This window comes from Drosophila busckii, unplaced genomic scaffold (genome assembly GCF_011750605.1).
Source record: "Drosophila busckii strain San Diego stock center, stock number 13000-0081.31 unplaced genomic scaffold, ASM1175060v1 hic_scaffold_25, whole genome shotgun sequence".
NCBI classification, from domain to species: domain Eukaryota; kingdom Metazoa; phylum Arthropoda; class Insecta; order Diptera; family Drosophilidae; genus Drosophila; species Drosophila busckii.
Window position 1 is genome coordinate 64,122 of NW_022872735.1, and position 72,089 is coordinate 136,210.

Here is a 72,089-nt window from a genome sequence, read left to right on the forward strand (position 1 = left end):
TCAAGTGGTTCATTGACTTTTAAAAGGCTCAGAGCACATTGAATGATGTCATGCGAATTTAATTTGCACTTACAATAATATAATTCACGCATTTTTATAGAGTTTAAATTAATTTTCATACAGTTGTTTCATAGTTTTTATATAAAACAATAAAAAATGAATGTTTGCTGGCAAATAAACAAAAGTAAACGTAAAGCTAAAACTGCACACGGATAAAGCAAGCAGTAAAACACAAGCAGTGCACAAGCAGTACACAAGCAGCGCAAACGGGGAAGGCGAACATTGGTGAAGCAGTGTGCGTGGTGAGTTTCTTTTTCAAACTAAGAAAAGCAGTGTTGTTTACTCCAATTGGGCGTTGTTTGCTTTAGAACTGAATTTAAATTTTGTAAATTTTTATATTATACTTTAAATGCAAACTAGTATATTTTGCTAATATTTTATTGCTTGATTGTATAAAAATCAAATATTAAATGAAATTTAAAGCAGCACACAACACTTGTTGCCCCTTTTGGCAGTTGACATATTTAGCAACCTACCCCAGTTTGTCGCTCTCTCACGCTCTCTGCTGCTCCTGCACTCACGTTGGCTTCGCATGCTAAACGACAGCAACATCGTGTGATTACTTCGCACTGCTTCGTTAACGTTTCGGCAATGAAAATCTTAGCGAAGGATTCGCCTCGGTCAACGGTCTGCACTCGGTGCAATGCTCAGTTTTCATTGCGTTGCCTTAGCGTAAGGACATCTGTGCAGCTTAGCTCCGTCGCCGTTTTTTATCGTGCGCACAAACTAAATAAAAATAATATTATTTAATGAACGAACAGCAAGCGCAATAAATAATAAATACTAAAAACTGCAGCAGCGATATAAATAGAGAGAACACTGTACAGTGTTTTTAATATTGTGCAATAGTTTTGTGTGTTTTGAAAACTGCAACTTAGCCTAAGGCTGACCCAAGCCGGCGATCGACAACAAGCTGAATTTTAATTTGCTACATACACACATGCTAAACTTTGTGTTGTGCCATTGTACCTGTGTGTGTGTGTGTGTGTGAGTGTGCATGTGTTTGTAGTTTATATGCCGTGCAGTCACGTGTTCTAAGGTGATTTTAACGAGTTCCGTGATACGCGAAATGAGATAAGCAACCACGAAAAAGAGTCACAACAGTCAAGCTCCAAGCTAAGCTTGCATTAAAAGAAGCAAAAGCAAAAACCAACAAGCAACAGCTAACACTAACACACATACATATATACACACAGACACACACTTGCAGCTTGCATTAATTTTAAATTTAACTAAACCAACAATTGCCTAGAAAAGTGTAAAGCCGCAGACAGCGAATTAATTTAAAACATAAACATATATCACACATACAAATGTGTAACTAACTAAACATATTTGAAAAAGTCTGCACTCTTGACTGACAACGAGGTAAGTGCTCATCAACCGATCAGTTTAATTACAAACAAGTTGCTGACAGTTGCATCAGTTCTTATCCTTTATCCGTGGGCTGTCTGTTCATTCATTCATTCGTTTGCAGCAAACAAAACTTGTCAACTGCACAGCAGCTGCTGATAAACTCACTGTGCAGACATGCGAAGGACTATGCAACAATATCTTGAGTTTATTTTGCTCAACTATATGCGACAAGTAATTCCTTTTGCCTCGCATCATCGAGAAAGAATGTCAAATGCATTTTGTTTAGTTTTTGTCGTTTTGGCCCACAAACTGCTGAGTCAAGCACACAAGGCACAATCAATATATGTGGACAAGCTATTATTGGGGGCATGTTTGATTGACTGATTGATATGTGTCATGATTTATTACGAGAGCGCGCACTCTAGCTCTGAACTAAGGTCAAGAGTCTGTGGCCAGGAGCAACGCCTTCGCTTTAAGCTGCAACTGTAGAAATAATATTTACTCTCTCTCTCTCTCTCTCTCTCACATCTTGCACTTTTGGCCATAAAAATGCCAAACGTTGTTGGCTCCTTTGCTCCTTGCTGCTGCTGCTCTGCGCTTTATGCGAAAATAAAGTAAATAATGAAAGCTATTTAGCACAGCCAAGGGGCGCATTAAGGCGTAGTCCATACAAAAACTTCAGCAACAGCAACAACAACAACAACAACAACAACAGCAACAACAGCAATGGCAACTGGTGACAAGCGTTTAATGAGCTGTGCTCTTGTTGGGCGGTCTGCTGTGCACTTTTCTCTCTTTACGCCTCACTGCAAATTCAAGAATTTCGACCATTTTTTACTGCCACCTGCAACGACAACGACGCATTCTTTAGCTTCCACTGCTGTTGGCCGCCCTTTTGTCTGCGCTCAGTATTTTTTATAATTTTAATATGCTGTTGGTTTTTTTTTGTTTTTGTTGGGGTGTGTGCAGGTTAAAATGTCACGCTGCGCGCTGCTGCTGCTGCTGCTGCTGCTGCGGATTATGCACAAGATTTTTCAAAAAATTCCAACGAAATATGCGTCAACCTGCAGCCAGCAGCTGCCTTAATTAGTTTAAAATGCGTTCAACTTTTTCTGCGTTTATTGTAAATGGAATTTCCAAATTGATGTGCATTTAATTAAAAGCAAACTTAAGCCGATGATAAAGCTCAGTCACTCAATGAACTCTATGGAATTTTTTTAATTTAAGCCAAATAATTGTTTATATGCCAAAGCATTTCACAATTTGTATTGCTCGCAATTTCGGAGCATTTATCAAGCAAATGATAAATAGAGCAACTGCAGCTTTAGGCAGTTTCTTGTTGATTTTCTGGCATTTCACAAATGTCCCCAATTAGAAAATACAAATAGAGGAAACCAAAGAATTTTGCAGCCAATCGAGAGAGAGAGAGAGAGAGAGAGAGAGAGTGCTAAATCAAAAGGTTACCAGAGTGCTATTAAACCACTTTTAGCATTGAGAACACACACACACACACATACAAGTCGAACACAAGGGCAGACAAACTTGTGAAAATTGGTAAACAATTTATGTGGTCAAATAAAATTGTGAAAGAGCCAGAGAAGGCGAGAGCAGCCGCAAGAGAAACAAATTTATGGGCTGCTCCAAAGCAGCAGCAGCTACGATTGCCCCGCATGCCACGCCCCCTGCTGCAAGTATGCAATACAATAACTGCATAGATAGAGAGTTACGTATGAGTAGCAACGAGTAGCAGCAGCAGCACAGGAAGCAAAGCATCGTTCAAGGATATAAATTACATGCTTAGCTACTCGCAGCGCTCATATGCAAAAAGTTTTTCTTTATTTTCAAGCTTGTGCATTCTTTTTTTTTTTTTGCTTATTTTTATTTAGGGCTGGCGCCCTTTGCTGCCGCTGCCGCTGCCGCTGCTGTTGCTGTAGAGATTATGAAATAAATTTCCACATGCCACAAAATTTTCCGAGCAACGGCAACGCCGCCAACCGCAGACCCAACAACAATCCAACAAAACTTCTAGGTAGACTTTTCTGCATTTTGCCACTCAGCAGCGCTGCCTGCTAAATTTATTTCCTGCCGTTGCTGCACTCGAGATGCGCAACGCAATGCACAAACACATCGATACCACATATATGTGTGCGTGTGTGTGTGTGTGTGTGACAACAACGAGCGCTGCAAATTTACATATGAAAATATTTTTCAATCCCCCAAAGGTTTTTTTTTTTTTGGGTTTTGTGCTATTTTTGGCCAATGGATAACTTTTGATGTGTTTGTGACTAAAGTTTTGGTCTTGAGCTCTTCACATGTCTCTCTGCCATTGCCAAATTTGTAAAGTTTTTGGGCAGCTGTCAAGCCGAATGGATTGTTTTTCTATTAGAGCAAACTAACAGTTGCCTGCTCGATTTGCAGTTGAAATAAATGACAACAAGGACATTTGTATGTTTAGAATTGTGCACAGATTTAAATAGAACAACGAACAGACTCACAGACTCAACAATAGACTTAACTTGTTTGTTGGCTAAAATTGCCACAAAAATCAAAGCAAATCAGCGCCGCGTATAGCAAAAGCGACTAACGCTTTGTTTTTTTTTTTTCTTTTTGCAGATTGTTTGAGCAAAAACCAATTAAAAGGCTGCTGCGCTTTTAGCCTCTGTGCAATTTTTGTGCAAAATTGACCCCACAGGACTAAACTTTTGCACCCCTTCCCTTCACTACGCTGCCATGCGTTGACTTTTTGCTTGTCTGTGAGTGCAGTTTTGTGGCTTATCTCGCTGTGGTCAGGCTTGAATTCCTTTTTGGTTTTTTTGCTTTTGTCTTGACCCACTGCAAAGCTCTTGGCGTCTGCAGCAATTCATTGCGTACAAGTTTGTCAATGCATAAATTTCAAAAGTTTTTGTTGTCGCGCGAGTTTGCATTTAATGAAGTTAAGGTAATTAAGTCAAGTATATGGGGCAAGCTCTTGCACTTAAGAGAATTTCCATTCAATACAATTTGCTGTAAAGCTTAACAAGAGTCCAGTGCTCAAAGTATGAGGCGCTGTATAACGAGATTATAATAATCCGATTTTCAAATTTAAGTGTGCACAACGCTTGAGGCGAATGATCGTCTGATGTGCACTTCTCACTCTTCTAGCTTACCCTTAGTGCAACCAAAGTTTTGGCTCCAAATAATAGTTTATACATATATACGTGTGTGTGTGTGGTAAATCGCATCACAGCATGTCAAGCTGACCATATGCCAGTTCATATTTGTGCTTTTCTATTTTTGATTACAAAATTGCTTTCAATATTTTGCGCCAAAGCGACTTGCCCAACCATCGACACTGGTTAAACAACAAACTCAGTTTTGGCCCCAGCTGTTGGCCAGTTATCCCATTTTCTTTGTGTTTTTGTTGCTACAGGTTGTGTGTGTGTGTGTGTTCGGATTTCAGGTAACTGCAACTGCAGCCTAAGTTGAGTTACGTGTTGCAGAAAAAGTTTAACGCATTAAGCAACTCATTTTGTTATTGTAGTGTTGTTGTTGTTGCTTGTTTGTTATTGCTCTTGACTACAAAGTTTAACTGGGAGCTGTAGCTGGGCGCCTGTAAAGGATATTTTGGGGTTTTACCTACCGTACGCGACTTGCTGATTACAATAGTTGGCAGACCTCATAAATTTGCAAAATATTTAAATTTGCACTAAGCTGACATTAAGTTTCATTATTTTCGTTACTAACAAAACTTTTTTAACTTTCAGATATCTATTCTATTAGCAACATGCGGTTTCCACATATTCGCTATCAAGCCTTAGCTTTTATTGTCAGCGTAATAATCGGTAAGTATAATTAATATATATTTGTTGATGTTGTAAAATCAAATTCATGAATTTCAATGGCAGCTTAATATATCAGCAGCATAATAAATAAATAAAAAAAACACATAAAGCAGCATAAATGAAATGTTGTGTCAAATATAATCTCAAATTTAATACACTCAATGTATTAAATTCACACAATAATAAAAAAAAAAATGAATAATATTTTTGTGCATTAATTAAAATCGCAGCGAAATGCTAATTTGTGGTGATTAAATTTGATGTCATAGCAAAGTGCATTACGATTTATTTGATTTATCAAATGCGGCGCAAAAAATAGTAATAATAAAATTAATGAAAATAACTTGAAATAAATGAATTTTTTGTATTCTAATTAAAAATTAATTGTTCGCCAATCAGTGTATTAAGCTATTAATCATTTAAAGAATTTGGCTTGAGCTAACAGCTAACACTTTAGAAAACATGGCTAAGTATATAAAAATCTTTATGTTTAACTTGAATGCTTTACACACACTTTAGACAGACGTAACTTTTCTTCTTTCACTTTTTATAGCGCTCACTCGCCTTGTGGCTTTCAACGGCTCATTTTATTTACCCAGCGCACATAAATTTCAAAACCACACACACAAACACACACGCATACATATAAAAGCAGACTGATAAATATTTAAGGGCATAGCACACACCCCACTGATTTATTCAATAAATCACAAGTTCTTTTCGACGTCGACGCACCTGCCCAATTCCAATTCCAAAAGTTGCGACACAGATTTCAATTTTGTATGCAACTTACTCAATTTTCTGCTAGACTCTCATACTTATCTATATATAGTACACAATAAGTGACTTTCATCGATCTGGGCTGTCAATAAAGCAGCGACGACTGTCTCAGAATTGGAAAAATATGTCACTTAAATGCATTTAACTTGCCGAGACTACGAGATTACGTTCGGCGCCAGCATAAAGCCAATGCTCATCGCTCTATCAACAAAAAACTAAAAAAAAGAAACTCAAATGACAGTGAATACATCAAATGACTTTCAATCCTTTCGCGTGACTGAAATTTTCGACTCTTTGTCACTTAGACAGGCTCATCTATGCCTTAGCCATAGCCCATAGCCCATGCATGTGTGCTAAGGTAAGCTCTATGTTGGCCCACTCCATAGCTTGTTAGCACATTATGTATGTGTGTGTGTGTGTGTGTGTGTGTGTGGGTGTGGCTTGATAAATGTTGGCAACGTGCCTGGCATTTGTTCTTAGGTCTATATTTCTGCTCAATTTTTTTTTTAGCGCAGCATATTTTTGTTAGCTGCGGCTCATTGACAAGTGGCCTGAGCTTATATTTCACATTTAAGCGTCAACAGCTTGAGCCGCCTGCATTAAAGCGTCAAGTTAGCTATTTGTGTTTTAAATCTGAAGCACACACACACACACACACACAGTCGTTCATTGTGTTGATTATATTGAATTATCTATTTAGCAGCCGAACAACAGAAACTTTGTCATTAATCTAGTTTAGCTTGAGGTGAAAATCATTAAATTATCTACGTATATCTTGCAATTTAATTCACATTTACGAATAATAATACAAATCAAGGCACTTATAAGTAATATAATAAAGCCCTAGTCACTTGACTTCTGGCACGAACAAATTGTAATTAAATGTCAATTTCCAGCTCGAAACAAAACGAAAACGAAACCCAAAACAAAGCCAAATATGAAGACATTAATAGTGCTCACAATGCAATCAACTTGAATGAATCTAGGTAGTAAATTGTTTAGCCTAATGACTACTGAGTGGGGGTGTGTTAAAGTGCTGCTGCTGCTGCTCGCTTGACATATGCACTGTAGTTAAAGTCCAACAAAGGCTCTCCAAGGCATAAATTCGCAAGAGGTTGGCCCATTAAAACAAAATTAGGCAATGACATTAACACTTGACTAGACAACAAACAAATCCAATGATTTGTGTTCACAAGCAAATGCATTCAACATTTTTAAATATATATCTTTTTTAGCTAACCCACTATAAGCGAATCACAGATACAGGGCGGTCGCCCGCCCACTCGCCCAGTCTAATTACAGATTTGTTCTATGCTATGGACATTTTAATATTACCATACGAAACATGTGCGCTCACTCTTTGCTATACAAATTGCGTTTTGTTGTGGTGCGTGCTGGAGATTTTTATCGGGGCGTGTAAATTGTGCAGCTAGCAGACGGCTGCCTGACAGCAAGGATCGACCCACAATGCTGTTGACGCTTTGCTTGCTTGTGTTGCTTTGTGTGTTGTGGGTGCACTGTATGGGCAACCCGATAATGGCAGGTTAATAAACGTTATGGTGCGACATTTACATGCCACACACACACAATCTAGCCACACACACGCAATCTCCATTTGCTGCTTGTATTAGCCATTTCAAACATTTTTCGTTGCATACTATCAGGCGCTGGACTCTCGCACGTGTCGCACTTAATGCGACCGCGTGATTCATAACTTACCCAGCAAATGCCTCTAATTGAGTTATTTCGTAGTATGAGTTACACTTTAAGTTGGGGAGGGGACTCTAGTCAAATTACTGCAAGATATAAAAGGATTTAGCGTAGATAAACAAAAGCTAAAAGCAAAGTTTTTGAAATTGTTGCTAAATTGTTAAGCAAAAGCTTTCAATTCAAAAATTCAATTACTATAGCAACTATTTTGTATGTTTCTATCTGATTGAAGTTATCTTAAAGTTGGTTACTTTATTCAAATTACTGCAATGTGTGCAAGAATTTAGAGCAGCAGATAAACAATCTAAAAGCAAAAGTTCATTTTTATACTAAATAATTAAATCAAAAGCTTTAGCTCTAGCATCAATTATTCAACAGACAATAATAAAATATTTTATTAAGGCAACTATTGTTTGTTTGTATCTGCTAAAATTTTACTCAGCTCACTTTAAGTTACTGTAAGATATGAAAGGATTTATAGATGCAGACAAACAAGCAAAGTTTTCAAAATTTTTGCTTTATCCATTAAATTATTAAATGCTAAGCTTTTCGCTGGAATACAAAATTCATTAGAAATATAAATTACAAATATTTTAAAACTCTGCATAATTCTGTTGTTCAGCCAACAATTTGATGCTTGAATTTGCTTAATCTTTCAACTGTCTCATTCTACAAAATTGTTAAAGTTTTGCTTTTCGTATGTATTGCTTTTAAAGCTTGGCCAACTACAGAGCATAAATGACACGTAGGCACTTCTCCGAAACCTTATTATTTTTTTGGTGCATGCTTTTAGGCGCTGAGTTGATGCTGCACACGCGTTGAAGGCACGTAGAGCGTGGTGACCAAACACAAATATGCATAGGAATTGTTTCCTGTTATTATGTAAATGTTGCTGGCCAAACTGCATTGTGTGTGTGCGTGTGTGTGTGTGTGTGTTGTTTGGGGTTTTGAAGCGCCAGCGCTAGCAAATGTGGGCATTGAAAATGAAAATACAACAAGTGTTTGGGACAGAGTTGACCTTACGCGCTTTTAAGCCGCTTAGCTGACAGACCCAGAGCAGAGCACTTTAAGCTCGCCCCTGCACTACCACCACCACCACCACCACCCCTTAAGTTCGTATAGAAATCGTTAAGCTGCAGCATCCAATCCACTTGACAAATGGAAAAATGGCCACCCAAACAAGCTTCCGGAACTGTGTTGCAGCTGCAGTTTGTCAGCAAAAGCTTCGAAAAATTTGTTTCTCGTTTTTTGGCTTTTGCGTTGTGTATGTGTGTGTGCGAGATTTTCATGAATTTTTTGTAACGCTTACAGTGTGCACACTTCTATATTCTAATGCCGCAGCAACCGAAATTGCAAAAGAAGTGCAACGAATTGCAAATTCAATAAAAGTTGCTCGCTGGTTGCACCATCATTGCTGTTATGATTTTTTAGCCAGGAAGTCAAATCCGCCCAGTTCTGTTTTATTCATATTTCCCTCGATTTGAGGTATTGATTCGCCGGGTTAGTTTTAAGTATGCCAAACCCAAGCCAAGCCCAAGTCAAGCACCGTTGCAGCAACGAGTAGGGAATAGCATTGGGGCATGTCTCAAGTGCGTCGCAGGTGGAGGAGCACACGGAAATGCTTTCGAATACTCTGTAATTGGTTCGATAATAAATGCACAGATTGATTTTTGTTTTATACCCAGAGTTTTAATTAAAGGCAAAGCTCTGTGGCAACATCAAGCGAGTGCAGCAAAAGCAAATCCTTGCACATACAGCTGGCAAATGGTAACCTCCCCCCTTTGGCAGCAAGTTCGTTCAATTTATGCTGCAGCTCGTATGGCAAAGGCTTCTTCTTGGAAATGCTCTGAATGAATATAAAACCGCAATTTTATTTCCAGTGAAGTACAAAAAGCAAAGTGAAAGTGAAGGCAAACTACAAATCATTTTAAATTAAGTAAGCAATAATAAAACAAAATCATTTCATTCATCATATAACTAAGTAAAGCAAATAAAAAGTTAATTAATTCGTGGAAATGAAACAATGAATTCTAAAGTGTGTTTTATAATTTAATATGCGGGTATTTACACACACATTTGCAGGCCTGTTCGCTTTTGGTTAATAATCATTATTAATATTTACGTGGCAAGCGTTTGCCGCATGATAACAAAACATTGCGCATACGCCAGAGTCCACACATGAGAATATACACAGCAATTACGTCTGCATGTTGCAGCTGAGCCAAAGCAGTTTTGCATCAGTATTCGTGGCTTTGCTGGCAAATTGTGTTTAAGGATTAATAAACCTAAAGCTGTATTGCTGCATATTAGAGTCGGTTAAACAAAATTCCTCAGCTGCTAGTAGCTCTCTAATTAAATATTTTATCGGCATTGCACTAACATATTTGTTGAGCACAATTTTAAAATTGCTGCCAATATAATGAAGCGATGAAGCCACAAGCAGCAGCAATAAAGACAGACACTGAAATTCATTATGAAATAATGATCATGAATGAAATGAACATAAAATTAAATGCATTTGCTGTCGCTTGCGTGTGAGCTGCTGCCTCACTGTAGTGTTTTTATTGAATTCTCTTTTTTACACTTTGACACGAGCATAAAAAATTGCAAAAATAAATAATTAAAGTTTGTTTATGCATAATATGTGACAGAAGCGTCAATTGAAAATTTATCAAGGGAAATTTTATTTCAAAGCAGCCATGAAATATGCAAAGCGCGACTGCACATATGAAGCTTAAAAATACATAAAATATATAAAAATATATATTAAGCAAAATACTTTGAAGCTAAGCTCTGAAAATAAAAATTACTGCTGCTCAGCACTTCAAATATTTTGAATTTTTTATTTGGGCAATCATCACATGAAACAATTTTTTGTTGCTCACTTCCTTCTTTGTCTTCTTCTTCTTCTTCTTCTGCTTCTTCTTCTTCGTCTGCTGCACTTGCCCAACTTGGCTGCCACTACCAAATGCAAGGCAATTCATAAAAGCTGCCATACGAGCAAAGGTGAGCGCTTGCCAGTCCCAGATCCAGTTATTTGCTATGCGACTAACACACACATGCACACATTTGACTCTGTCTGTGTTTTGTTTGCATATTAAATAGCTCTATCAACGTTATCACACATGAATTGCACACATTTGCAGACATTGTTGTCATTGAGGACACAAAAACTTGATGAAAACATTTTCCATGTATTAAAAATTTATTGTTGCTGCAATTGCAAATGTTAACTGTACATTGTAGTAGGTGCAGCAAATGATAAATAAAAAAGCGTTTGCTTATTAATAAACTTGCTTGCAGTTTAACCTTCTTTTTGTGAAAAGCGTGAACATGGCACACGATTGTAATCAAACTTATTATTGATTACAATTGGCTCGACAGCCCGAAAAACTCAGTGGAAACTTTTGACGTTCCCCAATGCACAAAAATGGAGAGAAAAGTTTTTACTGCCATTTCATTTGTGCAACACTTTCGGCATGTGGCCCCCAAACTGACGAATGTTGTGTAGCTGCTAAGAAAGCGTAACGTAACGTATCCAATGACATTAATGGGTCACAGCTGGGATTTTTGTGGTTTGGCTTTGGTTTGGAATGTAGCCAAGTGTTGAAGCTGCAACTAATTGAGATGAACGATAAATAGATTTTGTAATTTCTTAATAGCTGGATTACTTGTTTGTTTAGATTTCAGCTGTGGCATTTTGTTTATTAACTTTTAAAAAGCTACTTGACCCTCCACAATTCCAATTTGTGTCTGCTCCCCTAGGAGCAACCAAAACCCACACAAATCAATGAATGGAATTGCACACAAACTCAATTTTCCAACAACTTTTCCGCATTCTAAACACATTTTTCTTGCAACGCAGCGTATTGTGGGCAGCCACTATTTGTAGCAACAACAATTCGAGGCTGGGGCACGGATAAGGCGACAATGTGGCAAAAGCTAGAGCTGCAAATTAAGGCCAAGACGTCATGATAAAAACTTTCACAGCTTTTCCCACACATTTACACAGTGTGTGGGTGTGTGTATGTGTGTGTGTTTTTTTTGCTCTACTTGAACTTGACGCATGTTTGTTGGCAAACAAACGTAAGCCACGTTTGCCGTTTGGCTCATTAAAATGCGAGGCGTTAAGTCGCTCGTTCCTTTGGCATTGCGCTAAAACTTGAATGGAGCAGCCAAGGGGGGAGGCGTGTGGCTTGGCAACAAGACGCATCTTGAACGGCAGCCAAACAAATCTTATTTAATTTGGCTTTGGCGCTTTTCACGCTGCTGCTGCCAACAAGTTTGCCACCCACACACACACACATACACATATACAGCGGCAGTTTGGCAGGTCGCAGCTGTTGCTTCAAGAATTTCAAGTGCATTTGAATGGCTCGTGGGTTGCTGCCTGTCGCCTGTTTGCCCAAAGTGTTAAATGTCAGTAAGAGAGAGAGAGAGAGAATGTGTTGGGGTGGGGTGGGGGTGTGGTGGGGTGTAATGGCAACTCTAGCATTTGCACAGCTGTGCTTTTGTATTTATGGTAGTTTTCAACGCGCATTTACATTAACTACATACCATATTTATTATTTATGCTTGTATGATTGTGTGTGTGTGTGAGTGTGTGTGAGCGAGCTAACTTTCTATGGCTTGCCGCTGACAGTCGACAGGCAACTGCCAATAAATGTGACAAGACTCACATCCGACTGCCAACTGTCAGGGGCGGAAGTGCGCGTCATACGTTTTCCGTTTGCTATTAGCGATTTAAATGGCTTGTCTGCCCTTTAGCCTTTACCACTTGCAACACACAAAAAAAAAGGGCAATAGGTTATATATAAATAGCAGCGTTGAATAAAGTACAAATAAAGTTTGTAATAGTTGAGCTCTAATTTAAGTTGAAGTTTAGCTTGCATTGCGTTTTACATTTATATTTGTTTTCTTTTAAATTTTTATACAATTTTTTAATAAACATATGCTAAGCTGGCAAAGTGTATCAAAAGTGCGCCCAACTTTGTTTCTATTTCTTTATTTTATTGCATTTTTTTGTGTGCGCCACAAGTGCATTGAACTTGGCAATTAATTCCATTTAAAGCGTTTGCATTGAGTGCATGGCCGAACTGTGGGCGTTACCTTGATGCACATATAGCTTATATATATACACATAAATGCGTTTGTGTATATATCAATTAGCAGTCATGTTGCAAGCTGATTGATGAACTGCGATAGCTGCCACTGTGGGCTGCCAATAAGTAGCAGAGCGGTCAACATTTGCATAAGCAATTAATATTTATTGTGAATTTAACAGAAAAAATACGCAACAGAATTTATTTCTTTCAATCAATTGTATTGAATATGGTGCCAGCTTACAGTTTGAGCAGCTCAGCCTTAATCAAAAGCAAACACTTTGTTAAAATTAGTTACAGGCAGAAAAGGTTAAGCTTATCTGCTCGACAGTTTTGAGTTTCTTGCTACTTAAGCCCGCGATTTCTATTTTAATTCGCACAATTGTTGCTTCAATGCTTTTGGCTTGACAGTAAGTGATATTTAATATTTAAGCCGTGGGCTGCGCATTGTCAGCTTAACCCGCTTTCAACTGTCTATTTGCCAGGGACCTCAACACGTTTTCGCCCCCTTTGGCAAGTTACAGTTAGCTGCGCGCTGCGTGCCGCTAATGGCGCAAATTTCAAGCACAATTGAAGCCAGTTAAAATGTCCGCAGAACGCGAGCGAGCAAGTGCGCGCTGTCCTGAGCTGGCATCCTTGACAGCCCAACGAAGCAAAGAGGCCAGACGTGCGACTCGCCACAAAAAAAAAAGAAAACCAAACCTGACACCGTTCAGTAGACGGCCTTTGTACTAACCCACACGGGCGGGGGGAAGGGCAAGGGGCGTGCTGGCACTTGCAGTGGCAAATCGCGCTAAATTAAGTTTAAATTAGCGACGTTTAAAATATAATGAGCGTTTAAATGATTAATTCGGTTTCTATTTTTTTTCGTTTTCGCTGGAAATTGATAATGACTGCCAACTACCTTGGACAGTTGCCGTCGCTTAATTAACTTGGCTTTATTGGGCTGTTAGCATTAAGCTAATTGCCAACGTGTCACCTTCTCCAAAGTGACAACAGCTTGTGTGTGTGTGTTTTTTTAAGTAAATTGTTTTAGTTTCTTATCTAATAAATTAAGTCTTGGGGCTGGCGCTGGGCGCTTGTCTGTCAGCGCCAACTGTTAGATGAAATTATTTGCAATTCCCCAATGCGTCGAGTTGACAATGGGAGAGAACGCCTTTGAGTGGGCTGGAGCATGTCTGGCTGGGCTGGCAAAGCAATTTGTGTGCTTATATTCACAATAATTTTATTTGCGGCATGGACTGCAAAGCGACGGCGGCACCAACGACTTCAAGCCGTTCTCCAAGGACATTCTGCACTGAGAGCGCAAAGTTTCAATTACTTTAACTAATTTATTAATGTTGTTGAAATGCTCGGGGACGCTGTCTTCAGTCTTCAAATCTCAGTTCGTTTTATGCTTTTCCTTTTGGCTTTTGATTTGGCTTTGGCTAAGTGAAATAATCCGCATATTTTGCTTCAAAATTCTGCAAGAATTTTAATTAAAATTTAAGTGCTACACATTGCTGAAATGCTCAAGCAAAACTTAGCAACATTTTAGCAACTTGTTCACACATTAGGCATAGCTAACGCTGCGTATACTTATTGCATGTTAAATAAATAATAAAAGTTTGAATAACTTGAGCTTATAATTCGGTTTTTAGTGTTATTCTCGCCGTGCCTTTTGTGCAATTTCTTTATTCTCTTGCTATTTATGATTTCGATTGTATTTATCCCCAGACAATAATACTTATCTAGCCAAGCAGACAATGACTATGCCAACGTGGCTTTTTGTATTTCTCACACAATTACCGCCATTAACATTTATGGTGTCGACCTCAAAAGTGCCAACCAACCAACCAACCAAGCAGCCAACCAACCGACAGCTGAGCTAAACAGCCAGTCAGCCAGCCAGTGAGGAAATTAAGTAGAAAATTGCAAAAATTAACAGCAGCTAACCAGAGGAAAACATAAAAAAATCAACGAAAATTCCAAACGTTCTTGTTGTTGTTGTTGTTTTTTGGTTAGGTTGTTATGGCGGTATATTGTTTGCCCCTGTTGCTGTTGTTGCCTTCAAGGCTTAGACTGCTTAAGGAAAATTAATTAAAAATAAACATGGCACACGCTTGTTCCATAGGAATGCCAACCAAAATAGACCAGCGGCAAAATAGTGAGAGAAGAGCAAAGCAAAGCGTAACGAAGTGAAGCCAGGCAGAAAAATAAGAAAAACTAAAACGACGTCGAGCCAAATTCCAACAAAGCTCACGAACATTTTGCGGCCACAAATCCGAGACGATAAGAAAATAAGTAACAGCAACTTGGAGTAAGCCAACAGCAGCAAACAAATAATAAAACACACACACACACACACACACACACACACACGGTGAAAGACAAAAGAAAATGCCGTAGTCCGAGTCGAAAGTCCGTGCAGCGGCGATTGCTGTGCAGCATAAGCGCCAAAAGTATTTAGTAATTACGTCAGTAAATTGAAGTAAGAGAGTGAGAGAGTGAGCAGCGTTAGGTGAAAATTGCATTAGGAAGACTCTGGGCTGTGCCTTGGTCAAGCGTGAGCATGCAATGTCTAAAGTACGACTCCATTTCGAGCTCCATTGACCAAGCAGCAGTCCCGGCAGCATGCAAGCAAACATATATACACATATGTCCTTGATTCGTTTAAATGCAGCAAGAGCAAAGAAAAAACTATATTATGTAGGTTTTAAATCATAAGATATATATAGATAGATAAAGTAATGCCAGTATTTTAAATGAATATCAGAACGGAATAGTGTCGGTAAAATGAACAGCTCTGACCAATTTTACATTAATCAACTTAACAAATTTTAGCCTTTGGATTAATGAACTCGACGGCTTTAACTTTCACTAAAGAGTGTCTCATCTACTAACTTCTTAGGGCTGATTACCAAACGATAGTTGCGAAGCTAGTACACTGCATCAACCATCAAGTGTTGGTCTATTACATATATATTTAATTTTTGTTGAAACTAGATGATTATAATTATTTATATGAAAGTAAACTCAAACTCACTACAAAATATAAATAAGATTGGTAGAATAGACAAAATTAGCCTGAAGGCTTCAGTTGCTCTGGCCACTTTATTGTGGTATAGAATTAATTGTAATTAAATTAAACTTAAGTCTTCTTCACATATTATTCATTAGTTTCAATGTCTTCGCTCTGCGTATTCAATTTTTCTACTTTACTTGTCTTTCAGCTTAAGCTACTACAGTTAACTCGGTATAATCATATATAGATTCACCTTTTATTATTTAAGCTTTAAGCTGCAATGACTGATGTAAAATAAAGCTGATTAAATATAAATAAAACGACAAAAATAAAAACATTACAAGCCGCTTAAACTACGCACATTTAATTCTACGTTAGCACCTCTGTTAATATTTATTTCAAAAACAATGCCAAGTGAGCTTAACCTCTTGTGAACTCAAGCTGAGCAACTCAAGATGCTCACGCTCTACATTCGCCTTAGCTGAGCAAGACATAAATAAATTGTAGCTCAACATGTTACACCAAATTGACTTGGAAAATATTTACGTGCTGGCATAAATAAAATGGAACTTAATTTGTAAAGTTTATTTAACAAGATTTGCTGTTGGCTTTTGTGCAAATGCAATAACGTGCTTTTTATTAAATATATTTGTTAGACAATAACTTGCTAAGCGTATTAAAGATTAAAACATTTTGCAATATAAATAATACATGCATGTGTGTGCGTGTGTGTGTAAAAACAAAGCAGCCAATCAGTTTGCGCATTGTTTTGGCAACGAGTAATTAACATCAAAGGCTTAGACACACACACAGAATGGGGTAAAGCAAAAATAAAAGAGAAATAATAATAATGGGACGTTGGACAAAACTATTGCAAAGCTCGAGTCTTGACAAAAGGACAAACTTTGTTGTGGGCTTGGAAAAAAATTCCAAAACGGAAATGGCCGCTTATCAGTTTAGTGTGCTTGCTTTATTGTTTTAAGAAAATTACTTTTATCATATTAGAGCAAAAGCGTATAGTGTAGCATAGTTGTAATTGGAATTTATTTTATACTTAGCTTGCTGTCAAAAGAATGCACATAATGGTTTATAAAATTGTTTTGTTCACCACTCTCAAGAGCCAAGCCAATCTGGCTTGTAGTTTTATTTATTGTAAATTTAATAGTCTGCAGTGAACTCAATTTGAATTCGTAACCATAATGCAGCAGGCCTAAACCAATATTTGTTGCTGTGTGTGTGTCTCATGCGTAGACAAATTCCAAATAAATGTGTCACGCAGCTGTCAGGGCCACAACCTATGAATGCATAGAACTTTACGACCAGCACTGCAAATGAAATTCAATTAAATTTTTGCAGCTAAAATAAAGGACAGTCGATCGTCGGTCGTCGGTCGTTTGGGCGAGACATGTCTGGGCTGCTGCTAGGCCACACGCTCAGTCTGACATTATGGCAAGCGATGTGACAGAGCTATTTGCAAATCAAACAAGCGCCACCGATTTCTGTGTAAATCAATTGATTGTCAATGCGTTTTGATTGCCAGCCAGCCAGCCAGCCAGCCCAACAGTGCTGACAGCAATGAGCGCCTGGCACGCGACTCTGCGCGGGGGTTGAGCCATAACTTCAATAGGTTAAATCGATTGGGTTCGTTAGCTGACTCTTTGTTTTGCCTGGGCTGTGGTGGTGGTGGAGGAAGTCACCAAATTTGCTTTATTTAATATATTAATGCTCAACATGCACTCAGTTCGCTTTATTGTCTTGTCGTTCGAATTGGGGGTTAAGTTTTTGTGCTTAAATCAAATGAAATTGCAAATTAGAGCGAAATGCGTGGCGTGGCTTTAAGTCTGCGCCGGCGACTTTAAGTGTCTCAATATTTTGAGATTTTGTTATCTTTGCAGCTCATAAATCATAAATAACATAAATTTGCTGTTAGCAGATTGGCGCACCCTCGACAATTTCCTCAGATTCTATTACCCAATGTTTGTGTATTTGGATTGGCTGGCAGCGCGAATCTTTGACCCAACGCCCCACTTGCATTAGCAATGGCGGCAGCACGCGTAATTTTTAATTTACCATGACATAAATCGTATAAAACTGTCACAGTCACTAAAAGCACCAAAAGCAACAGCCTGGCAGTCCCAATGAGCAAGAGGAGGATGCTGCTTGGCCTGGTTTCCCTTGTGCTGGGCACAAATTATGTTGGAAAACACCGAAGGGTGTCGAAAGTCAACGGGGGACAACCGAAAAAGCAGCAGCAGCCACCATGAGACAAAGACCGACAATTTTCGATTCCCCATACAGTCTCAACCCACCCACATCCACATCCAACGAAGCGCCAGCAAACTTCTAAGCAAAACAAAGCAACATAGCGGGTGGCAAGTAATGCCGCCTGCCTGACTTTGCCGGGATGCCATTCAGGCTGGCATTAATAAGTAAATCTTCAGCATATGACGGCTATCAGTGGCACATCCGACCAAACTCAGTCCGTGCAACACACAAGAGACACACACACACACACCACAGGAACAACAACAATTCGAGCTATTTATATTTTATCTTGTCGTCGACGTTCTTGTTGCTTCCCAAAACTTCTCTAAAGTTGTGCCGAGCTACAAAATGAAGTTGCCTCTCTTTGGGTGTGTAACTGTAGGTTTCGCATGTCTGTCTGTCTGTCTGTCTCTATATATAGCAGCACAAATGCCGGAGGTTGTATGTTTAAGAATTTGTGTCTGTGTGTGTGTGTGTTTGTCACTGCCGGAAGTTGCAATTCCGTGCCTATAAATTTAAGTTTGTCTTTGTTGCTGCTTTTGTAAGCATTTTGCTCTTGTCTCTAATTGTGTGGAAACTGTATTCGATCTGTTCGACTTTGCATCCTACAACGTTGAGAATGCATTAGATAAATTGGGCAGACTGCGTGAACAGTGTGCAAGGATTTAAAACTTGAAAAATAATACACATAATATTCAAAGTCTTCACTTTAACTGTAAACTATTTTTTTTATAAAACAATTTGCACATTGCAGAATAATTAGATCCAACGATTTTATTATATATTAGAAATATTTGAAAATAAATTGAAGAAGATGTAATAAAAAACAATACATTTTTTATAAAATTTGATCTAGAATAATTGTAAGTCAATACTCAGTAAAATTCATTGTTTGATTAAATAATTTTTCGCTTTATTCAAAACTTTGTTGCATTCACATAAAATGTATTTAATAAAGAAATTGATTAGCAGCTAAAATATGTGAGTTGTAGTAACTAATTATATAATTTAATGTTTGCAATGACACAACCAACTACTACTAATCTAATTTAATCTTTAGCTACGCAGCTAAATGAGAACTTTAAATCACTTAAACATTTTTCACCAATGAGCCAGCCCTGACTTTTGGAAGCACTTCGCAGTTCTCAGTTAGCAGCAAAATCGAAAAGGATTTTTAGTTGGTTAACTTATGTTCTAAGCAAGAAAACTTTTATATATAAAGCTCTTGTTAGCGCGTTTGTGGCAATTAAAAAAGAAACGTAAAAATCCATTTTAAGTACGAGTAGATAACTCATGTCCACGTAGCATAAATTTTAAGCAAATCCAATTACCAAACCAGCAAAGTGGTCAGTCAGGGATTTAACGCTAAAAGCTACGAAAATTTACCAGCTAAACTAACTGGGGCGACAAATTGTGTAACGGTTACCATTTTATATATAAAAAAATATATAAAAGGCGACTGCAAAAATTTAACAAATCCGCAAATAATTTGAACGCCAAAAATAAAAAGTGCACTAAGGCTGCGTCGCTAGTACGAAATGGTAGGCGTGGCTGGGCGGCTGGGCGGCTGGTGTGCGCCAACAATGCATGGAACTTGTAGAGGGTATAAATTTGCACCTGTGCACACGGCTGGGCTAGCCGAAAACACGCTGGCTCAGCACTTTAGCTCAGCAAGGAATGCAAAAGAGTGCAAATTGCATACACAAAGCGGCGCACATGTGAGTGTGTGTGTGTGTGTGTGTGTGTGAGAGTATGTGTGGGTTGGGAAAATGGATAATAAAAAGCTCATTGCAACAAATTCTTGCACAATTTTCAGTGTTAGATTAGAAACGCTTTGCTAAGAGCCCAAACTGCGGGGCAGGGAGCGGGCCAAGCTGCTCGCAGTTTATCCAAACTGTAACACAAAACGCTGTTCAGTTTTTGTTTTTTTACAGCTGCAAGTATTTTCTTGCTCACTTTCTACGTTTTTTATCTCCATTTTTTGGTCATGGCTAGTGTCGCTTGCTTTCAGTTGTTTGATCCCTTGCACTTTTTCATAGCATTTTAGCCCTGGCCCCATTCGTATTTTCTCTTTTTTCGTTGCCTTTTCACTTTGCCTTAACATTTCTAGCGTTGCTTTACACTTGCTGGCACTTGTTCGTGGGGTTTTATGAGCTTAGTTGGCGATTTAGCGATGCTTGTCTTATTTAGTTTTAAATAAATGGCCAAGGTTGGCCCCACAGTCAACAGACTGAAGACTCGAGCTGGAGCTCGAGCTCTGGCTTTGTAGCTAAACTTGCGTTTATTTTTGTGTAAATGAGCGTGGCTAGTGCTTCAGTGACTAAAAAAGCGCAATAGATAGGCAACTGTTAATGAATTGTGAAATGCCAACGAAATCCATTAAATTATTAGCAGATTAGAAAATGCAATAAATTTAATGCAAAACCACAAAAATGGGCGTCAGCAACATTCGCACGCTTTGAAAGCCAAAACAAAAGAGCTCTGCTGGTTTTTGTGCTTAAATTTCATAATCAACACAAAGCAATGAGTCAGGACATCAATGTCCTGCCTGCCTCCAGTTGCAGCTCTGTCTCTGAATGGCTCCAACCAGGCGGCAAAGACAACCAAGTCACAAAAGGGGAGACACTTGTCAGAGCAAGCTCGCAAAAATTGCACGAAATGAATGAAAACACACACACACACACACACACACGCACGAGTGTCACACACAGTCTGTGTATGTGTGTGTGTGTGCAAGCAAACTGAACAGCAAGCGCATAAAATGAAACTGCAATCGTCCTCACAGTCACCGAAAAAAAATATATAAAAAAAATATAACAGCCAAGCTGACTTCAAAATGCATTAAGCAAAAATTGTCAACAATTTTTCAGTCTCACTCACTCACTCACCCTCTGACGTCAACATTGGCAGCATCCCCGACGTGCGACGCGACGGCGTCAAGTCTGCTTCAATAAACAGTTGTGTGGGTGCAGCAAACTTCTGCTGGGTGAAAACTCCCTTGACTCTCCACAAACTTCAGCCAGTGAGTCAGCAGCAGCAGCAGCAGCAGTTTGGTTGTTAATCAGAGATGAGCGTGCCCAACTGGTTTTAAACCAGCAGCAATATTCATTTTAAATATTTTATTGCATAATTAATGGGGCACTCAGTTTGCAAAAATATAGCTCAGGGAGTTAAGTAATATTAAATGAAAACCTGGGCTATAATATTTAGTGTAACAGCAGTGGCTAAGAATATATAGTAAGCATTATAATCATAATTATTGTTTACAATAAACAATTAAATAAAGAATTGAATGCTTTTAACGAAAACGATCTTCACTTTCAACTTTTCTCTTCAACTGCTCATGATCCACTCTGCTTTAAATTTTAATAAAATTTAGTCATATGCATAGAAATGCTTTCAATATGCTTTCATGTTTATAGTTCAAGCGAAAGAGCGCTTTGCTTTTTGTATTAATCTTTACAAAAATCAAGCTCATTTGCTTTTAAAGTGACAGTTGCAGGCACGAGCCGCGTCCATCTCTAGTAGCAACTTTTCTATTGCCATCAGATAAGCGACGAATCTGATTGAATAATGACTGCACAGCGAGTGCGGCTAGCAACAGGACACTACTAGTGTGGGCCAGGCAAGTGCCTCACGAGGGTTGCTTTGTCTTTTGGCTGAGCGTGGGGGCTGCTGTAATCTCTGGGCAGCGCATCAGGTTACAGTTTGATGCGATTTTACATTTTTAATGGCTCGAATGTCAAGACAAATTATGATTTATTTGGCGCCAATGACGACCCCAACAGACTGCCCCACAAGTCAAGTAGTGGGAAATGACAGCTGTTGATAAGCATCGAGGCCGTAACAGTTATTTTCAATTACACCTGGTCGACAGAGACGCGCGCTCCACTTGATAAGTAGCATGTCTGCTAATAGAAAATGTAAATGCCATGCCCAAAGCTCCAAGGGAAACTTGTTGTTGCTTCTAAGCCAAGTTGCCAAACTTCCAACTCGAAAACTTATAGTTTTGCACAAGTTTTTTTTCTTGCTATTTAAGAGTTAGTTTAGTTTCTTTTGGGCTGCTGGTGTAAACTGTGTGGTCAGTGAGGCAAATGCTGCTGCTGCTGAAGAGTTCAAGTGAAACGAAATTATGTGGCCTGAGCGCAGGTCAAGTTAGTTTCAATTTGAGAGCAAGTTGCTTTGGGTTCTGAACGCTTTGCCTATTTAAAGTTTCAATTAGCTGTAGTTATAAATTCATGCAACTAATATGTCAAAATGAATGCAGGCATATGTAAAGTGCATATTAAGCTAGTTTAACTTTTGGCAAGTGATTTGCAGTGAGCAGAGCTAATTGCGAAGTGCTTGGCCAGACTGATTTATAAACTTGTTGCCTGCTTGATTTATTAAGCTTTGTAGTCATTCACACTGGACCTCATCATTAGCATACGTTGGACATCAGTTCACAAGCTGCCAGGCATAATATCAAGCATGTTGCATAAGCAAAAAAAAAAAAGGTCTCTATGCCTTTGAATGCAGTTTCAGTCAATGCGCTGCACTAAGCAAATATTTGCCGTGTTGTGTGCTGCTGCCGACAAGGACAAGCAGCAGACTCTGTGACAGACGACGCGACGCCATGAGGCGCTAAGGGTTTGTCCTTTTCACAGCCGCAGAGAGAAATTCATTAGTGTGTGTGCGTGTATATGTGTGTTGGGGCATAGCACTCTTTACTTTGTGTGCCACTCACGTTGTGCTCGTTATTCATATTTATTGCACACGTTGAGGCCGAAGGACGCCAGCAACAGCGCCTCTGTTGCAGCTCCTGTTGCAATTGGGAGTTGCAGACAAATGGACGCGTTGCATGCATTGTTGCCACACTGCTGTTGTTGTTGTTGTTGTAGGCGTGTGCTCGTGTCTAGCCGTAAAAACTTTACAATTACAGTTATTTGATGGGATTTGCATGGGTTACACTTTACGAGAGTCCTGCTTCTGCCGCTGCCGCTGTGTTGCATGCAGCATAGCCACAAGTAGCAGTTTGCAGTTGCTGCAGGTGTCGCTTTGGTTTAGCATTAAGCACAAACCAGGCCGTAAATAGTATAAAGTAAGGTATAAGCTGTGGACAAGCTCGTGCCATAAAAATTAAATTGTATATTAAATGTTAAAATTGTCAATCGCTTAAGCGTTTGCTTACATTAAAATTGACTGCGGCATTGACCGCAGGCGTGTTATATATTTTTGCTAATCCACGCACACTTAATCAAGCGCAAATCAGAAAAACATTTTTATGTTCGCCCCCGTGTGCGTTATATTTTATAGCTGGCAGGCAATAAACAATGCTGAATATGGGAATATTGCATATGCTGATTTATAATGCAATGCATGACAATAAAATTGACATTCTGGCAATGCGCTGACAATAAACAAGTGTGTCGACATATGCATGTAATTCATAAATTCAGTTATAGCTTGTACGCATCAATAATTCTGTAGCTCCAATATTAAGTATACGCATTAGAATGCAACTTTCGTTTGAATTTTAATAGCAACGTTATTTATTAATGCCAGCAGCTTACTGCTTAAGCAACTTTATTAAACAATGCTGGTGCCAGCACGTTTCGGGATTTGTTGAGTCAATATAATGCTGTTGGGATTTATTTGATACAGCGGCAGTTATAAAGCAAACAAAAATCAAAAAGTGACGCAAAAAAAATAAAAATAATGCTGTCATAAATTGCTTTGCAGCGTCATAAAAACAACAAGACATAAGCTCGACAAAAAAAAAACAAAACAAATTGATAATAAAACTCAAATGCTGAATTAAAAATGAGTAAAATTCTTCGTTTACTTTTATTTTCCCAGGGGCTTTGTTTATTCAGGTCAGCAAATAGATTTTAATGCATAATTTAAAAATTATATTAACGCGCAATTTCATTCTTTATGTTTCTTTTAGAGCTCAGCTGTGCTTTGCGAGATGTTCGCGTGCGTGTGCCACATGCGGTGAAGCGTGGAGAGAAGGCCATACTCAAGTGCTTCTATGACATCGAAGACGACAGTCTGTACTCGGTGAAATGGTACAAGGGCAGAAGAGAGTTCTACAGATATACCCCAAAGGAGACGCCTCCCATGAAAATCTTTCATTTTCCCGGCATAAAAGTGCGGGTATGTGTCACGAATGAATAATTAAGCTAATTATCAACTACTGCAAAAGTGAAGAAGAAAGAGTATGAAGCATACGTTGTGTAACTTAATACTTATGTTTTTGCAAGTTTTCCATTATTTAAACATCTCAATAGTTATCACAAATCATTTGATAATAATATAAATCTTTAAAGTTGAAATTTTGCTTTAATCGTTTAGCTACTTTTTATAAAGATAAATTATTTAAGAATTTTTTATTTTGCTAAGATTATTCTAAATACGGCAATAGCTTTTATACTTTTCTATATTGCTAATTTATTAAAAATTTTAAAGTCATTGTCATATAATAATAATCATATTGTCAGATAATAAGTTCTTATTAGTAATACATATTTTAATTTCAAACTGTAAGGCTTGAGCTGAACGCAATCTCAACAATCTGAAGCATTAGAATTTAAGTCAGTGTGGCATGTGGCACTTCGGCAAATACACGCATGATGGAAGCAAAACATGGAGATAGACCTCGATGCACAATCAAATCACAACACGGGCTTTAACTTCCGTTGAATGGCAGTTACGGGCCGGAAAAATAAAACAACACAACACATTTTGTGACATTTGGCATTTGCCTTTTGCAGTTGTAGCTCTCGTGTTTTTGTTTTGGTATTCGTTTAGTTTCGGTTTGCTGCGTGGCAAGCGCGGCCTGAAAATATTTTTCAATAAATATTGATATTTTTAACTCGAAATTATTCAGGCATATAAAGAGAAATATTGGCCTACCAATTTTGTTATTTATTTTATTTGTGTGCTCACTTGAATTTCTTATTCAAAGTGACATGGTAAAAAAAGCATAAACCACAAGTAAATATCAAATAACAATTGTGCAAGCAATGACAATTGCAAAAATAGAAATATCAATATTCAAATTGCACAAAGATATGATAAATATTGATATTAATACAAGAGCAGCTGACAGTTGTTTCAATCGCAAGCTTAGTATTAAAGCCGTAGTTTTCCCATTTATATAAGATATGCGTCCGCAAAATGCAACAAAAAATTAAATACTGGCATCAAATTGGATGCCATAAAATATTTTTCATATCATATTTTTCCATGGGGGGACTGTATTTTTTAACAGCCAAAAGTTTATTATTTAACTTGTTGATGATTTTCAAAGTACACACGTCAACGCCAACTGAACAACTACGCGAAAAGTCAATAACAGCCAGAAACATAAACTCTTGTAGCTTAAATTATTCGTAGAGTGTGGGCATAAAGTTGACCAGTTTCAATAATTTTGCAGTCATGGCCAAGCGAAAAAAAAATAAAAAACAAAAATTGTTTGCGACTGCTCAATTATTGAGAAAACTCAACACGAATCCGGGTCCGGAATCCCGTTCGAGATACGTGGGCTGTGCAATTTTTTTGTACGCCAAGCGACTGTATTTTTTAAACAAATTTATTTCATTTTTATGTTGACTACTTCCCATGCGCTCTCTTGTTTATGCTGTGATGTTTTTATTTATTATTTTTACTGTGCCATTTTTTATAGCGGCCCGCCTCGAACGAGAGCCAAGTGGTGCTCGATGTGGTAACAATGCCAACATCCGGTAAATACAGCTGCGAGGTATCTGCGGATGCGCCCTCGTTTCATACATTAATAGCGGCCGCCGAATTGGAAGTTATTGGTAAGCTACAAACAATAGTTAAGATTTATTAAAGCCTAATTAAATATTTGCCTGCAGGCTTAACCTTTAAAGGTTAAAAGCCTCATTTGGATTAATAAGCCAGTAAGCCAGCTCAAGCTGCTGCTTGTAATGAGAGTCACGCCACAAATATTTACGCCAGACCAATACAGCCAGACATGTTTGTGGTTCGACTCAATTTCCACAGCAGCCCACAGCCCACACATGACACATCTACACATGACTGTCGCATAAACATGATAGAGATATAGCTTAAGTTTGCAAAACACAGACACAGGCACAGACACAGACAGCTGAACCAATCATGCATATACACAAAACTCATTGCAAAATCAAAAAGTTTATTGACCATCTCAAAAATTTTGCCAGTGCGCACTCTGTTTAGCTGCTTAAGTGTCTCCCCCCCAAGTACACACACGAGTTTGTTTGTGTTTTGTCTGAAGTTTATTTTGAGGCAACACCCACAATGTAGAAATGGGGCGGCAACGTCTAGCAGTCTAGCAGACGCTTGGTCTCTAACCTCTGACATTTGATATCAGCTCACAAGACGCTTGCCCTCAATTGAGCTTGGTTTAAGCAGAAGTGCAATTGTTGAGACAAATTCTAGATGATTGAAAGCAAGTTGAATGCATATGGGCAGCTTAATCAAATCAAGTGAGTTATTTGATGAGTTACATATTTAAAAGTATACAATATAAATTGAATATTAGTTGCGACGTTATCTGCGCTGCTTCATTTCATACTTCGCTCAGAGCGCATTGACTTCTGAGAGCGAAGGACAGCGCCTTAAGTTACTTTGGCGGCCTCTGTGACTTTTATATGTGCGCATGTGTAAAAGCAGATAAGCAGCTGATCTCATACAGCTCTTGCTGTCTTTGTCTTAATTGCCAAAGTCGGCTGCGCTGTTTCCATGCATATTTTAATTCGCTCAGAGCGCTTCGACTTCTGAGAGAGAAAAAACAAAGATGGCGGCTCTGTCTCAAATTACATTGGCGGTAAAAGCAGATAAGCAGCTAAGCTCATACAGCTCTTGCTGTCTTTGTCTTGCTGGCTTTTGCTATTGATATTGAAAAATTCGCACCAATCAAATCCATTTAGCTGTATACAAGACTCGTCTTGTACACCAAAACATATTTCCGCATATAGTAGACAGTCAATATAATGAAGCTGCTGCCGCACACTTATTGGATGCAAGTGCTCCTAAATATCGGTGAGCAGTGACAATGACTTGCAGTTTAGCTGGCAATCACAATGCATGCCTTAATGGGCAACAAGCGCTTGGTAAAACGCGTCTTGGTCGAAAAAACTCACAGCAGTTAACCGACTGCGTATGCCGCCTGCAACCAGCCAACAGCTCATCACAGAAACTGCAGAGCATCATAGCGCGGTCGAACAGCGACGCTTATATTGCTGCTTCATCAGCGGCACACATCAGCTTCTATATAGGACTATAGGACAGCTCTTTAGCCAATCGATAATCGGCTGATCAAATTCTTGTTGTGCATTTTTCCTAGCGACATAGTTAGTTATTAGCTAAAAGAGTCTTTTGGCTCACACATACATATGCATGTATCAATGTGCAAAGCCGTATAAACCAAAATCAAAATCGGATTTCCCTTGTCACTCGACTTTGACCTGGCATGCAATTTACAAAAGCATTTCAATTATAGAGCGTGCCACCGCAAAGATCAGACCGCCACTGTCATTACACGAAATGTCAAAATGTTGACGCACACAGATACGAAAGCTGCCGCCGCATGTTGGCTTTCAAATCAGCAGACAGTAAAGCCTCAGTGCCATGGGCAGTATATCAAAAATATAGTGACAAATGTTGGCTGCCCAACTCACTCGTTACCCCCTCACTCTCTCTCACGTTTTCTCACTTATTGCATTTTACAGAGACGCCACACAATCCGCCGTTCATAACTGGTATCCGGCCTCGATACCGGGTCGGCGACATATTGAGAGGCAATTGCACATCGCGACACTCGCGTCCAGCGGCGAATCTCACATGGACGGTGAATAATGAAGAGGTGAGTCCTAATGTCCAAAATTATGCAAACACAATATTCTTGTTTTTAAGCGCTGCAGTGCCTGCCGCCTGTCTGAAATTTATGCGTGGCGGGCGACCCAGTCGAGCCCTGTAATTACCAGTAAAACACAGAGGCCCAAACACCCATTTGTGTGTGTGTGAGCCCAACCACGCCCCCCGCTATGCATTAGGTTAGCGCAACACATGCGAAAATGCGAAAAATGCTATTGGAAAACTCTTCATTTGCCAACATTTTACAATTTTGCGTTGCAACATTATTTTCCCCACACTCTCCCCTACACGCCCCTCGAGCCAAAATGACAAAATCTGAATAAAAAGTTGCATTTGCTCAGCTGTGGGCGTGTCCAACCCTTCGGTTTTTGCCTACACGCCTAACTAATTTGCCATTTTCCACAGCAGGGCCCCAAGCCCTTTCGGCAAGCACTAAATGCCATTTTGCGAGTGAACAATTTGATAAGCAGAAGTCTGTGCATAATTAAGTGACTTTTTGGTTCACTCCTGATAGTAATTTAGCATTTTAAAAGTGCGCATCGGCTAAGTAGATAGACTAAATGGCCGTGAAGTCTAAAGAGTAAAGCGGATCAGCAAACATGTCTCTAAAAATTCCAGTACGCTAACAATTCTATAATTCACCATAGCTTAGCACAAGCTAGACTTAAGTCTTGTTCATTATTTATTTACTATAAACTAAAGATAGTCGACAAAGTAACAAAATGCTTAAAAGATTTTCAGTACTAAGTAAATATTTAAGAACATCAATGTTACATAATGAGAATCAGACTTAAGCACAGCATTTGCTAAAGTCAAATTCTAGACTGCAAAAAAAAAATAATATGCGATCAGCCTTCAAAATGTTGTTGAAAACCTTTTTTATCGCCTCCAGAATAATCTTTGAATACATTTTGATATTTGGAGTAACTAATACTTGCGCTTAAGTATTGCAAAATGAAAGTAAATTAAAGTAGTTTTACCAATTGCAAAGTTTATGGACATTGCTTACTATTCTCTGCTAAAATGTTATGGTCTAAACTGCGAGTGCATGTTTGTAGTTTCTGCAGAACTCACTTTGGCTTTGTATTTTCAATCAATTGGCAAGGCAACCCAACCCAATCCATGCCAAGCCAACCAACGCAATAGCCAATTTAAACCAACTTCAATACCAATTGAAACCAAGCAATTGTATGTTGAGCGCCTTTTCAACGCAAAACGCGAAATTGCGGTTTGTCTGCTGCTCTGTTTGTATGTGTATATAGATGTCTGCATCAGACACACACGCACACATACATATGCAGAGCAGCCACAGCAAAGGCTACTACTGTTGCTTTTTGCTGTCTGTCAATAAAATGAAACTAAATGTGCTAGAATTGCGGACTAAATAAAATGAAGCCGACTGCTTTTTATTATGTTGAGCTAATTTTGAAATAATGTCTAAGCTGCTTAAGTACTCAACAACTGCTAATTAGCTATTGAATTACATTTTCGTTTTCACTTAGGTAAACCCCGCTCATGTGCGACATCACAAGATTCTGCGCGATACGCGTAATGAAATGGAAACTGCCATTGTGGGCATACACTTTGTTGTCACCGATCAGCACTTCGACAATGGCAAACTAAAGGTGAGACAAGCCGCAATGAGTTGAAAACTTTAAGCTAATTGTTTCGTTTATAGCTACGCTGCAGTGCTCAGCTGCATGATATCTATTGGAAGACAACCGAAAAGACAATATTGGAGGCAGATGCTTTTGTCAAGTACGGCAGCAATCGTGTGAGTCCTGTTGATCTCTACGATGAGCAGTACTCGACCCATGACGAGGACTTCCATAACAAAAAGAACAGTTACCTGACGCAGCTGCAGGGTAAGTTGAGCAGCCAATTAGTGTTCATACACACACACACACACACACACTGAACAGACTCTCCAGCATGCACAAAGGAGAGTCTGTCGAAAATACAACAACAACAGCAACACTAACAATAGCAATAGCAACAGCAAAGCGAGTACATGGCCTGCATTTTTCTATTTCTCGCTAGACTTTTTCTTTCATTTTGTACCCTCAGGCGAAGAAGACGATGGCGTCGAGGGTTTAGAGGATGGTGCCGCCTGGCGTGGAGCTGTCGGCTCTGGCGCGTCCAGCGTCAGTTGTAGCCCAGCTGTGGCAGTCAGTGGGGCAGCAAGTGCCGTATTGCTGGCGCTGTTCAGTTGGGCGCTGAACGGGCAATTAGTGTCACAGCTGGCAGCGATTACAAAGCGCAAGCAGCTGCCCATGCGGGATGCAGCAACACAGTTGATGCAACAGCGGCAACATCGCCTGCGGGTGCCGAAATGCTGCAGCAACAACAACAGCAACAGGAACAGCAGCAAAGCAAACAGTAGATGCATCAGGCAATTAACATGATTCAATTGTCACGCAACTCTTGTGCCACACTTCAGGGAGAAGAAAACAGCCGTAGTCAAAGCAGCAGCAGCAGTGAGAGTGAGAGAAGCAAGCGGTGCCAGTTGTTGAGTCGTCGGGAGAGACAATTTGTTGTAACTGCCAAAAGTTCAGCTCCAGGCGCAAGCCTGCAACACACTCACGCACACATACACACACATATACACATACACACACATATATAAAACGTTTCAGCTAACTCAAAGTAACTTGAAATGCATTTAACACAAAACAGAAACTTAAACAATCCCAATGATTTCTTTATTCTTTATGCTAAGCTTGGTTCAACAGCAAAAAAACAAACTAAAGCGTATCGATAGGTTTCGATTACACAACAAATTTCTTTGCCTGCCGAGCCAAAAGAGAAAACAATATATATATAAAAAAAAAAAAAAACAAAACAAACACTTAAGTTGCTTTACAACAAACGTTTTTTCCATTCACTGAAGTCAAGCTTCTTACTTTCATTTTCTACATTTTCAAATATATATAAACTATTTACATAACAAAAGTCCAAATTGATTTCTATACATATATTCGTATATAGTTCATATTAATATGTAATATATGCAGTTATACTATATATTATATACATTGTATATGTATTATGCCTATTTGTAATTCCGAAAAGAAATAAAGAGAAATAATTATAATGCAAAGAATGTTAAAGCAGCGCAATTAGCTGGTAAGCCTAATTACGCCTATTTATGTAAGCATATATTGTCAATGTATATGTATTTGTAAATAAAATATAAAAATAAAACAAAACACAAAACTCTATATGCATAAGTATTTACGGTAGATAATCAAAATAAAACTGATCGAAAAAAAACAAAACGAAACTCAATAAATTTTGTCTTTTATTTGCATTCAATGTAATTTGCTCCCTTTAAAGCCGAAGCGAATTAAACTAATGCAGCTTTATTGATAGTCCTGAAACTAACGTGTTACACAATTATCATTTACTGCTCACAGAATTACGCAATTAATAATTAAGCACACACAGGCAGAAAAACATTCCCATCTCACGCCCACCTAGTGGCGACTATAATGAGCATGGACTGCTGGCCTGCTGGCCCAATGGGGCTACTGCTGCTGCTGCTGCTGCTGCTGACACAAAATACTTATAAGAAATGGCTACAATAAAGCAGCAGCTACAATTGCCCTAGTTAGGGGCGGGAGGGCGTGCCAGGGCAAGACAAACAATTTAGTGAAAATGCTCAGACAGTGGGGCTAACAATTAGCATAACTAAAACGCTCAATTAAGCGCCCAAAATGCACAGGACACACTCACAGGACACTCCACACTCACACAGTGGCACTTGCTGTGCTTGTGCCAAATGCAATTTTCACCTTGCTCGTTGCTCTTTATTTTATTACAAATTTTCTTTGCCTGCTCCATTGTCTGAGCATTGCGTAATGTTTATTTTTAATTATATTTTTTCGCTTTGGTTTTTGTTGTGTTTGTTGTGTTTGTGTGTGGGTTGTTCTTTGGTTTTTGCTGTGTGTGGTGGTTTCATTGCTGGCGATTTGTGGGTGTAATAAACGTTAATGACGGTTGACCACAAAGAGAAATTGCGGCACTTTGTATTTTGGGCACATTGTCTTTTTCGCATTTTTCTTGGCACATTTTCTTGATTAGGCGCTGTCTTAGTTTTTATTATTTTTATTTATTTATTTAATATTTTCTCCTGCGCTGAGCTGCAATCATTAAATTTAATTGGCTTTATTTAACCGTCGCTTAATTATATGCATTACTTATGCCATCATATTTAAAGAAGTAAAGCATATCTCTGTCTGTCTGTCTGTCTGTCTGTGTGTGTGTGTGAGTCTTTTGTAAAGTGCGCTTGAAGCGTAGCTAACAAGTTTGCAACAAAGCGGCTAAAAGCATTTAACAAAAATGTCAAGCCGAAAGTGAGAGAAAGCTGGTAAGAAGAAAGACTTTCGTTTCCTGCAAACTTTTGCGCCCAAAAACGAAACTTGGCTATTTATAAAAGTAAAGCGGCTTTTAAAAATGTGCAAGCAACTTGCCTTGACTTGGCTTTTTACTGAGCGACAAACTGACGCCCAACAGCAGCAGCAGCAGCAGCAGCAGCAGCAACAACAACAACAACAAGGCAGACACACATCAAGTTGTGTCTTGATGTTGATGTAACTACATATTCATAATGCGCTGATTGTGCTCCCCCTTCCCATCCCTGCTGTCTTTGTTGTTGCTGCTGCTGTCATCCGGCAGATTGAAAATTTATTCAAAAGTCTACCAGAGTCTGCAAGTGGCTGCTGCTGCTGCTGCCGCCTCCTTAACAGTTGCCCAGGGATAATAACTTTAACTTGAAAAGTAGCTCGCAAGCCGCTTTGCTTTCTAGTTTCTTATTGTGTTAACTGAGTTTACAAATGCTGCAATATATATATATAGCTTGATCTTGCTTAACTGTTATACTTGAATTAAATGGTAATTGCTTAAGTAAAAAGTAGCATATTGAGTTTCAATTTAATTGCATTAAATGCAGACAAGCTGAGCGATATAACTTCGTTACTTGCTGTGGCCACTTAAAAAGCTGTCACAACCGTCAGTTACGTCAACTTTCGGCTAACCACATTGCAAAAAAAAAAAGACAGTGCAAGCTTAGATGGAACAACAAGCATGTGAGATAAACGTAAAAATCTTTACAACAGCTAAAACTAGCAACTCAACATGGTCCAGCAAACCATGCTGGGCTAACCACGCACACAACCGCAAAGAGCTGCATGAGCACAGACAGAAAGAGAGCGTAAGAGTGGCAGAGAGAGAGAGCGAGAATGTTACACACTCGCATTTAAAGCCATAAATTTTTATTTGTATGATGATGACTTAAGTTCTACGTGCGTTACCGACTGCTTCCCCCATCACCCAAAAAATTACCACTACCACACCCACACAGACAAACTCACACACACATTGAGCGCTAAGATGTAACATGCTGGCTTTAGTTAAGTGCATGATTATGCTTTTAGTGGCATGTCGAGATTTCGTCAGTCAGTCAGTTGTTGTTAGCCCATTCACCTAGTCAAAACTCTCAACTGTCATTTGCTTTTTATTGCAAATACTTGAAACTGACTATGTGAGAACACAGCTGCTGTGCTCCCAACCCCTTAATAGAAAATTCTCTTTGGGTTTTGCGTGCAGAAAAGTTTATAAAAGAAAACTGCGTTAAAGATTTAAGCAAGAGGTAAACATATTTGATTTATATTCAAAATTCCTACGTAGTAAAACTTATATATGAAATTTTTATTGCATACTTTTGCGGGCTCATATAAAGTACGTCATCAAAATTGATAGGCCCAGAACAGAACTAAGCAAGCAAGCAACTAGCTCTAAACAATGTATCAGCAGCGTCTAAGCGCATAAAAGACAAGCACATAATGAATCGCAAACATAAAAAAAATGCTTGTCAATGCATATAAATCTTAATAAGCAGCAGCATAAAAAGTAGACGTTGCATAGTTATATTTATGCATCAAGTGTATACACATAATTATGTGGCTGGCATGCAAGTTAAACATGGATTTTATGGCCGAGCTAGCGGCGGGACAGCTCGGTGAGTTATTGCAGCATCAGTTGTTAGTTGGAGAGCGAACGAGCTGGCAAATGTTGCACGCATAGTATTTTTTTTTTTTTGGCAAGAAAATTAAAACATTTTTGAACAGTGATGCAGCCAGACAGAGTGGCAGACGCTCAGACGCGAGCAGTTGTCCCCAGTCATGCGACGTTGTCTGCGAGGCGTGCCAAAAAAAATAAAATAGTATAACAAAAACCAAAAACAACATCAACATAAATTTTAGTCAAACAAAGCGTAACGCTCAGCTGTGCATTCTTTTTTTCATTTTGTTTATATACTGTCATGGGTAAGTTTAGCTGCTTCAACTCCAGTTTAGTGTTTGCTGGGGTGAGGGTAAAAGCAAGTTTTGTGGCATTGCCAAATGCCTGGCTGGCTGGCTGGCTGGCAGCGATTCTAATATCGTTGTCGTTGTCGCTGCCGGCTGCTGAAAATGTTGCGTTTTATATAGCGTAAATACTCACGCACACACGCACACAAACTTCAACTCACACTGACACCACAATTATGTGAAAAAGAGAGTTCGGTATGCCGTGGCATTTCGGTTTGTCGCTTGCTGCTAAAAAAGAATCACAGCTCCATGAAAAGCCGAAAACAATTCTTTCTTACCCACACTCACTTCGCCACTTGCCACAGACTTGCGTTGGTATGCGTTATATGCTCTTGTTTATGGAAGGTTAGCGGTTTGCTGCCAGCATTAAAGTCGAGTATAAGGGTTTCTTTATTTATGTGTGCGTGTGTGTGCTTGTGTTTGTCTGTGTTTAGTGAAATGATGCGACAAAGTATCAAATGAGGTTGCCCCAAAGCTACAGCTACTGCTGTTTACTGCAACATAAATCAAAATCAAAAGCAAACACACAACGTTTACCCCAGCATCGTGGTCTTGGGCTTGCTCTTGGTCTTGGGTTTGGGCTTGGGTTTTCATTTTTATTTATTCTTTAGTTTTGTATCTCAGCTGCCTGCCCCAAAGTTGAGCATGCCAAACGCCAAGCGCAGATATGCAGCTGCTCTGTAAGTAAGATAGTTGAATATATGTTGCACTAAGCAAATTTTGTGTGGGCGGACAACTATCTAGACATGCAGCTGGCAAATGATTGTACTACAGACAGCTAAGTGAATTGTCGCTGCCTGGCAGCCACCGCGCTAGAAAGTGCAAGCAGCACAATTTTCCAAATTGTTTTTTGGGCTAAAAATAGAAAGTCTACTTCGACATTTATTTTGCTATTGTTGTGTGTTATATACAGGGTTGGCCTACATCAGTGATCTAAGCTCAGTCAAGCGATAGCTAAGATCAAAGGCTAAAAAGTTCTTATGATAAGCAAAATAGTTAGTATTCGAATAAACTATTATTTAGTCGTGCAATAATTAATTTTGTATATATAAAATACATTTGTATTACGCTTGTTTTGAACAATTTTGTTTATTTCGTTTTAAACAATTTTCATTTCAATTTTCCTAAATTAAATTTCAAACCTTAGCAATTGCTAACTTTGTTATCAGCTTGAAGAGACACCCTGTATTTCTGAATTTATCATTGCATAACCAACAGTCAAAATTGAAACACAAACAGTTATTAACAAATAGGCACGTACGCTGCCACATAAGCTCATTAATGAAGTTCCATTCAGACGCAATTGGCTTTCTTTGCGAAAAAAATCATTGCCTACTTATGCGCGCCAACCGAAAATAGCAAACAAACCAACCAAACCCAACAAACAGTTTCAATATGACAGTCGGCTTGAAATTTTAAATGAGCTGACTAAAATCAACTGTAATTGCAGCCAAGACAATAAAAAATAAAATAAATATTGCATACACAAAATCTTTTTGCTGTCTCATTTTAATTCGCAACCGTGCGTTGAATAAATATTTATTAAACATATTCCAACAATCTTTTTTGAGGGTAGCATTGTCAAATGAGCTTCCACCACAGAATGTTGCTCTTGTTGTGGTGGTTCAGCAGAAAAACGTTCAGTGCAAACGAATACAGAGTGAATGTAAAGAGGCTGCAAAAAGAGAAGCAATGACATTGACTCCACGGGCTAACGGGGCGCATGTGAAATTCGAATACATGCAGCAGACTGAATGCTGCCTAATGAATGGACAGAGCGTCCGTCAGAGCAGGCGGTATGCAAAACTCGCTTTGAAGTGTGTATTTTCACATGTTGCCAATATGATTCTAGCTGCCTGGAATAGCAAAAACAAAAACAATGCATTGGCTTGGACGTTTTCAATTCGGTAATTGTTTGATTTTAGTTTGCCTTTTCCCATTTTTTTGCAATTCTTTCGGTCGATTCTGGTGAATTTATGGCTTGCTATAGTTATCGAGTTGAGAGCGCGTATGGAATAAAGAGTTATGGCAAGCACAGATTTACAATATGTTAAAGCAAGTTTATACGCTGCATGGAGAATTCAAAGCATATCCCTGAGCATATTGCAGAGATGAAATTCAATAACTTTTTGTGTTGCCCAGTGGTCAAATTCAGACAAAATGTTTGCTATGCAAATCGAATGACAAGAGCCAAGAGGCAAACCAAGCAAGCCAGACAGCAAGCAACAAAGCACAACGCACATCAAAGTGTGAGAAAGAATGAGAGAGCGAGAAGTTGAGCAACAAAATCCAATAGCATTAATTAATATTCAAGTGTGCTGCTGTTTATTTTTTCTTTGCTACGTCCTCGTCTCTTTTTTGGTTGCCCCTTTGTTATTTAATTTCATACAAGAAGCACACAGAGTTAGACAGAGAGCGAGACAGAGAGAGAGAGAGCAAGTGCAAGAAAGCACCGAAGCGGCATCCCGGGGGAAACTTATCAGTGTCAACGTTGTGCCAATAAAAACTATACTAGTATGCAAATATTTCCACAATCAAACAAATAGCTGCTAACAGCAGCATACACAATACACAAGCGCAAGGACGAGCTGCTGCTATTGCTGCTGCTGCGCCAGCAATAACAAAGGCCCAAGTGTCCCCCGCAGGAACAAACGTGGCAAACACACAACACAAAACACGCAACAACAGCATGGCAACAAAAAAAGCATCACAATCTCAAAGTGTATGAAACACACACACACATGTATATACAATAAAGGCTCAGCATGGAAGTGAAGTGAAGTTCTTTCGAAGTAAAGCAGCTGCCTCACGTTTTCCTGTTCCGCCACAGGACCAAAAAGGAATGGCTTGGCATGTAGCTGGCTGGCTGCTGTGCTTTTGCTTTTGCTTTTGGCTTTGCTTTCGCTGTTGCGCGCTGCTAACAATTGCGATTCATTCACTTTCCGCTTTCGCCTAAACATTGGCTTTGATTTTCCCCAGCTTCAACTAACTAAGCGCAAACATAAGCAACAACAACGACAACAACGACAACGACGACAACAACAACAGGAACTGAAGGGAGCAAAGCGCAACAACAAATTTGCATAGCGCAGTGCAATTTTGCATTCTTTGTTTGTTTCAACATTAACAACAACAGCAGTAGCAGTAGCAGTAGCAGTAACAATTCCCCTGGCCGCCGTCTGCAATGCTTTTATTTCACTTTTTAGCGTAACATGCGCACAACTTGCACAACTTTCATACGCCATGTGGGACATGCGGGCGACCGTGAGCGCGGCGAACGCTCAGCCAAGTTTCTTTTAAATTTCGCTTCATACACATTCTATTATGTTCGCTTTGACTTCCACCGGCTGGCCTCTAGCTCTACTTAAACTATAAAAACAACTTTCAATTTTTATTTCATGTAGGTCATTTGCATAATTTCCATTTTATTATGCAATGCTAAAAATGTTCTGAATAAAACACACTATTCAAACTAAAAATAATTTGTTTTATATTTTGTTTATTTTAGCTATTTGTTTAGTGTTTTTCGCTCAATTAGTTTTTTTCCACACCCATTTTGTGTTAGCTTTTTAATTAAAATGCTTTGCCTGCAATTGATTTTCATATGGTTTTGTCACTTTTAGCTGATCAAATAGCAAACTATATATATATATTATATCAATTTGCTTTGCACAACATACACAAAAAGAGAGTTTAATGCAGGTAAATAGTTGAAAGGCAAACTTTGTTGAACAGAATGCGCTTAAATTTGCAACATCTATAACGGAGTGAAATAGCTTACAACTAAATTTCTTGGCAACGCACTAGCCAAACGCCTCATGTAGCGCTTAACCAGCGCTGTATGTCCATTGTGTAGCTTCAATTTGGCTCTAAGGTGTGCAGACTCTGGGGATACAAAGGCATTACAGGCGTTACCGCAAAAAGCAATTGGCCCTGATGCGTCTGCTGCTCCACTTTGCTGCGAGATTTCAATCTGCATACAGTCAATTGAACAGATTGATAGCAGGCACACAAGTAGCTGCAGCGATAGACTGAAAATTACCCACAATATGCTTGCAAACAGTCCCTTGAGGCGGCTGCAGCGCTAGGGCCAGCAGCAATTTTTTCTTTACAGCAATTAAAACTGTGTTGGAGCATTAAAAGGATGTTGCCTTATGCGTGCTCATAATTGTCGTATCTACTATTTAAATCGAGCAATCAATTAGTGGAACATTCTAAACGTCTTTTAATCTTATGAGGCTTTAATTGCAGTTTAAGATTTTAATTGATATTGCTGCAAATTCAATGTTCATTTGTTATTAAAATGAGTTGCTTTATAATTGTATTTTTTTTTTCCTTAGAATTCCGTAGAATCCGTACTAAAAATATACCTTAACAACACATATATGTTTAATTTTTAATTTTTAGTTTAATTAAAGCCAAACCCCATACAGCTCTTTGGGGAGAAAATGTTGGGAAGTCTGTTTAAATGTCGTCCCAAGGTCTTGGCCAAACCTTGCCGTTTAAGCCGTCTAATTGGACGGGCAGGTAGTAGGCGTCTTGCGAGACGGCTCTTGTCTCTGTATCGGCCGGTGTGGCGACCGATCTGCTCTTAAATTGTGTGTATTTTCAAGTCCCTGTGTAGGGTAGAGCCTCGCACATACCAGGGGCAGTCTGTTATCTGTCGCAGCACTCGGTTCTGCAGTACCTGGATTCGCTTGTAATTTGACTTTCCCCAAATTTGAATTCCATTGAGCCATATTGACAACAATGTGCATATACCGCCCTTTTGCACCTGAGCGGCAAAGTGCTCTTTCGATAATTCAGCCAGCGAAATTGTTGGATTCTGTGCTTGCCTCACCAAATGTGAGGCGCTTGTCAAAAGTAATTCCAAGGTATTTGGCTTGCGACGGCTGTTCTAGAGTGACTCCTTCTAATTGTATTTCAGGAGTAGTCATGATTAGTCTTCTGAGAGTGATATAATTGTATTGTATATTATTTGATGACAATGTTTGCTTGCAGTATTATATTATATTTGAATTATTGTATATGATATGTGATTTGAATAGAGCGAGACGATATTCTTGTGATCTTATTGTTTTGCGACTTTAATCTTTTATCTTTGGTGACCACTTAGCGACTCTAAGCACATTTGCATATTGTATGTACATAACAAATGAGCGAAGTATGAAATGAAGCAGCGCAGATAACGTCGCAACTAATATTCAATTTATATTATTCTATTTAATCTTCTTATATTTTATTACTGCTTAGTATATTCTCTAATATATCTCTGGTTCTGTCATAGTCATGCCTAAACTTGCAACTACTTCTCGCTGTTCGTAGCTCAACTGCTTACAGTCTCTCATCCTACTTAGTCGCTTGTATAACAACTTTATTTCACTTAGCTCCAACAAAAATGCTGCTTGACGCGCTCGCTAACTTAAAAGCCATAAAAGCCGCAACAAAGGCAACATTGCCACGCCTTTGCCAACGTCGACGCTGCATGCTCGCATCAAGCGTTCACCTACGCAGCTTATGCAAAACTTACGCATTTCGCATGTTGGCAGCCAAACTAAAGGAGCTGGGGAAGGGCAATGTGTTCGGGAGTAAGGCCAAGTTGGGCTTGATAAACTGTAAGCCACAAATTTGCATGAGGCAACCCACGAGTACAAATTGCCATTAAATGCAGCAGGCGTTTGTGTAGCAAGTGGGCTTTAGTGGGCGTGGCAGCATACTCGCCATACTTTATAGTTTATGCTTAACTCGTACCTGAGCTATCCCAACAATAACTGACACCAGTTGCTGGTTACGGTGCTGCTCATTTTTTTACGCTCCTCCAACTCCTCCATCTTTTTTCTCACTTTGTTGCAACAATTTGCGCGCCCTTAGGCGCCACCTACATAGGTCTGTGTTTGTGTCTATGCCTGTGTGTGTGCGGCACGAGCTGCGTTGCTGCTTCATTGCATTTAATTCATTTTTATTGCAAAAGCTTACAGACAGATACGAGTTGAGCTACATGGATAGTCTGGCAGCCAGGACAGGACAGGAAGCCACTTGGCGCAGCCAAGCTCTTTAAAATTATATTGGTGAAATTTTATGCAGTTGGGTACACTGCTGCTGCATACTGGCTGCTAAGCCAAGAAGCAGCTGACGTTCCTCATCTCCATCTACAGGCTTTGGCTGCTCCATTTCCCGGCTATATACAAAAAGTTTTTACAAAGTAGCTGCGGCAGCTCTAAAGCAGCTGCTGCAAGTTTCAACTGAAAGCACTTGGAATAGTCCTGTTAGCAGCAGGAGCAACAGCAGTAACGGCATTCACTACAGCAACAAAGGACCCAAGGACAGCCAAGGCATTTTGATGAAGCTGCCTCCCATATTGGCTGCCGGCTCGGATCGGGTTGGACTTGAGCTCGGGCTGGGCTGGCAACATAATTTAAATAGCATGTAAATTAGACGGAAGTCTAAAATGAGTGCATAATGTCTGCTAAAAGTGTTCTAAGTGATTGTAATTTAGGTAAAGTTGCCAGCCAACGTGGCGCCAGCGCCTTGCTCAACTCAACTTGAGCGCAAAGTTGAGCACAATTGCTCAGCTTGCCGCGCTACGTGCAGACAGACAAATTATTGTCGAGATTAATGAGCTAAATGAGCAGCACTTTGTGGCGGACCTAAGCTTATATACACAAAAGGTAAATAAAATAAATGTTGAAAGTTTAGCACTTGAAAACGTTGGCAACACAAATTTCCAGCTTACCAAAGATTTTTTTTGGGCTTAACAGATAATTGCAAGAGTAGAAGAAGAAGCAGTTTGTTAACTGCTTTAAAGTTCAAAAAACATGCCTTGCTATAATACTAAATATTGGATGGATGTTAAAGCTATAGTCAGTGTTAGTAGGAAAAACCTATGAGTGCATACAACAAGGCGTATGATTAACTTTAAAGCAATTATTTTATCAGCACGCAGACCAGATGCAGCTGCAACTTACTGAAATAGTTTCCAAACCAATTCAATGGGCATCAAAAGCACATGCAACAAGCAAAGGTAACTTCGAATCGATTGCCGTAGGCTCTAGGCTGTAAATGCGTTTTCTCAGCAGAGCACACACATACACACACAGTTGAAGCCATGCGTGATAGGGTAAAAGCAAAGAAAAAAAAATGATGTTAAAGGCAAACACAGAAGTGAAAGGTGCTAATACGCTGGTAAATCCGCCAAGCTATACAGTCGCCATGGACTTTGAGCTGAGTCTTAGTTAAGGTAAAGCCGCATTGCCTATTTCCAATTTTTTCTGGTTTCCTTTCTTTTTCATTTTTTTTCTTCAGGTAATTCCGCTAAGAGGCTTTTTAGCCCCAGTCTGTGTATGAAAGGAATGACAGAAGGGATTGCGTAGCGCGCTTGTGTAATTTTAGTTTGGGACCAGCACAAGCAGCAGCAGCAGCAACTGTCTTAATAAAGTGTACTGCTGGTCTATATACTAATCTATCAATAATGTTATAGCTGCCTCCTTCGGCAGCTGCACTCAACGTGCTTGCGTAATTCCTTAGGTAAATTTATAATTACTGTAAGCAACTTGAACTAGATCGCTGTTGCTCTACTACACTTCATCTTTTCGCATAGCTTTTGATGCCTTTTTCTTTTTTATGCCCCAACGTTGAAGTAGTTAACTAAAAATAAAATTGAAACTTGTATCAAGTTTTGTCTGGGCAAACTGGTGCCGGGGCAATCTAATTTCCATTTGCACGCGGCCACTGCCACTGCCCCCAAGCCCCCTGTGTGTCGACTCCACTTGCCTTGCTTCTTTGCATTTTCATTAGTTTTCAGGTTGAAGCAGCAGCAGCAAGAGCAGCGGCACCTGGCTGGCAGTAAAAGTTCTTTGCGCAATGAAGTGCCATTTTTTTTTTCTCTTCTTCTCTATTTTTGGACGCCAGTTGTATGAAGTGCACTTCGTAGTTGCCCTGGCATTGAGAGTGGTGCTGGGGTGGGGCACTTAGTTGAGCGCTTATTGATTTTAATGAAAATGCAATTAAAACTTGTAGCATACGCACAGGCGCACGCACAGTACATTAAGCTGCATGATTAATGTCATGTTTGACATATTAATTATGTGCTCGAAAAAAGCCACATAAAAGTTTATAAAAATGAAAAATAAAAACCTATTAGTGATGAAAGCAACGAGTTTACGTTCAGAACTAACAATGGATCATATTATAATATTTAAACAAATGTTTGTGCAACTTTCAGCGCATTCGAACTATCTGAACCTTTAATTTGTTTGCCCATTGCTCTGTGCTTTAAGTGCATATAGCGCAACGCATCAAAATCCAATTAATTTTTATATCAGAGACACTGTCAGAGTTTTTGTAGAGAGCATCCTGTGCGGCTGGGCACGACATACGCAATTAGTCAACAAATTTGACACAGTTCATTGAGCAAATTTCAAAATGACTATAATTTGCCATTGACTAAATAGCAAAGCGACCCACACACCCACATAGACATATGGACAGCCTCTCTCTCTCTCTCGCTCTCTCGTTCGCTCGCTGCGTTCATGTTGTGTTTATGGTCAATTCAACTAATTGTTATTAGTCCTTGGCATGCTTATAGGCGTAAGCCTGGCAGCACATTACAAGCTGCTAAAGATTAATGATAAGAAATACACAAATGAAGAAACTAAACGCTCTGGCCAGAAATTATATTGTTGCTAGAGCTAGAGCCAGAGAGTGGACTGGACTCTCTCATTTAGCATTAACTTAAATTCTAGCATATTTACCTTGTTATTTTATTACGTGCAGGAAATGAACACAACGAAATAAAATCAAATATAATATATATGTAAAATGAAAATGAAAATGAATGCAGCTCCCGTCATAAACAGCGCGAAAACATTGTCACAGCATGAACTGGCAATGTTTTTTATATGCAAAAATCTTTCATTTCCTACAGCTACGAAAATGAAACGTAATGTTAAATAATAAAAAACTCCACACCAAGCGGCGGCGGCGTCGGCGGCGGCAAAGCACATTTCATATATAAACACGCAAACAAACAAAAAAAACACCGACAACCGAGAATTGTGCAAAAAAATGTAAGACAAAATGTAAAATAAAACCTTGACAAGAAATGCAAATAAAAAGTTGCAATAAAAATCTGTTTAACATGAAGTGGAGACTCTCGCACATATACACACAAAATTCTATGGGCCAAAGTCAGCGACAATTGCACGCCAAGTTGCTATCGCAGTTCATAGTAGTCGTCCTGCGCGTCCTTGCTGTACAATTTACAACTTATGAGTGCTAATAAAATTCACTTGGCATATCCTTGACAATTCGCAGTGCTCAGCCAACAGCAGCAGCAACAGCAAAAATAAAAAAGGATAACGAACTGTGCGTCAAGGTGAAAAAAGTGCGTTGATGTAATAAAGACAAGCTGCGGCAAGGATTCGCCTCAAGCAAGGAATGGACAAGGCGTGCAGACAACCTATAAAATGAGATTTCATTACAGCATTTTTCACATTCTTTGCTTTGGTGCTACGAATGAAGTTGTAAATAAAATGAAACAGTTACCTCTAGTAACTGCTTTGTGTGATTTCTGTGCTAATTTCACAAAAGCTGATGTCCATTATCCGCTCAACTCCCAACGTAATCCGCGCTCTCCACCCCCTCCCTCCATCCACTCACTGGTTATGCCATTTTAAAACCAAACGCTAAGCTGGTGCAGATTTGTGGAGAGCATTGGCCAACGCTGATTTACATTGCAATTTAATGCTGCAAATCGCTTTTATAAGTTATACACACAATTTTCTAGGTAATTTAAAATATTTGTTAGATAAATAAATGAACGCTGCATTCATGCATTCGAGTATCTAAATAAGCTTAATATTGGCATTTAATATTGTAATACTGTTAATTTTCAATTGTATGTAATTTATGGATGACTAATAAATAATCAACTGCAACAATGCAGCTAAGGATTACCTTATTACATTTTGTAGATTATGAGCAGAACAGTGGGTAAGGTACATAACTTTAAAGTTATTTTAGATAATAAGTAAACTAATTTCAATTTGACTGATGCGCTGTCTGTCAAGCTATAAACTTTAATTTCTTTTCAGTCTCAATGCCAATTTGCAAACAATTGAATGTAATTTTCTTCAGAAGTTATTATTTATTTTTACAATGACTGCTTATGTTCCGATTTCCATAGCAATAGCGAAAGAGTCCAAGTGCTTAGAATTAATGCCCAGAAAGGTCAAAAGCCAAACGAGCTTGTAGTGGTTTGATTTTGTTCAAATGCTGCGAATATGTTTGTCAATTACAGTGAAAGGGGAAAGATGAATTATCGAATACTATACGCATATCAAGAGTGTATTTTAAATATATCAAACAGCGATAAGCATAATCCAAACAATGTGATATGATCGCAGCATACTCAACAAAACACTCTAACCAATACATAAACATATATATTATATAATATATAATATTGAATTCCACTAGTTCATGCAATAGCCTCTAAGTACGAAAAAGATAATTCCCATAAATTAAAAAGTATTTATTAAGCAATTTTAGAAATAAACCAAAAGCCAAAATTTATTTATAAGCAAAACAAGCCGTTTGCTTGGCTCAGCTCACCAATAAGCATAAAGCAAAGGCTTGCTATGTAGCAAAGTAACTGTGGAAGCTCTAGAACCAGTTGATCGTCTTAGAATGACACTCAGTGGCAGGCAGTTCTAATAAAGGTGCGAAGAGCAATTAAAACCTGTTGACAAAAAAGTTGGGAAGTAAGCAAACGAAGCGAGTCCAAACTGCATGAAGTTTATTTAATTTAAATCTAAATAGACATAATTAAAAGCCAACTTAATAAATTAATAAATAACTGTCGCTAAACCCAAAGCTAAGTGTCACTTACCACGATTAAGAAAACAATCTAAAGTCCTCACAAAAGTGAGGCGTATCGCTATCTAACCTAAAGTATCGCTGTCTATAAAAAGACGAAGGTTAACAATAAGTAAGTGAATTTATTTTTAACTCGGCAACATATAATTATATATCAATCTAGAATACAATAGAACAAAGTTAACTTTGAGCTGGCAGTACGATTAATATATTCAAGCTTTACTCTGGCAATGTCAATAACTAGGACACTTTTGTCAGTGCTGCTATTGCTGCTGCTTCATGGGCAGGGCGCGCAGAGCATTTGGTTTCCCTGGTACTTTCATCGCTATGGCCTTGAGCCGCACAGTGCGCGGCATGGCGGACGTGGCGGTAGTGGCGGCAAAACGCCTTGTCCGCCTGGGTACGAGCTTAGGAGCTCGAAGGGACCCTCAGGCGGCGGCACAGGCGGCAAAGCTAAAGGACCCAGTAGCTTGTGCGACGATAATCCTTTGGTCATGCAGCTGGCACGGCTCTATCTGGTGAGTCCGGAGCGCATAGTGCTGCTGCTGGCCCAGCCACTGATGCTGGAGACTTGCGCAGAGATTAACGATGTGCTGGAGCACATAGAGAGCGCCACCAGCTCGTGCGTGCTCACGGATGACAACATCTATGGCAAACTGCGCGATGGCTTGAGCTACTACAAGACCGAGGTATGCGACGGCGGAGGCGAGGATGGCAGCAATCGCAAGCGCTGCACGGATCTGAACGAGGCGCACAACTGCATCAAGGAGCTGCGCACGGACATGATCGAGTGTGAGGCGCCAGCGGATTGGTATGAGTGGCACAATGCCACCAAGGTGTGCCAGAACTTCAACGATGTGCTCGACTGTTACTACACGCGCACGGCCATGTTGTGTGGCCTGGATGCGGCCAAGCAGCTGAGATCCTTCGCCGGCGATAGCATGGGACGTGCTCTGGTGCACAAATGTGTTGTAAACAAGCGACTGCCACGCGTCTCCGACCCCATGCCCAATCTATCAGCTGCCAGTTGGCTAAAGAGTTCGCTTGTTCCCATTGTTGTTGTTGTTGTTGTTCCACTGCAGCTTGCAGTTTATTTGTTACTGGTCTAGCTTGCTCATCAAGCTGGACAGAAATAAATACATATATATTTTTTTATGCTTCAACTTTGGTTAACCTCTGGCTGGGCTGCACATTTATCAAACGGCTGCCTGCTAAGCCCAACTTAAGTGTTTGGCCATTTCAACCAAATTTCAATAAATACCCAAAGGACTTCAACTGCTGACAATATAAGCCAATTTATTCACACAACCCTGTCAACCGCAGTGGCCTAAATGGTACATAAAGAGCTTTGCTTAAAGCAAAACTCATCAATTATGTTTAAGCGACTGCAAATCTGTGGGGAGCTAGGCTGAAAAGCTATACTAAAATATTTTAAAGGTATACGCAAATGTCCTTGATTTAGTTAAGTTATTATATCTGTAAAAATTATGAGTGGAGCTTTTAAATTTAATAGACAGCAGCACCACACGCATCCACCCACACACACATATGAGCAGCACGTAAACACGAAGCAACTGTCACTGAAGTTTGCTAAATGCGGCAGGGGGCGGGTGATGGGTGCAAGGGTTGACAATGGCGCCCATTTGACGTCGCCAATGTTTTTGTTGTTGTCTACTCCATTAAAATGAAGCTGCTTCGGTTCGGTGGCGCCAACGAGACGCTCAAAATAAAAAGCAGATTGCTTGCAAACAATACACGAACGCATTTCAATGCTTTTTACCTGTGTGTGTTACCTGTTACCTTTTAACAGTAAATACACCCTGGCCTGACTCTGGCTCTGGCTCTGGCTCGGTAGCTGTGGCGACAGTGACAGCAGCTGGGCAACAACAAATAGACAGCCAGCCAGTCAGCCAGCCAGCCCGGCAGATAAAATATCTCTTTGTTTTTGCAACATAAAAATAAATGCTCTATACCCAAGCAGACTCCCCAGTTGGGTTTTTATTGTTGCTGGCTAGTATTTTATACCATATATATTTATTTTAGCTCGCAATTGATAATAAACACACGTTGACCAGGAGTGCGACCCCAAAATGATGGCCATTTGGCCAGATGAATGTCATTTAGCAGCGAAACGTGTCATTGAAGTTGCAAGCGACGCGACAAACGTCTGGGAGCATTGCAATAGTTATTGCTAAAGTTTTTAGCGCGCTGCGCATTGTTAATTTGGCAATAATAAATAAATTAAAATGAAATGTAATTAATGCCAATTAAATGATTAAGTGCGTGCGTTAAATTGCAAAATATTCACAGGCGAACGCTTTTCGTTCATTAATCAAACAACAATGCGTATACGCAATTTACGCATTTAATGAACTGTATGAAATGAATGAAACAAGGAAGCAGCGCAAAAGCTAAAAGCTCTTTATGTAAACATAATTTGATTTCACTTATTACATTTAAGTTATTTTATTAATATTAATTAATTAATTTTCCCACAACAAATCGAATTTCATTGGAAATTTCGCTGCCGCAAACTTTTAAATGGAAAATGCATAACTTTGTGACAGAGTAAATAAATGTAACAACATTTAATTAGACTTACAGTGTTTTCTATCAATATTTAAGTTGAGTTTATGCAAAACAAGAAATCATAAGGGTTGAAGCCAGTCTCCACTCTCGATCAGTGTTCTATATTCGTGAAAAACATTCTTTAAACTTTCAGCTCTCAATCTAATAGCCACATATAAATTATCCATCAATTTGGTGACCATGTCACGAAGCAATCTTGATTTTTTGTATGCCATTCAAATGCCGGAGCACGTAGTCGACCAGGTTCGAAGATGGTGTCCCAAAAAAAAAAAGAGCAGAAAGGAAATCAAGAAATGAACCGGAATGAGCATATTTAATAAGTTGACAAAACATATTTCACACGCACAAATGCGTCAGCTTCTCTAGCATCCATTTTGTTTGCTCACAGTCTGGCTGGATGTGCGTACACATGTCAAGCATCATTATTAACAGATTTTGGGTGTGACACGCACTCGACACCAATCAGAGCTAGCAGCCCTCGCATAAAAGAGCGTTTTGCCTGCGGTGCCAGAGAGAAGCCAAAACGTAAGCGTGAAAGGCAGCACACAGGCTGTGAAAATGTTATTGACGTCTATTTCAATATTTATAAACACAAAAAGTATTATGCATGTAAAATAAAATACAAGCTGCCAGAGTTGTGCGTAAATTTGACAAACAGAGCGCACAGAATTTGCAAAACGCTGCTCACACACACACACACACATATATATTTATATGTATGTGTGTGTGTATTGTGGCAGTTGGACTGGACGTGCGTGACTTTAAAGCTTTGACGATGAACTCAAGCGACAACTGAAAGTCCATCAAATTCAATTTATCAACATGTTCTTGGTGGGGGCTGTAAATGTGCTTGAGTTGCCATTGCCTTTGCCGCTTTGAGTGATTTTCTTGATTGCAATTTTTACCCACTAAAGCATGTAAGTCTCATGAAATATTCATCATTTAACATTTACGACTGCCAACAGGGCGGCGGCGGCGGCGGCGGCGACTACTTCCGTCCGACTGCGATTGCGAGTGCAACTGACAGTGTGACGATGTGTAGGCGGATTGTCAACCGGCGCTTGTTACGGTCGCTGGCCCTGACCACAGCGTAAATGCCACAGCATTGAAGCTGACACTAATATGCAATGCTTGGTTAGGCAACTAATAAGCGTGCGTCAAGGTGTGCCCAGTGCCAAGCAGCTTGTCTGCAGATATCTACGCCATATATGCTTACCTAATACTCATGCTGGTCAGTACTTTTTGTTGTAGTCGGTAAGCTAAGCCACAAGCAAATTAAACCCATATCAAACTAAGAGCTTCGAACACTTATAAGCCTCAGACTAGGCAGCATCAAATGCCAGACAAGAGCACAACAACGCAATGCATAGCAAAAATATATGTATATGCAGTCCTTGAAAATGGACAATGGGCAACAGCTGAGGAAAAGTGTAAAATACAGAAAATTTACTGCTCATTGGTACATTAATATAAACAAAACAAACTATCAAACAAAAAACATTAATTTGTTATAAAATGATTTCTCCTCGCAAATTTATTTATTCTATTTTTTATATTCTTGACTTTTATTTTGTTCTTTGCATTTAATTTTCTTATTTTTGCCTACAACGCTCAATACGTTGGAGCTACTAACTAAAAATAGATACGAAATCGTCTCGTTGCGAACAGTATTTTGAGCTAAGTACTATTAGAAATTCTCAGAACAAGCCTATATCAAAAGAAAGTTGCCCGAAGCTGCAACTTAAAGAAATAAAATGTGAATGAATTAGATTATTACTACGCTAACAATTTAAACGTAGTCAAAGCCTTAAAGTAAATATTATTCTGATTGAAGTAAGCATAAAAAAAGTTTGAAAAGTTCTTTTATAATATTTATAGACTGAATGCTTTTAATTCACAGCTAGTATTTACTCAACTGCAACATTTACAACTGTCAATTATTTATTATTAATTAATTACACCCACCTCCTAAACTAATTTATGCATTGCTTAAATGTACATGCACTTACCATAGTCTAACAGCTGAGTGCCTTTTAGATATTCAAATCTATGCTCGGCACCCAAAAACACGTCTCAGACATGCTGCGATAAAAAACGCAAAAGCAATGGCAATAACCAGAGTGCCGGCCAATATTATTGGCATATTTATGCAGCTTTCTGGCAATGAACCGAGCCGAGAGTTCAGTGTGCAGTGCGCATACGCCACGTTGCCTCGCTGCATTGATTATGATTATAAAATTATTAGGCGTACAATAAATTTATTGAGTCTAGAAATTAAATAAAAGTTTAAGTAAATAAACTATTGATTGATTTGCGAACTGAGCTACGACACGCAGCGGAACTTTAATCAAATGCCAAAGTTGGCAGACAACCTTCGGATGGAGCCAACGTTCAGTTTGTTGAGTGTGGGTGGGAGCTTGGCGCTGCCATGGCACTTATTTAATTTATAATCAAATCAAAAAGGCGGCCAAGTCAAGTCAATAAAAGTCAAGGCGATGCGCAAAACTTGTGGCATTTGTGATTTGCCTCAAGCATGAATTATGTGCGGCCAGCTATAGAAAATTTCTTACTATAGCTTAGGTTATTGTTCTCTACTTCAATTCACTGCCACTTGTTATTGTTGTTTGCTATTGAAATTCTGTGAAATGAATGTAAATAAGCGTAAAGATTCGCTTAGTGAGTTTGCCATGCCAAATGCGGGAATTGTTAAATGATAAGTAAATTGAACTTTTGTTTAGCTGTTTGACTTTGCTGCTGCTGCTGCTGCTGCAAAGACAAATTTCAACTTCCTCACGCTGGCAAATATTGAAATCTGTTTATTGTCCTTGCTGTTATTGTGGTAAGAGCTTTTTGCGGTTGAAGTAAAAGATATTTGGGCACTCATAAATTTACAATTGCATGCAGATTATGAATTATGTTTAAAATCAAAAATATTTTATTATATTGCCTAAGCTCTAAAGACGGCGCGTTGTGTTTCGATCTCGGAGCAAAACGAATAATCCGTATAATTTAATAAGCTAAGTGGAAATTTGAAATTACGCTTCAAGGCATTTGTTACGGCTGCAATTGTGCTCTGTGTTGGCTGCCGGCTACGCACGAAAATGCTGATTGATCCTAAAATTAGAATGAAACAAACATAAGTATTGTTCGCAGAATAAGCCAGAGTAAAGCTTGTCACACTAGAATTCGAATTTCTGCATTAGCAATGATGAAAAACTCCAACTTACTTTCATGTTGGCGTGCTTGGCATGCAGACTTAGCTTCAAAGCAATAATATTGCACTATAAACTGCTTGTTATCTGTATAGGCAAATTTCTGCCACATGGGATGATTGTCGAATCGTTGCCTAATGCATTTATCTTGCAAATAATTGGGATGCACTGCATACTGAAACCAATTGCCTTTAAACTGTAAATTAAACGTAGCTTCAGACTATTGCTCAATATAGAATATTCTGATTACCTCAAGCGCTTCACCCGTTCGATTTAAAGGCACTAAAGTGGGGCATTGTCCTTTGTAGTGCACTCTGTGATTCAAGTCTATGGCAGCTAATGCAAGCTGTGAAAGCAGCAGGCAGCTAACCAACCAGCTGGCTCTAAGCATATTGACAAACTGAGCTGCAATCATTTAACAAGCATATTAAACAACAATTGGCAACGCTTAAGTCAATTCGATTTCGTTGCAGATAAAGCGCAATGCGAGAAATCAATACAGCTGCAATATTTTAACAAGCACTCATTAAAATACAAACCTCAAAGGCCAAAGCTGGCAAGTCAAGCACTCATTTGTTGCACGTCCTACATCCAAAAGGCAAGTGCCAGATAGCTTTAGTGCTAAGTCGACTCAACTCACTTGAGTCCACGGCTACGGCGACAACTTGAGCGCCCAAGCTTCTTGAGGCTGCCAAGCTTGCAGACGCGCCACTTTTTTTGCTTCAAGCTTTTATTTCTTTGGCTCTCGCTCCTAATGATGTTCAAAGCGTTTAAAAGTGTGTCGCACAGTTGCAGACGACATGCGGCAATATGTCAATGTCATTTATGCAAGCAGCAGCAGCAAACCAGAATATGCAAGGCATGCTGCTCAAAACCATCATTGCCTGCTTGCAACAGAGTCAACAATTGCATCACACACACATGCATGGATATATGCTTTGCCTTTGAAAACAAATAAATTTTTTTCAGCATTGGATTTGTAGCGTTAACTTTGTTAAAACAAATTTTTATTGCTACCAAATTTCAATGAATACACCACAAGAAATTCATTGCCACCTGAAGCATAGAGCCATGCCCCGCGCAATATTTATATATATTTAAAAATATTAACAAAATGCGACTGCAGAAACATAAGCTTTCAACCATATAGAGGCTTATTAAATTACATTTATATTTATTATGAAATATTAACAAAATACTGCTGCAGGTTTTAAATAACAGAAATAATTCATTTTCATTTTCAACTATTTATTGGCTCTTTTATTTACATTTTTCTATTTAAAAAAATACTGCAGAATCATATAACGTTTCAACTAATTTCAAAATATGAACTGCAATGCATTTAATAATAAAAATTTATCATTTTATATAATAGTAGCTATATTATTGGATTTGATTAAACTATAAAGCTGCTTTGCATTTTTATTTAAGTGCTTGCTATAAAATTGAGAAAAAAAAAATGAAGTGAATTAAATAAAAATGGAGCAGTCGTGACACGCTTTTCGCCTGACAGTTGTCGCTTTCCTGTTGTCGCTTTCGCGTATTTTATCTGACTTGACTCGCGCGTTTTTTCATAAAAATTTAATTAAAGCATTTCTCACTACTGCACACGTTCTTTGTGCTCTTTTGCATTAAAAAACGGTAGCAGAGGCGAAATCAAAAAGATTTATTTACCAAGTGTAAATTTATTTTCATTTCCCCCACTTAATGGCTTTATGTGCAGGCACAAGACAACATTCGAGACAGCAAATATATGTCGCCCATACACACACACACACACACACACACACACATAGATACCAATACAAATATAAATAGAAGTTGTGCCGCCCACACTTAAATCGCTTGTGCTACAACTAAAGTCGCTTTGCTGTCGCTTAAACAACATTGCAACTTGCAACCTTCACTTTCAGCCAAGCCAAAAGCCAGCTGCCAACCTCACAACTTCTTGACTTGCCCAACAACAACAAGAACAATTGTGTATATGCATATAATTTTACCTGTTTTATATTACAGCTAGAGCAAAGTTTTTGCGCCTGTTGCGCAAACAAAAAGCTTGTGAAGCCCCTCACACGACACACGTATCAGCCTAAAAGACATTTAAGCTGGCAACTTGCATTTTTGAAGCTCTCTCTCTCTCTCTCTCTCTCTCTCTCTTTAGAGTTCTGGCTACCTTACATTGTCTCTTTAATTATTTCCTTCGTTGCTTGTACGAAAAATTGCATTATCAGCATTTACTTTAGCTCACTGCTCGCTGCTTCCGCTGCTCACTGATTTTTATATTTTAATTAATTTGCTACAAGTTGGAAATTTAATGAAAGCTACGAAGCGTCTTCTGCTACATATTCTTATAAACATTTTTCAATTTTCAAGCTATTTACTGTTGCTAGGTAAGTACTCTGGTATAAAAAGCAATACTTACCTGCAACGAAGCAGCGCAACGGGGAAAGTAAAAAAAATTGCGTGCACATTTCACGCAATCGCTCAACACCTAATCAGCATTCAAGGCAATCCTTTCACTCACACGCACACGCACACACACACGTTCATACATAATGCGCACATAAACACACAATGCAACAAAGTTTAAGTTGAACTAATAGTGGGCGTATGTGGGCACGCCCACACAGCAAGCCACAAAAACTTGATGCAATGATGCAAAAAAAGAGGAAACGAGCTTGAACATTTATCGCACTGGTAGCTCCAGCTCCATGTGGATAGCACTGAGTTTTGGTTAAGCATATGAGCATAAAGGATATACGCAGTAAATTTTCATTTTTATGAAGTTGCACAAAGTACAAAAATGTGGTTACATTTTGGATTAAAGTTGTGCCAGAGAGCTGCTTAGAGCTTGAGTACTTAGCAGAGACAACAAACAACTTGAGCGAAGCTTGACTAGCAAAATATTCTCTGAAATTTAAGCCGTAGGAATTAGCAAATGTCTAAGCCTTAAATATTAACAAATTTTCAGCTACAAGTATTTCCATTTCATTGTCAATCAGTAGCTCAAAACGCTGACTACTGACTAAGGCCGCAGCAGATGCTGTGAATTCCAATTTCAGCCACAAAACTTTACCAACACCTAAGCAAGCGAACAGCTCTCAGTTGCTGCTGGCACGTTAACAAAAGTGGAAGCACAAGAAAAGACGCAGATGAGCGTGCCATGCTTGATTTATTTTACATGTCACGGCATGAGCGCACTTCAAACTGCCACGCCCATATGGTAAACGCCCTCCCCACGCTGGTACGCTGCCTGTCGTGTCCCTCGACTGACTGGGAAAGCGACACGTTTGTGTGTTTTCGTGCGTGTAATAAATTTTTTATATGCACTGCGTACAAGCAAAAATAATGCTAAATTCTTAATCGACACCTGTCAATAAAGCATTCTGTATTCGCTTTTTTTTACTATTGACGTCTGCCCGGGATTGATGCGAGTGCGGACGAGGGCTGAGTAGCTGCACTCATTTAATATCTGCCCATATGCGCTTAATACACAATGCTTTGCATATTTGTATGCAGGGATGTTGTGTTGTGGGCTGACAAACTTGCCACAATGGCAACAAGCAGGCACTTCTGATTAATATCGGCTTGTATTGACAGCTGAGATTTGGCCCAGACGCGTTGAGTTAATAAAACGCAGGGTGACATGTTTTAGTCCTGGCACGTGAACGAAATTCTAAATTGTACAAAAGCTTTCTACATAATGTGGCATTGTCTGCTAAGCTGCAGCGGCGGCGCTTCAAGTATTGTTAGCTGGCTTTTTTATTTATGAAATGCTTACAGCCTACATAACTCATAATTCGTGGGGGCAACGAACACGAATACCGCAAGGATTCGGGCTCGAGCTACAATTAGTCTTAACTGTAGGTATCTGGGCAACGCCGACTGGCCAACAAACAAAGTCTAATGACAGAGATTTATGCTGTAATTGCATTTACTAGTAAATGTAAGCGAAAGCGAACACGAAACAAAAACTCAACAATGACTACGCAATGCGCTAACAAAAGGCAGATCAAAATATATTCATGTAAATTATTATAAAATTATTTACAATCCAGATTCAAATTTAATTAGTTGAACTTTGTTACAATTTCTGCTGATTTATTGCTAAGCTATAGACACTTCGATGCTGTAAGAGTATGCAGCTTAAAGAAATGCGGCATAAATAAGCAGTAAAACCAATTATAAGTTTTTGTTTTGTTGCCTTGCAATTGCACATTGGATACAGAACAGAGACACGGTGGACGTGACGGTGGCGGTGACACTCGGCCAAATGGACGAGGCACAAAGTTTAATGAAATTGAAAATAAATGAGAAAAACATTTGTGAGCTCTCGCGCTCCGCACAGAATGGGGATTTGTATGGGCAGCGCAGGCAGTGCAAGCATTTTAATTGCAATGCGGACGAAGTTAAGCACTCGCTCATGTTGAGTACAAAGCTTAGTTACAAAGCAAGTGGCAAATCTCGCTGTGTGTGTCTCTCTCTCTCTCTCCCTGTCTGTGTCTTGGCAGTTGCAGTTGCATTTCCATCAGCTTAACAAACGGACAAATTAGCATGTAGCCTCATGGCAACAGCACCCACGACTTACACACTCCCCCCTAGAAACGAAACGCATGCTCTACTCTCACGTGCGCACTTGACTTGGACTTCATTGCACTGCTGGAGCACGTGGAGCATACTTGTGAAGTTTATGGGTCAAGTGTTTATTACGCCCACGGGCGTGGCTAGCGCACACGCATGCACACAAACATACATATAGCTCAAAGCGGTTGCTAAATTGTAGCACATTGTGCCGAGTTGGCCGAGAGCACTCCAAAGTGTTTGTTTACTTATGTAATTGTTACGTTTGAAGTGCTCGAGCAACGCTAAAAAGTAGGCAAAGATTTTTCAACAGCCTGTCAGAGTCAGCCGAGCCGAGCCGAGCCGAGTTGGCCGCTTTTAATTGAAAGCTAATTGTGCGGAAATGTGAGCCTTTTAATTGTTGGCCAAATCAATCTAGCGCTGCACTGGCTCATTTGGCCAAACTATTTATTGAATACTGTAGCATCATTTAGCATGCGACTAATTAAGTACAATCAGTAGAAGTCACACACTAACTGTCTCCCTCTCTCGCTCCCTCTCTCTCTCTGTCTTTTGCAGTAAGCAATTTAGATTGCAATTAATTGAGCCAAATTGTTGTTTGGCATATGAACAGGAGATATTTGCCAAATATCTATGACTCGGTTTCAATTTATTTTCCTATGCCATGTCTACTGTCTGTGTTCGTATCTTTATTTGTCGGCCTGTGTGTGTGTGTGTGTAGACTGCATATGTTGTCCTATTTCCTGAACGAAAAATATTTGCAATCTTTTGCTGCCTCACAAATTGCTTGAACGGTAATTGGTAATTAGTTGTCCTTGAGTGCAAACAAAACTCTAGCTAATTGATGCTGCAATTTTGGCAAGAAAGATGGAAGAACTAAAAATAGCCCGATAAGCTACTTAAATTATTATCAGCAACAACAAGTGTGAAAAATACTCTTCACACACACAGCTTACAACAAATTCCATGTGAATATTTATTGTGCTATTTAGCAACATGCACTAAGTGATTTGTTAACAATATACCTACAAACCAATTTAATAAAATAAAACGGCATATAATAGCAATGTACGATTGTTGTCAACAGCTAAGTGGACAGAGTGTTCAGATTAATTTTTAACTCTTTTCTGCGCTTTTCAGCAGCTTTGGTTTAAAGCTTAGCTAATTAATTACAAATTCCCACAAAAAAATATTTGATTTATTTTAGATGATGCTGTCGTTCGTTTAATAAAAAAAAAACTCATAAATTATAGAGGAGTTTGAGAGCGTAGCCAGTTCATAATCTACAAAGTTTAACTAACCTAAGAACAGCTTTAACCATTGAACTAAAACAACAGCTGTTGAAAATATGCGACGACTTCTCTATAAACTATTACTGCCATGACTTTAATATTCACACAGCATCTGGTCATTTACTATTAAAGCTACATAGAAATATCAAAGCAGCAGCATAACTAGCCCAAAAATCACCTCAACTCTGAGTTGTTTATGTTTGACATTAGCAAAACTTTTCAGGCATACACACAGTTTTCTAGCCAACAAACACACACACACACACACACACACAGTATGTTCCCCTGGCAGCCACGTCAAATTGGCTAATTAACTAGCACAGCCAACAAACTCGCACACAAGCCGCAAGCTGGCTGTGAGCATCGTATATGTGGCCCCACCCCTTTGGCAATGCTCATGTAACAAGCATAACACAACAACATGCCACTTGTATATGAATTGGGTAAGAGTAAGTCTGTGTGTGTGAGTGTGAGGCAGTGGGGCGTGGCTCATTCGGCAACTAATGGCAATAATTTGGCAAACTCTCGTCGCCGTTTGGTGTCCAATAAAATAAATATACTTTAGCAATTGCCACTTTTGTCATTGAAACGAGTCGTTAGAACTTTGAAATTGGCATTGTCTACATGTCCTTAGGCAGGATTACTATAACTTTGTACGGCTGATGAACTTTCGGTTCGGGTTCGACGAGAGCTCACTCAAAACATTTCACGTATGCGTATTTTGTTGTCGCTTTTCGGCGAATTGCAGTGGAAATGAACTCATTGATTGCCATAGGCAAAGTATGATATCAAAATTTTTGCATTTGTCACGTTCGCACGGCGCACGTCAATATAGTTGTGAGTTGATTTTTGGCCAGGCGGCAGCGGCAGCGGCATCGGCGTATACGTGATATTATTTTGTTTGCACATCAACAGCCAACGGAAGTGGCCACGGAAGCGTTGTCATTGAGCTTTATTGTTTCACAAATCGAATTCATTTGTATTATGCACGCAACGACAATTGGCACATCGCTGCATTTTACAATCTAATTTTTGTTTATTTATAAAATTACTTTGGCTTTGCACACATTGCATATGACATTAATTTTAAACAAATGCCGTAGCGTGCATAATGATAATGAACTCTTGTGGTTGCTGGGAATGCAAAGCGTAGTGTATATTTTAGATTAGTTTGGTTTTTAGGTATGAGACTTTAGATTTTGTCGTGTAAGCTTTTATTTAATTAAAAAATATGTACATGTGTGTAAAATATTTATTTTTTTTAATATGACCATTTTTAATAAATTTGAGTTCGAAAAAGTTTTGTTTCTTTATAAAACAGTAATTTCTGATATTCGAATGTAGTGCTTAATTCTACAATTATTATTTATTATAAATGTATAATAAATTTGAGGTTAAGTGTATTAATTAATCTTCAGTTTCTGCAATGCAATGTGCGCTGTTTATAATCAACAGCTGTTAAGTTGCTGTCTCTGTTGACATAATTATAACAGAATCCAACAGCACTTATTTTATGTTACGCGGCTGTCTCTGTTAATATAAAATATGAGCTGTCTCTGTTAACATGAATGAGAGCTGTCGATCAGTTTCTTTAGCTCCCGATCGGTACAGGGCTTACAGCCACCAAAGCTCAAAATTGAAGATTGATTTGCTAAAAATTCAAAATTAATTAAAAACTGCCAGATAAATAGCAAATCAGTAAATGTTGTTAACTAGTCTGCATAACCTTTTTGCTTATTCTAAATAACATTAATATGATTCATTACCTAATGTAAGCAAAAAAAAAAAATTCGTTATTTTGTTAAAGCCAAATGAGCCATCGATGGTGCAATCTATATATAAAAGCAAAAAATAAAATAATATCTTCTTGTTTAAAATGTTGCTAAATGTGCTAAAAGAAAATTAGAAATTGCTAAATTTTGGGGCTAATAACATTTAAAAAAATTAAATACATATATAAAATTAAGAAATAAAAACTGAAACTGATTTAACATTCTGATTGTTGAACTTAATACTTAATTTGGCTCCAGCGTAAATATTCCATAACGTTGTGTCACGGGCATTTTCACATTTTTTTAATGCGCGTGCCACATTTTGGGCAAATGAGCTCAAATTACGATACGCGTTTTTCAAAAATGAAAGCCAAATACATACACTATACACACATAGACAAAGAGACCGAAAGAGCGACCTCCAAAATACATGGCACTGGCTCAGTTCGTCTTCGTTAGAGCTGCAGCCCCTAATTGGTTGACTGGCGGTCCATTTTGTGTGCGCGTGGTCTCTCTCCCAGGCTCACGTTTGCCTGAGCAACTGGGCAGTTGGCCATTGTATAATGGACCGTTGCCTTTATTTTTTATGTGGCGCTCATTTTTGCTCAGCTTGAATAGAATATTGAATTACGTCTAATGGCCAAGCACTGGACAATGGGCCGGCCACAAAGAACGACAGTTATAGCAGCCAGCAAAAATATAAAAGCGAAGAAAATTTATTAAAAAATTGAGTAGTACGTTAAATATTTGCCAAACCTTAAATATATTTACACAGTGAAGCAAAATCATGTTTGAAGTATGCTTATTAACTTGACTTTACTGTGGAGCTTGAAGCTTCCTAATTTATTAGTTAAAAATACCTTCCGACTTTCTTATGCTTATCCAAGAAGGCGAAAGCCAAACACTGGCATGGCAGCGTTTATAAACTCTTTATAAAAATCCATTTAGCCCATCATTTGATAGTTTTCAGAATTTATGCGTAAAGGATGCAGCCCAAAGCCTTTGGTGCCGCATAATTGTGTGTGTTTCTTGTCTTTTGGTTCATTGCAAGCGAGCAGTGCTCATTGAGTGAAACCTTGTGCTTGATGGCATAATAAATATTTTGTGCCCTTGTGTAAATAGCATAGACAATGCCATGTCGTTGGTAAGACCCAAAGCAAAGAGCAAAGTCCGTAACGCCCACACAAGCGGAAGTTCAATATGTTTGCTTAGGCGGTCGCCACCCGAACGCTCTGGAGAGGAGTAGAGGACAGGCGGCCAAGTTTAAACACTAGGTGGAGCGATTTATGTCACATTCTTTGGCTGCCTTTGTCAAGGGACAACGGAGACAACTTGAAATCGCTTTTTTATGTGCAAGTTCAAGATGCTTTTACTGAAATTTCTTCTTTTGTTTGTTAAACTATTGCTGTTTGGCCATGGTCGAGAGCATATAAACCACTTAATGGCAATCAATTAGTGCAGATTGAGTTGCAGCTTATAGTACGAGCAGAATCCCAAGTTGAGAGTCCAAATCCAACCCCCCCAGTCCAGCCCAGCCCTGGTCGTGACTTTAATAAGCCATATCATTACTCCTTTTAAGTGTTTACCTTTAAAAGAGTGTTTATGTTGCTTTTGTTGTTATTGTTGTGCTTTTCATTCGCACAATGCCACATTGTAAATACAGCTACCACACCCCCTGCTCTTCTCTGCTCTGCTCTGCTCTGCTCTGCTGGTGTGTAAAAGGTGCAAAAGCTAAATAACAAACTTGTTTAGGTCTTTCCTTTGCTGCTTGCTGCACACAAAGTTTCAATGACAATGCCATGGCTAAGACGATTGGGGGGGGAGGAAAAATAAGGAAAAGGCCACGCACATGGAAGTTGCCTTTCATCAGCATTTTTTTATGCGCTTTACATTCTTGCTGGGAAACTTTTTTCGTCTGCTTTTTGTTAATTCTTTACAGATATTTTGTGTTGAAAAGTAAATGAAGCTGTATTTGCTGAAGGGCTCAGGTCATAATAAAGATAAATGATAAGCAAGTGATAAGACTTTTCTTTAAATAGCACTGCATAAAGTTGCCAAAGAGAGACAGAGAGAGAGCCAAGATAACACTGGTTCTACATTTTATTTAATTTAGTCACGCAGTTTATGTAAAACAGCTGGCATATACTCGAAGTTTTTGAACCACTGTGCGCGCTTGCATAAATATTTGGTAAGCAGACGCTAATCCGTTGGTGGCCCAAGCCATGCGGCTTACGGTAAACAAAAATTTGATTATGAAAAGGAAAAGCGTTATAAAAAAAATACCGGAAAAGTGTTTCGTGTAAACAACAAATTGATATAAATGCCAAGCAAGAACAACGAATTAAACCTCAAGCTGAACAATATTTCATCGAGCTACGCTTTAAATCAAAGCGTCAATTAAATACGTCAAAAGTGTGGGAGCAAGTGTGGGCGGCCCTAGTTAATATCGATGGCATGAAACAATGTCGTCTGACCGACTTACTGACAGCCAAATATTTACCAAATAAATATCAAAGATTTTGTTAGCTACTCCCCGCAGCCCAGGACAACATTGGATAAATCAATTGATTGTCGTCGTTACAATTTAACTTTCTTCTGCCAAGCGTCTGCCAAGAAGTGCGCAAGTAATTTGCCCGGAGTAAGGGTCGGTGGCTAAGCTCCAGCCAGCCCCCGCTGAGTTGGCACGCGTTGAGGACATTGATGCTGAAATACTTTGAGCTAAATTATGTGCAACTTTCGACCTCGTCATGCTTACAATTCGCCCTTCGCCATCGCCTTAGTTTTGGGGGGGTGAAAATATCTAATGTATTAATTCCGTACATGCACTTAGTTCAGGGGGCGCGGCATGGGTGTGGGGTTTCCCCTAATAAAATTGCAAATTTGTCTGTGCGTTGCTTTAAGGAATTTGTGCAAAGTCGTTGGCCAAATGTCAAAATTTGTGGATATCGATTTGTTATTGCTGCCAGGGGTTGACATGGCCTGCATATATTGATTTCTTATTTGCAGCATAGCCTTTTGGGGGCTGGGCAAGTGACCTCTATTCAATATACAGACATAACTTGCATGCTGACAAATTAGGGTGACATATATGCTATGTCAATTGTCTGCGTCTGCGTGTGTGTGTGAGCATAAAATGCATTTTAATTTAGAAATAGACAATGCCCGAGGGGTGCATATTAACAGGATGTTCACATACTATCAAATGAGGGTGTTGATAGTTAAGTGCGTACAGCATTAAGTTTTAAAATAAATTGCTTGGAAGCAAGCTAAACTAAGTGGGTGTAAGATTTGAACAAAAGTTTAATGGGGCAAGTGTTATGGCTTAAGAACATTTACATATAAATGCAAACTAGTTGGAAATTTAAATTAAATTTCATGCTCATGCGAGCTAGAAATCTTTTTAATAACCCCAAGCCCAAATACATAAGCAGAGCTTAAGATTAAAAAAACACTCATCATTATTTCTTTACATACTATACACATTAGAAAATTTCTATTAAAAAAACAATATTTCGGAAACAATTTAAAATTTAGGCGATAATATCTTCCACATTTGCAATATTTCTTATCTTTAAATTCAAAATAACTTTTGATTTTCACTTATATAATATAAAATAAATGTTGAGATATTTTCTATTATTGATAGAAAAAAGTTAAAATAGCTGTTTTTTTATTAGATAAGGTTATAATAGAATACAAAACACAATCAAAGTATGTTTCAACACTCTCATTTTGGAAATTGCTAAATATGTAAAGTTATGTTTGTAATTATGACATTGAAAATTATATATTTAAGAAGATATGAAAAAAGCGAAATCGTTTGTTACAACAGTTATTATATAGTTCATTTTAATTCCTGAAATAAAAATTTATTTTAAGATGCGACCTATAACTGCTGCTTTACCTTTGATGGCAGCAACACATAAATAATTATTTATAAATATTAAAATTTATTTCAATCATAATTTCACTTGAACTCTTAGTATCAGTGTATTAATGGAGATATATAATTGACAATCGCTTGGCTATATTAACATAGCTCGTTGCCGAGGCCTTCAAGCTGTCAGCCACTTCACGGATCTAATCCATTTGCGATTGTCCTCCCACTAAGCAAACGCTGTTGCTGCCCAGTTATAAATCAATGAAACCAAAAAGCAAAGCAACGTTTTATATAAAACACTTGTGTGTGTGTGTGTGAGTGTGTGTGTGTGTGTGTTGCCGCCCAAAAAATCAGCGCACACTTTAAAATTCAAAGTGAATGGTCAAACTGGCAAACTGGTGTGCAAAAGAGATAGCATGTGGAGTTGGACAGAGACAGAGACGGCAAGGACTGGCGCTGAGTAAACACTTTAAATGCGATTGCTGTCACAGCTGATGGTGACTCGCAGCGGGCGGTAAACAACGTTCGTTTGGGTCAAAACTTCAAGCTGCAGCACGAGCGACAGAGAGCTACACGTGGCTGGTAAGCTGACTAGTGCGTTGGTGGCACAAAGGTGGGTAGGTAGGGGTAGGGCGGGACATCTTCTGGGCACACACAGCAATGTCACCAATGCGATTTACGACCATTATTCAATCAGTATGACTGTTTGTCACTTTGTGTGCACCATGCCACAATTTTCTTCTTTTTTTCTTTTTTTTTCTGCCCCACACTACTCTCGTTTGGCTCTGTGACTGCGACCATTGGGTAGTTTGGGTAGAAGTCAACTTGACGCCGTCGCGTCTGTTGCATTGTAGCAAAAGCATTTGCCAGGCAGCTGGAGTTGGAGCTGCAGTTCCAACCGGGTGGAGGTGGAGCGGGGTAGTCAGCGCTGTTAAGGGGCTGAAGCCAAGGGCTTGTAGTCAGTCAACGCTGACGCGCGCGGTTTTAATGCATTCTTATATCATTTTTTTTTTTCACTCTTTTTTTTCGCAGCTGCATAACACTCAAATGTCATTTTTCCGTATATATGTACTATATATGTTTGTTTCTGAATTTCAGACCCCTTGCCGCTGCCATTTTTGCAGCTATGTGCGCGCTGTTGTTTTTTATATTTTTAGACGCTGCTGGCTGCTGGCAATGGGAATGTTAACATTGTGAGCTGCGTCGCCAAACTCGAAATTGTGGGCGCATTTCATTTCAGTGTTGACAAAAGGGGTTTATGCTCTCCCCCAATTTAGTAGCGCGCCCCTTAGGAAATGTTCACTGGCTGCATCTCTCCAAACTGGCCTTCGCTTTTTATTTGCACTCAATTTTAAAGAGTTGATGCTTGCGCTTTTGTTGCGCAACATATGATACGATTTTAATGGGCGACATATACGTATGAATAAATTCGAAAAGTGTGAAAAATGTTGTAATTACTGCAACCTACACTTGGCTCTTTAAGCTTACCCACTTTTAATTCTTATGGATTAGCAGCTCTGGAGAGTATTCATTAGTCATGGACATCATGGAGTTGGTGAAAGGTCGAAGCTCAGAGAGGCTTTTAGATAGACAAATGGACACGTTTATTAATCCTCAGAATAGCTGTCACCTCTTCACATGACAAATGCGAATATCCATAATGACTTGAAAATACGTAAACAAATTACAAAACCATGAAAATACTCTAGCAATTAATCTTGCAGATAACAGCTTAGAAATTAGAAGGCTTAAAAGAAAACATGTTCTTGATCTCCAGTATTTGTAAACCTTTAAATAGTATGTAATAGAATAGTAAGCTTTATTGAAAGCTTTCTATTACTGTAAATGTTATTGTTACAAAATTTGCTTATTGTCTACGATAGACAGATTGTAAATAAAATCGTTTCAAAAAAAAAAAAAAAAAAAAACTCTTCCTTTTATTTCGAAATATATTTCCAAATGGATTTTTTGTTTGCATTCCTAAGTGCTGTTTGCGAATTTAAGTATAATATTTTTGAAAACACTTTTTGTTTCTTCTATTGAAGATTATGTATTTAATCTTGTCTAGAGCAAATAGCTCTATTATATCGTAATAATTAACGCTATATCGTAATAATTAACGCTAAGCTAATACGGGACCTCATTGTTTTATTTTATCATTTTCTCATTATAATTTATATTTTATTTATATTACATTTTCAATGCACCTAAATAATATCTACAGAATACACAACTGTTAAGGACTAAACTTGGTCAAGCTAGAACAACAGATTAGTTGTAAGTAAATTTATTGCAATGTTTTTATTATTATTCTAGCAACTAGTGCACAGTGGGCTTGGGTGGTACTTTGGATTTGTTGGACTGACTTAGCAAAACGTCATTAGCACAATTGTGGTCAAAGTATTGAAGCTACGTGCAAATATTTTATTTGAATCATTTACTGAAATGTTCTTATTTGAAGAATTATTGCTACATACATATAATATTGATAGAAAATTCGACATAATTGCAATTGAAAACTTATTGGAATTTAAAGCAGCTTATAGCAGTTTTCATGAAGATATTAAATAAGTTTTTGGACATCAGCACGTTCATTTTTATTTACAAGTTGTTCTCTCATCAAAATTTTAATTTTATGATTGACTTGGAGTGACTTGAAAAATAAGCAAATTAATTAGTAAATGGCAAAGTTAGCTCATCAACATAATTTTATTTGCTCTTGGCAGTCATTAGCACTTAAACTTTAATTCTCTCAGTTGGGAGAAACTTTCTTTTCAACTAGGACAACTCTATTAGCTGATACATTTTTATGTTGCCTTTTAATGCCCGAAATCAACACTAAAAAGTGTTGCTTGTTAGCAAACAAAATGAAAACTCTTCAAGGGAAATAAAATTTAATGCAGTTGCTGCTGCTGCTGCTTGCATTGCCTTGCCTTACATTTGTCTGTGTCTGTGTCTGTGACTGTAGCGGCGCCGAAATTTTAATTGAAAATTTTTGCGCAAGTAGAGAGTGCAAAGCATTTGCGCGAATGAATTAAGTATGGCAAATTGTCACATCGTTTGTCAAGTGTGATTAAAAATGCATTTTCGAGTAAATGATGTGCGGCATTTTAATTAGCTGTGTACCCGGGCAGGCTAATTGAATTTGTATTCTCGCGCGCAGAGATAGATAGAGACACATGCATGAGAAATGTGAATTAAAAAGTATACAACTTCAAAGACTTGCGTGTGCGTGTGTGTGCGCTTCAAAGGCAAGAGGCAAGTGCTGTGCCTTGGCTTGAGTCGCCTGAGTAAACGACTTTCAAGTGACTGGCATACAAATTAGTTTTGGCACTGAGGAAATTTTTGACAAAGCCGCTGCGCTGCGCTCTCCTCCAAGTAGATGTCGTCGAAAAATTTGCTGCAAACTTTGCTTAACCGCAAAAAATTAAAACATCATCATTTCGTGCACTGAGCCACAAAAGTCAACTCAGCGAGTGTCACTCGTTCTCTCTTATTTGTTTGCATCTTCGTCTCGCCTAGTTATGCGATGTCTATGTCTGCTGAATTTCAATTTGCTTTGCCTGTCACTTTAAGGCAGCCACACACACAGACACACGCACAGCGAGTTCATATGAAAAACATTACGCATACGCACGGTTGCACAATTTTAAATGGCACGCATAACAGCCACAGCCACAGCCACTGCCACTGCCACTACCACTGAGGCCAAAAAGCCACATTTTTGACTAACCAGCCGTGTATTAAGGCTTGGCAACTCCGTGCGGATTAGGTGCCTACTGGAGACACATCCCTTTGACCCAAAGTTTGTCCAAGAAAACTGCGCCCAGGGCAAGCGACTCTCCAGTGACTTTGTTTTGACAACACGGAAGCCTTTTGGGCTTGTTTTTCTTGTGCTTTTCGTTGTGTTGTGTTTTTAGGTAATTCACAAATAATCAAGAAACTTTTCGTATTAATTTGTACAGAGCTTTTACCTCAATTTATGCAGACCACGTTGGTTTTTTTTTTCTTTTTTTTTTGCTGCCTGTTGACTTAAAGACTTTGCTTGCCTGTCTGTTTTTATTTCAATTATTTTGTGTGCCATAATAAATTTAAATGCTTTTGATTTGTTTATGAAATTATTCGTGAAATTTCCTCACGCTGCATAAATTACTAAAATTTTAATGCGTCACACGAAAAAATTCTCTTGGAGGCGTCAAAATTATGCACATGTTTTATATTTCGTATACTTCAATTTGCAAATTAGTCAATAATTGTTGAGAAATATGCAAGAGGCAAAGCAACTGAACGTCTTGCCGCAGGCGAGCGAGCAGCACGGAATATCAATCAAAGTAGCACATACAATACATAAATATATATTAATATTATTTCGTATTTTTTCTGTTTTGCAATTGCAAAAGGTAGTAAATTTTATTATTGCTCATTTTTACTGCTGCCTGTGCAGAAATCAAAGCCCATTTCACAACGGTTTGCCCAATCTCTGTGTGTGGCCCCAATTTGTCCCTCCCATCATCCAATCTGGCAATATACGCAAATACGGCAAACGCTTTGCGAGTCCTTTGCAATTTGCTCATACATCAATTTTCATATGTTCGCATACATATTGTGCAATATTCTTTGCCACGGCTACCATATTTGCAGCGATTTTCTTTTGTGCGCATTTTACGCACGATTTCATTTACATTTGCTCGGCTTACGTACAGATTTTTGCTTCTCCGCATCTCTTTTTTTTATTTTGTTTCTGGCTTTGGGCTGCGCCGCTCAACAGTTTTATCAGTTTTAATAAAAACGAATTAAGTCCATACAGCAGCGATATTTTATTGTGCCCGTGTTCGTATGAATTGCTTTGGTATATTTGATTTAAAAGTCAAACAGGGAGTTGATGTACTCTTTTGTTCTATTGATATTGTCAATACTTTTTATTAAAAAGTTGAACCATATATTTGGTAGCTATAGCGCTTATAGTAGGATCGATCAAATACGTCAATTAGCTGTCAACAACTAAAGTTAGAGACATTAAAATACTCTAGGTATGAGCTTCTAGTAACTGACCTCGAAGCATTAATAACTATTCAAATCGAATTCCCCTACATTGCTTTGTAATTACATCAGTTCTTAATTATAGCCACCAAATAGCTGCTAAACCTAAACAAATATTATTTTTATGCCATAATTTCATTCAACGAGAATCGCAGCATGCTGCTGACTATTTATACAGTTGGCTCCAGGGCTAGTTATTGTTTGATTTTCGGTCATTGATGTTTGTCTATGCATGTGAAACATTTGAAAATGATTGAAAATATTATTTCATGATTGACAGCTGTGGCATTTGTATGTATGTATGTGTGTGTGTATATCTAATTCCGTGTCTGCTCGACAAAACAATCAATTGACCACAGTTTGGTATTTTAAATTATTATTCCTGTCGATTGAGGCGATTGCCAAACTGGTAAATGGAGCCTGTCTCTAATTTAGTTATGCGGTAAATGAAAATACATCAACTTTATTTATTACAAGTAAATGATTTAAATGCGAAACAATCATTTGTCTGTGGACGCGCAAATAGGATTATAAATTATATCAAACAATATTGCAGCTACTGGTTGTGCATTTGAAAATGCAAATTTTGTGTAAAAGTCAAATGCTGCAAATTATAAAGCAACCAACAAGTTAATATCCCTGAATTTAGTTTCTACAATCAACTGAAAGCCACAAATTATTAACAGCTGTAAGACAAGAGCAGAAGCAACTAAAATAAAGCCAATTGTCTGGCTTTGTTGCCAACTTTAATTACCAAACAAGTCTGTTGTTATAATTCTTAGTCCATGCAACGACCATTATCTGCACCTGTATTTAAATAGCGATCTCCGTTTGCAGTTCATTGCCTTGGCTATAAGGCAACAAGCCAAAAAGCATTGGGCAATCACCGCAAACCGAATATAAAGCCCAGACAATGACAATGGCTGGGCGGGCAGGACAATAAGTGAACGCGTTCATACCGATGACCCCAATAGAAATAAAACGCATCCTTTAGAAACATTCCACCAGGCAGCAGCTAAAAGGACATTCGTTGCAACTGTCGCCTCGGCTGCGGCTGCTGCCCCTGCTGTTGCATTTATTCAGCTGATTTGGCTTTGTTGTGGCACAACTTAACGCGGCGTCAGCTTTGTTGTCCTTCGCATTTATTCTTTTGACTATGTTGTTTTCATAGCACGTTATTGTTCCAGTGACCAGCAGCAGAATTGTCCTGCCAGACAGTTAGTAGCTTTGTTTTTGTTGCAATGTGGCCATTGATTGTGCGGCTTTTGGTTTATTTTTTGCCTATTTCTTTTGGCTTTGACTTGTCTACGCAGATCGATATAGACATTCATATATAGTATAGTGTATCTATAAGTTTCGCATTATGTTATAGTTATTGACAATTCAATTTGGTAGACAACTGCATTTGGATTCTGAACTGTAATTCTGCGCAGCAAATTGTAGCACATAAATTACATGAGTCTAACCCCACACACACTTTTACTTTCTCCCCCTCTCTCTGTCTCACTCTGCAGAGGCATGCAGCATTCCTAGACTGTGGTAACCTCTCAACCGTTTTGGTATCTACAGCGTATGACGAGTGCCCGATAATGCTGCCTTACGTTAATTGCATCAAATGCAGGCCAGGCCAGGTCGAAGGACTTCATTGCCGCATCAACTCCTAGTTGGCCTGCCCTGTCTAATATGCTAATTACACTGCAGGCAATGTACCAATCGTATGTGTGTGTGTGACTCTCGGTCTGACTGCAATGCGTTGGCTCGTTGATATTGTTTGAATTTAAGGCAGGTGCCAGCCAGACAGCTAGTCAGCCCTCAAATAGCAGCAGGCGTTCACATTTGTCGCTAAGCCGCTTTGGTTGCTCTCTCTCTCCCACTCTTTTCTCTTTCGGTCTAACTCGCTAATTAATTATACTTTTCAATTGTATTGCAAACAATGACAATGACTTTTGCTTGCACATTGAGGTCGTTTAGCTTAGTTTAGTTTCTCGCAATTCGTTGGCAAGTTTACGCTGCACATAAATGCGCCAAATAAATGTCCGTCCTGCTTATCGAGTGCAAAAATTAGTTAAAGCTACTTTATTTGCATTCAACTTGATAGCGTCGCTTTTATTCACTCGAGTATATCTTGGTAGCTACTCAAACTTATAAAGATAAAAAAAGGCAAATTGATGTTGAAGCAAAGCTACTAAAATGTTAAGTGTTGGCAGTAAATTAAAATGTTACTTGAGCTTAAACTAGAATAAAACTTTCAAAATTAAAATTCAATGTTTGAACATTAAAGTTTATAATTAACTAGATATTGAGCTGTATGATAAAATAAATTATTTTATCGTTATAAAACATTGCTTTATTATTGTCATAAGTCCAAATGTTAGGGAATAAATTTTAATTAGCAATTTGTGCTTCATTATGTTATAATAAAGATAATGGACTACGATATAATTTGGGTGGACAGTGCGAGGCGGTGTAGATAGCAGTTTCTAAATACTTTGCAATATATATATTGATAAATATAAATACAATTTAATTTGAATTTGTCACTTACATTTTCATCATCTGCTCTTAATTGAATAGATGATATTTTTATAGTTTGTGCTAAGAAAGCAGCATAGGAAATATTTGAATCACGACTATCAAAACTGAATAAGCTTCTGGCAAGCTACACGCTGTAGTCACTTTAATCATTAACTGGCTAAGGAGGTCATCTCATCTTCATGTATTTATATGAATGTGTGTCTTTCGGCCAGTTAATCCCATAGAAATATCAAGAGCAATAATAATAAACTGTTCGTCTAATTACGCAAAGATCTCAACAGCACAAGGGCAATAAATATAATATTGACAAATCAAGATGTTTTTATACCATTTATTTGCTTGCTTTCGCCAAGCCACACCCACTTACCACCGCCTACGAAAATAAGTCGTCAAGCCAATAAGCAGCACAATACATGAGGCATAACAAAGCGAATAAGCGTGCAAAAGCGAAACCAAAATCACTTCATTATGTGGACTTCGAGCTTATCATTAATCTTCGACTATTTGCCAAAGAAAAACTCCATGCTTAGTTTCATTTTAGAAATCTATTGTTATGCCGCGCACAAAAGCGCAGCTATAACTAATATACTTATAAAAATAAAACATAATTGTAATTTATAAAGCAAGGCGTATAGATTGTGATTGTGATTAGCTTTAAGCGTGACTAGGCTTTAATTTTCGCAATTATATTCGTCGCCCAGCATGACGTCAGAAACTCGAGAGGCGTTGCCATTCAACAAAATGACAAAAAAAACCTTCTAGAGGGCCTTTCAAGCCGCTGTTCTGAGTAGCTTAATGGATATTTTATAGCGTACTTCACACACACACACACACACACACATGCAAACGCACCAACAACAATAGCAATAGAAAATGCAGCCAAGGTGCGCTTTCAACGCAAAAAAAAAAGAAAGAAAATTCACTGCCATAATTGATATCATGTTTCAAGTTTAATGCGAAAACTCAAACTACATAAAAATGGAATACGTGGCATTAAATTTGACTTGATTTATGCGCGCATTGCAGTTGCTTACGAGCTACTCAAAGTACACTATAAATATGCATACAAGTTAATAGAAATAAATGAGTTGGCACATCAACAACCAAAGGTTGTGTTATCAGCAACCTGCTCTGTATATTAACAACCAAAAGTTGGAATGATTTCGCCAAGTGAAATTAAAAACAAAAGCAAGTAGGCTGCAATGGTTTCATAGCCGTAATTTATTTTTTAAACTATCCGATTCTTGATTGTTTTACTGTGTTGTGCTCATAGTAATGCTTAAAATAATGTTGCATCATTTTTATATCATTTTGCAACACGCAAATTTTTGGCTTTTTCGAAATTTAGACAATGCCAAAATATCAAAACTCTGAAAACCTCTAAATCTAAAAGTTTTCTTCAGATGCATCTCACGAGTCAAACAAGTTATGAAGCTCTAAAATCGGACGCCACTTCGCTGAGTTGCCTCGGCTACCGTTCAGGGCTGGCTTTGATTGGACTTTGGATTTCTAAATGGAATATTTCCCTGCAACGCGGAGCCTGCTCGAATCTTACTTATGATGGGAACACCATCAACGGCGTTACTTCGGACTGTTATTTGGGTGTCCACTTAGACCGTAAACCGATATGGAGGACCCACATTACGGCAGTAAAGGCCAAGTGCCTTGAAAATCTAAAGAAGCTCGACTGGCTGCTTGTGCTGCAAACAAGCTGCAGATGGATACAAAAGCACTGCTCATCAAAGAGATACTAAAGCCGACTTGGATCTACGCCATTCAAGTTTGGGGTACAGTGTGTGGTTCAGTCATGCGCTTCTCGGCGTGCGTCAGGTCGCTCTGGTAAGTCACCAACCAAGAAAGTGAAAGCGAGTTTCGATTGGTTGTGATCGGATATCAAATCAACAACCACAGCAACCGAATGAGCGAACAAGCTTATGGGCCATTCTTTCAAGTTAGCTAGCAAATCTGGTCAACCCGCTA

At 38.7% G+C, this 72,089-nt stretch overlaps 2 protein-coding genes and 1 long non-coding RNA gene across 4 annotated transcripts; 2 read left to right on the forward strand and 1 right to left on the reverse strand.

The window, feature by feature from the left end:
* The first annotated feature begins 1,345 nt into the window (after window positions 1–1,345).
* On the forward strand, window positions 1,346–30,767 carry LOC108601971 (beat-Ia). Of its 2 annotated transcripts, none has more exons than XM_017989967.1 (8): window positions 1,346–1,428; window positions 5,160–5,237; window positions 24,028–24,236; window positions 25,768–25,903; window positions 27,821–27,954; window positions 29,468–29,590; window positions 29,644–29,830; window positions 30,006–30,767. In XM_017989967.1, exons 2-8 carry the CDS (start codon window positions 5,180–5,182, stop codon window positions 30,368–30,370), a joined length of 1,212 nt encoding a protein of 403 aa, XP_017845456.1. In that variant the 5' UTR covers window positions 1,346–1,428; window positions 5,160–5,179; the 3' UTR covers window positions 30,371–30,767. The 2 variants fall into 2 exon arrangements, with proteins under 2 accessions (XP_017845456.1, XP_017845463.1); XM_017989974.2 differs by having other exon boundaries at window positions 30,033–30,767.
* Window positions 30,768–45,398: 14,631 nt separating this feature from the next.
* Window positions 45,399–46,340, forward strand: LOC108595132. The gene has a single exon (XM_017980297.2). It carries the CDS (start codon window positions 45,439–45,441, stop codon window positions 46,315–46,317), a length of 879 nt encoding a protein of 292 aa, XP_017835786.2. The 5' UTR covers window positions 45,399–45,438; the 3' UTR covers window positions 46,318–46,340.
* A 4,406-nt stretch (window positions 46,341–50,746) lies between these two features.
* On the reverse strand, window positions 50,747–51,391 carry LOC108605773. The gene is made up of 3 exons (XR_001915393.2): window positions 51,260–51,391; window positions 51,025–51,205; window positions 50,747–50,911 (listed from the first exon to the last, which is right to left on the reverse strand). It is a non-coding gene; the product is annotated as an uncharacterized LOC108605773 (long non-coding RNA).
* Window positions 51,392–72,089: the final 20,698 nt, after the last annotated feature.

Excerpts from the sequence above, each read along its gene's own strand:
- LOC108601971 (XM_017989967.1), top strand. The coding sequence starts at position 5,180 with ATGCGGTTTCCACATATTCGCTATCAAGCCTTAGCTTTTATTGTCAGC. Across the intron at positions 24,237-25,767 it reads TTCCCGGCATAAAAGTGCGG|CGGCCCGCCTCGAACGAGAG; the intron begins GTATGTGTCACG and ends CATTTTTTATAG. Across the intron at positions 27,955-29,467 it reads GGACGGTGAATAATGAAGAG|GTAAACCCCGCTCATGTGCG; the intron begins GTGAGTCCTAAT and ends GTTTTCACTTAG.
- LOC108595132 (XM_017980297.2), top strand. The coding sequence starts at position 45,439 with ATGTCAATAACTAGGACACTTTTGTCAGTGCTGCTATTGCTGCTGCTT.